This window comes from Neodiprion fabricii, chromosome 6 (genome assembly GCF_021155785.1).
Source record: "Neodiprion fabricii isolate iyNeoFabr1 chromosome 6, iyNeoFabr1.1, whole genome shotgun sequence".
NCBI lineage: Eukaryota > Metazoa > Arthropoda > Insecta > Hymenoptera > Diprionidae > Neodiprion > Neodiprion fabricii.
In genome coordinates this window covers 27,808,350-27,880,438 of record NC_060244.1, presented here as the reverse complement: position 1 = coordinate 27,880,438, position 72,089 = coordinate 27,808,350, and the positions used below count along the sequence as shown (strand labels likewise).

Genomic DNA, 72,089 nt, shown 5'->3' with positions numbered 1-72,089 from the left:
CGCACGGGGGTTGCGAGGAATCGAAAGAGCGAGGGAGAGAGAATCGGATAGACGCACGCCGGACTCCCAGCTGCAATTATTTGGGCCGGCGAGGGTGCAACGAAATGCAAACATCGCACCATTGCGTCGGAACCAAGCTCGCGTCGACGGCCCAACTCTTCCATTCTCGCGTCTCTTGGAAAATTCAAACCCTTGAAGACGACGTTCCGACGAGCAGTTTCAGACGGAAAATTCGCCAGCAAAAACCGCTCAACGATGCGCGCAAAGAGATGCGAAAAAGTCTTTTTTACCCCTCGAGTTGCGGGGCAACTCCGGGCCCCGGGGACCAGGAACGGTATTTAAATTGAGAATCGCTCCTCGCTGCAATTCACCCCTTGCTGTGCAACGGATAAACAAATTAAGTCGTAACACGAACTGCAGGGGAGGTCATCGAGCCGTCGTGCCGCGTTACAATTCCAGTTTTTTATCTAGCCTGCGTGTTGGATAATGCGTGATCCGCAGATTCTAGAAAGCGCAATATGTCCAGAATATCGATCGAGCAAGTTTGATCCAAGACCTTCGTAACAAGACGATCGAGTAAATGAAGCTTGGTCACACAAGCTATCCGAAAGCCGGAAATTGTGAACCTTAAGCTGCGTGTTCGACTGATTCCTATACAGAACTCATAATAAGCATTGAACTTGCGTTTTCGATCAAGCTTGATCGATCTGAATTTCAAACACACAGAGCAGACTAATCTGTGGAAGGAAAACATGTCGGGTACTGGACCAATTCAGCCTGCAGACTGAATTTGAATTCCGATCTTTTGGTCCGGCGATGAAATGTTTGCTGCCAAAAAAAGTATCTATAACCGAGCTATAAATCAGAGCGGTATAACAAATACTTGAGGGATTTGGACGCAGAGTTTGAACCATGTACGTTATTCCAACGGTCGCTCACGCGTGTATCGTTCTCCACTTTTCCCATTTACGAAACGTTGTTTTTTTCCCTCCATTTCTTCTTCCACCACGATACCAAGCAACGCATACATCCCGGTGAAGTTTTGGAACCGCTAAGCGATCCCGGGGAGCGAAACTGGAGACGCTTGGTGGAAAGTCGAATATGGGCAAGGAAAAGGTGGTAGGCGGTTTCGGAAGGCCATCCGAACACAGCGACAAAGAAGCCGCTTGGCACCGCGAGGGTCCCGTGAGATGCGAAGACGATTAATCAGCTGTTGGCGAGGCGGAGGAACCCGTCTCTGGGGATGAGGCGCACAATATTCGTCCTTCTTTCGTTCGTTCGCCTCGCACCCTGGCACCGGTCCCCGGTTTTCTTGGCAATACACGCGGGGCGAAGAGCGATGCGCGTGTGGCCGACGATGACTCGGCTATCTGTCCAAATATTTGAGTCCCTGTGACTCTTCCAGCTCCACGAATCTGTGTCCTTGTACCTCTGGGAGTTGCGGCCGCTGCAGCAGGTATCCTCGATGACGACGCCCTCATGCCTCGCTTTGAAGCCGCTCACCCATAAACGCCCGGAAGGTAGGCTCGGCCCTGTTTCGACCCTGTGTCAATCCGTTCAACTCTGCATTATTCAATGATTTTGATTCTGCCCTAAACCGCCGTCCCTTTACGCCTCCGAGTTACTCCGAGCCGCACTTACAGTACTAACTTCCGGTGCTCGGTAAGCAAACGTAATTTTTCCCTTGTTCATTTTTCTCGGTAAGAAATACGGTTCGCTAAAAGCACTGGTCTTCTGAATTATTTTCCATTTTCTTTACACTCCACATCGTTTAGAACAGGAGCATCATTAATTTCCGAATAATTGAGACCGCAGGTGTTTTCATCGCTGTTTTTGTCCTTGGTCTTTTCATCTTTCGTCCGCACGAGTTACACGGCAATCGTGCTTTTACTTAAATCGAAGAAAATAAAAGTGGGGTGACCGCGTACGTAAGCACAGGTGAAAAGTCGTGGAAACCGACTGCAAAGTTCGGGCGGTTCGGGTCCGCAAGGCTCGCGGGACATAAGGCGGAATTGCGAATATACAATTCAGAGAGAAAAATCGCGTTGTCTCCAACGCACTCGGGCATGTATGCGGAGACCGCAAGTGAGGCGAAATATAGAAAGAGAGAGAGAGAGAGAGAGCGAGTGGGGGGTGGTATTAATAATGCAGCCGCAATCTCATTCCATATGATAATCCGTGGCCAGACGAAATATTCATCACGTTCACCCGTGCAGTGTGCGTTTCTGTGTGGCTGTTTCTTCTTACAAATTCTTGCGGGTCCGCCAGCGGTGGCTGAAACGTATCCTGCAAAGCAGCGTGCCGGGTGATGCCTCGACGTTCGTCTCTCGAGAGTGAAACCAGGAAAAGAATCCCCAGCGACCGTCGGCTCGTGATAACGTGATGCATGCCGAAACATTCTCCCGGGTTTTGGATATCTCTAAAAAGTTGCGGCCGCTTCTTTTTCCACCTCTGCAGCACCTTCTTTCTTTCTTCCCATGTACCAAAGCAACACGCCTTCATGATCGCGAGAAAGAGAAATGAAACGGCCTCTGGCAGAAGTGATACCTGCTGCAAGTTGGACACGTCGAGTAAATGATGGATAGCGTTTTTTCAACAAAATACTGATGGAACACGAGAAGAAAAAGAGAAAAAAAATATATATCGCCGGTCTCGATATCGTACCTCTGTATTTTCACGCTCAAGATAATTTGCTCTCGGATCAGCTCGGTGAAAAGCTTACGTAATCTCGATGGTAAAAAAGCTCGAGATCGCGATCCTTCCGGAGAATTACAACCTTCCGCAACCGCATTATTGTACCGCATTGACTAAATGATTTAAAAATCTGTAGGAGCTTTTTTTTTTTGTTTTTTGCTACACCTAATTTTTTTCTCTTCAGCTTCTCCACTTCCATCGCAAGGACAATAGACACGTATTGAAAAGATCGTATGAATTCTAAATTAGCGTCGAGTCCCAGGCGTCGAGCATAATTTGAGTTAATTCTTGAGCCGGAGCCGGGGACAGGAGACTTGATTAAAAACCAGGGCTCATTGTCTCGCGGTATTTGCCCCCGGCACACGTCGAACCTCGGTACAATTTCAGCTCGCATAACACGTCTCGTTGAATAAATGACTAGCATAGCGGGACCACCGCGTCCTTCGAGATGGAAAGCTCGCCGTTTGCGGAGACGCCATTTTGGCACGCGAGAGAGTCGATCCCGGGAACGATTGGAAATTCTCTTTCTACCTTAAACCAGAAGGTGTCCCATCGGGGGTAACAGAGTCAATGAAAGATGTCCGGACTTGGCCCAAGTCAGCTCCGGGTAACGGCAAGTTCTGACCGGCCGGAAGGCCGCCTCGTCGTTTCCCGGAAGTCGCCGAGGAAGTCCGTCCCGATTGGCCGGCGCTCTCTAGGTTGGCGTGGTCCCGGGTGACGCGGATCCTCTTCTTCGAGCGGGTAACGACTCGCCGCGGAGGGGCGGAGGAAGACATTAGATTCGCCAGCTGGTAGGCAAATACGGTTAACACTGTTTGCTCCGAGTTGAATGGAGATCAAGTGTGTGCAATCCTTGGTCCCTTTCCCCTCTTTCTCTCAGCTCCTACCACCGAGTCGTGTGTACACATGTGTGCACCGCGAGACCGTCGCGAAGCGAACCGCGACAACCGAAGTTAAATAGTATAATGGCCAATTTAAAATGTCTTTGGGTAGGTATATCTTAGATCCTGTTTGCTCGCGAGCCGCCGACTCGTTTCAATTCCGTACCATGGCCGTCCTGCAGATGAGGAGGATTGTGCTCGCCCGTCCATATCGCGCCCCATCCCGTGGGTAGTTTCATCAGAGAGTGGCCTCCGGGACGTGTCCAGGAGCAAAGGCATAAAATATTCAGTTAGGTATGATCTACCGGAGGCTCACTGCCCCGAGCAGAGGAGCAAGATCCTGTAACTTATTCAAGCGAGCGACATCCCGCAGGTTCGCCGATCGAGAATTATCCGAGGTGTGCGAGAAACCGGAAAGGATACCGAGACGATTGTTCTACGTAGTACATCGCGATCCGACGGTCGGCTGATACTTCACGGGTATTCGTTCGCCGTATCCTCGCAGCCAGATGACGAGAGCCTCGAAGAATACGGCTACACGAGGCATCGGCGGCAGCAAGAAAGGATACATCCGGTAATCCGAGAGGATATCTCTCCGAGTAGCCTGCGAGCGAGGTGTGGAGGAGAATAAAACATCGCGTTTCGCCCCCCGCGAGACATCGGGGAATGATTTGTGAGTGGAAACAATAAACGGCCCCTGCAATATTCATCACTGGTTGAAGGGGGGCGAAGGTGTCCGGCTAAAAGTTTGATGGGTTGCTGCTGCTGCTGCTGCCTTCGTACTCGGGGGATCTTACTCGCGGAGAGCGGTCGCTGGGCGCATTGGTAGGCGACTCGCGCCTCTGCGGCCACCGCCTTCGACCTGAAGGATTTCAGGATTCTATCAAACTGGACAATGCAATAATGTGAGCGTGTTCGCGGAAGGGGGTGACGAATAGGAGCCGCCATCCAGTTCAGCTGGATCTCTCTCGCTCTCACTCACTCTCACTCTCTCCAGTTCTCCTCACTCTATCTATCTCTGGGGAAACGTCGCTCCTCTGTGTCCGCGGAGAACATATTTCATTCCGCAAGCCCGCATCACGAACGCCTCGACGACGATGGACAACTCTTAGTTATAGAAATTTTCACCAACTTTATACATTTCGAGACGCCAAGCCGCGGACGATGTGCCAATTTATGTCTTTACTGGACCGTTTGGTTCCTTTTGCAGTGCCAAAAATAAGCTGCTGTCACGTACGATATCGGATTCGTTCCAGTCAAATTAATTAATCGAGAATTTTTTGTTCACGTTCGTCTCATCGATTTTTTTTATTGTCAACCGAGTTTCCGTGGATATCACTTTTCGAAAATGACGGCATTTTTTTATCTTACTGTTAACAGAGAAAGTTGGTTACTTTATCGGTAAGCTTTTCGTACAAAAATTCTACACTTGGTTATGAAACACTCTTTCGAAGAATTTTATAGCTATTATTAAGTTCATAAATTGAGTAAAGGCTACTTTTGAAGATTTTTCCCTTCGCCTTCGTTTATGCGAGGTTTAATATAATTGGTTCACGCGATGACAGCGATTAGTATCAGAATCGAAGCGAATGTGTAAAATATAATATCGGCGAACATGTCATATTATCGAAGTATTTTTCAAAACCAGAAATAATCTTAACCTCAAAATTATGTTTTTCTCACAACTCTTATGGGAGGGGCTTAAAACTGCCCCCCCCCCCCCCCCCCGTCCTCCCCTTCCGCCAAAAGACTACGTGATTTACGGACAATCCCATAAATGAAAGTGAAGCGACCATTTGTAGGACATTTTCAATTTCGACAACACGATTGTATTTTGTAGCTGAGTTTCGATGAATATGCCGAAATTGGGAAATACGGTCTGATCAAAACGGGCGATAGCTATTTAAGTAATCGAAACTTGAGCGTTGATGATCGACCTGCCAACTCGACTCACATCGAATCGTTTTTATCAGCGCGATAGCCAGTCGGCTCGGCAGAGGTCAGAGGTCAGAGGTCGGATCGTGGCGAGGAATAGAATCTGGTATAAGCAACATATGTTCCCCTTACCGTAGGATCTTATATACCTCTGTAGGGCAACCCGACCTGAGTTTTTCGCGAACCGTACACAGTGAGCGGCTATATGTATCAGCGGGAGCGGCGGGCGACCCTAAATTGAATTTTTCCGGCGGCTCGGTGCTTCATTATTTAGCAGCGGCTTCTGTCTGTTATTTGCAAAATTATTGTTAGGGAATTGGGAAGCTTCTTGGGCGAGGGCGGGGGTGGAGGTGGAGGTGGAGGGCGCGTATATCGGGGCCGGGAGTAGATACAAATTTAGTTCTTTCCTGCGCTTGCAATTTGGACCGGCTCGTAAACTCGCGAAACTTATGCGAGGGGGCGGCGAGGCGCCCCGCTGCACGTCAGTAGTTCGACCGAGATCTTTCTCCCTCGCACCGCGAAACAAGGCGACGGGAATTCCACCCGTTCCGGAATCGAGTCCGCGAGGGGTCAGCGAGACGCAGGACACGAGAAGGACCCTTTTGCCCTTGGATCGTCGACGCCGGGCGGCCCCGAATTTCCTCGCTCCATCTCGAGGTCAAGCAAATAAAAATTCCCGTCTCTAAGAGAAGCGCCGCATTCCCCACCCCAAATTGGATATTCAAACGTAATATTCAAATCCGCTGGCCAGCGAACTAGAAATTTGATTTCTCTGGCACGAATCAGCGGGTGGATGTACGAGACGATTTTCCCCCTATTTTTCGCTTTCTATTTTTTCACGTTTTTATTTTTCATTTTCCCAGTCCTTTCCTCGGTGCGAAGAAAAACTTTCTAGCTTCTATTATCCTTTTTCAATCCCCCTCGAAATCTCGAATTGTCGGGATAAACAGACCGCGAGATTTTCGTGTGATATTATCCGAGGAACGTCTTTTTCCTTATTCTCTTTTATCTCGTTTTTGCCAACTGCAGGCGATAGTTAACGCTCTCCAACCGCACTCAAGATTAAATTGGTCGTACAGGATTTTATTAAATTTGTCGGCGCACGGTGCCCGGCTCGTTTGCATTCGTTGATGAGTTTTCGGTACGTCGAGTTAGGTTTTTACCCAAATTTGCATACTTTTCACGGACGAGCTGCGAGCGCGTTGACGCGAACATTTCGCCGATGTGTTAATTTTTTCGTTCCTAGTCCCATGGCCGTTTTACCGATTTCGTTACTTTTTTTTTTTGCATCGCGAGGCAAAACCGAAAACCCCGGTTGATACATCGAGGCAATAGGTATAAGCACCCTGCGGACGAGTCAGCGAAGCAGCGTTTATAGCTCGAGAGACGCTTGGTGCGCTTGGATACAATGTGGGATGGGATCGGAGTCGGCAGTAGATCACTTCTGCGGCTGGCTCAGCATCTCCGGGGTCACATTAGCCCACCCCCCCCCGCAAACAACCCTTTTTGTCAGTCCTTCTTCTACAAATTACCCGAGCGCTTGCCTCTCGCAAGAGTTTAATCGGCTTCCAGGAAACAAAAAAGACACGGGACCGAGTATATGGCCGATGGATGCGGGGCTGTCTGGGGGAATATGGGAAGCGAGTAGCTTCCGGAAGAAGAAGAGCAGCCATATCTCCGCCCTTCGACTTCATTCAAAACGTACGTCGCGGCTGTTTTTATTGCTGATGGCGATCAATTACGCGATTTATTTTCGTCCAGCTGAAGGAGAAAATGCTTTAATCCGCGTCACGTCGTGCGTTTCGGTGTCTGAGCGCGATAAGTATAAGGTAATACCTACATTTGACACAGTAGCTCACGCTCCGACTTGTGGTTCTCATTAAAGTCAGCGGTGCGTGATATCTACGGGTACCCATCAAGATGACCACGTCCCCGTGATATTGCGACGCCAACGGCTCTGCCTCTCTCGTGGCTGAAACGAATTCGAGCGCCGAGTTTGTCAAGCCCTCGAGCACTTTGACCAAACTCCGTGTGTGATCGGAAGATAGGCCTGGGGAACCAGCCCCCGTGCATATGGTTACAGCACCCACTCTTCCACCGAGACTTCGAACTAACTCGGTCGAAAAATTTGAATAATGTCTTTTATCGGCGATGCTTACGACCCCCGTTCCTGTTTTTATCGCGAAAATTTCTAACCGCTTTATCACCATGTACGGGAAAACGCTCTTCACGGCTTAGCCGTATAAAGCGAGGAAAAATTGTGTCCCATGGTTTTGTTGCGATGTGGCTTTTTTCTTTATAATCTCAGAGACTTTGTGCACAAATACTTTTTTTTTTTTGCTATCCTGAGCTTGGAACGATGATGAAAAAGAAAACTACTACCAATGTGGACATCCGGGATGAGGATGCCAGTGCAGGAGGTGGAAATTAAATTCCGGTCGACATTCTGTTGGACCTGCGGTGGTGGGAGCTCCCATTCTCTTGGTGGCTACGATGCCCGCGGCTCCCGCCGAGTCGTCGGACTGCGGAGAGCACAAAGCGGTCGGCCGGACTTAACGTGATTAGCAGAGATATTCGAGTAGCTTCCTATTATCCGCGGTCCAGACGCCACCGCACAACCAACCCTTCCACCCCCAAACTCTCGCCTAGTCAGCCCCCCTTCAACCGTCTGATCTCTCTCTCTCTCTCACTCTCTTGCCCTACGTTGCATCGGCGGGAGTCTAAATATCTGACCACTCCAAAACCCGACACCGACTATATCAATACTCGTTTCTCAAATCCTCCTTCACTCTCACATTTTGGAGATGCGTTGATTTCCTCCTCGGATTCAAAACTGTCGCTTCACGAGGCCATTTGTTTATATTCAAAGGTCAGATTTCCTCGTTAATTGTCACTTTAAAAGCGACGTCGCAATATTTGATTGTGAAAGTGTAAAATCTTAATGGAAGAAGCGGTAAATCGTAAAAATTGACTCCAGATGAGCATGGAAGGATCGATCCATTTTCCAAATCGGGTTATCGTGTAAACAGAGTGTGTAAGTTTTGGTAGATCCCGAATGGTCGAAACCTGCCTGCCCCCAATTTCTTGGTCCGACTGACTGACGAGGCTTGTATGGAAGATGGAGTTCGCAGAAACCCATCCAGCCAGTCGTTCAGTCAAAAGGGAGTTAGGATTAAATCCTTTGATCCCAAGTGACCTCCGTTAAGCGATTCGGGTTAAAATCCCGAACTATCGAAACTGACTTTGCGGGACTGTTGCTCACCGAGAAGGAGACACGGTATAGGTCAAAAGTTCGAAATATCGCGAGCGGGTAAAATCAACGGGCGCGTGTCGCGTAGGCTGTGCACATATGTGGGTGTTTCTGTGTACGAATGTGGCCAGTCGAACAGGCGAGAGACCCAGCGTGTGTATGAAACTCAATTTGATTCCTGCCTCTCCCTGGCTGACCCCTTACTTCAGCGTTTGAGGGAGATGGACGGAGAGAAAGAGAGAGCGAGAGAACCGCCACCGAGGAGGGGGTGGTCCCAGGGGCACGCGACTGACCCGACATCCAGCCACTCATATTGCCAATTACCAACTCCGAGCCCTCTCCCGGCTTCTTGCGGTCTGCAGCCACCGAGGAAGGACCTCGCTACTCCAGTTGCAAGGAATATTCCTTTCCGCTCTTTCACAGTCCATCATCGATTACAACGGCAAACCGAAGAACCATCGTCACGATGTCAGGCATTCCAAGCATTCCATGTAGCTCAATTATTTCACCTTTACACGACTGAATACTTCATCCATGTGCGATAGATAATAAAGTAGAATGGCTTTTCTGGAAACATCCGAAAATTAGCATTCAGTGAAGTCCCGATTTATATCCTCATGTACCATTCTTTTTAACATCTATAGATTGTCGAACGTCTCGGACTAATACGCACTAGAGTGTCTCTAGAAAACAGAGTCTGGACAATCGCCTCTATCTTGGCTGCCATTTTCTGACGAATCGAAATTGCGAGAAGCTGTAAACACATATAAGCAGGTAGAAACGTTGACGTTGTATGATAAGCATATTGCAATTTTAACTTGTAATATGTTTGTTTATTAACATTAACGCCTAAGGATTCGTCAGAAAATGGGGCCCAAGATCAAGGCGATTGGCTGAACTCTGTTTCGTAGGTACTCTAACGCGCACTTATTGGAGAGTCAAAGTCGAGGGGTATAGAAATCGCAATATATCGTGGAGTCGACCCGCAGTACCTGGGAAAAGTTGAGTTGCGTGCAACCACGCCCAGCAAGAGGTGAGCCCGCGACACGCGACATCATCCTACCAGCGAATACCTGTGATAGGCTCTACTCATTAACGAATTAATAAATGTTTAATCAGTGGCTTTCCGTGGCTGCGGTTGAGGTACAACTTGCAGTCAGTCTCCGGAGGGATGACGTCGTACCTCGAAGTTCCACCAGGGGGTGAAGATTGACCGAAGTATTTTGGGGGTTTTGTTCTGCTCGTAAATGATTGGAGGTTATAAAAAATTTAAGACATTGGTCCTCACCTGTTTTCGCGTGAGGTGGACGAGGTATCGACGGCTGCAGCCAAGGCATTTGGAATGCACCCTCATCGTCCGCTGTACAGCCAGGGAGATACGCCCAATGAGGTAGGCTCGTAAAGTGCGTGCAGCGGGTCCGAGGGGGTTGGAAAAGAACCGAGAGGGACGGAGAGAAAGAGGGGAGGTAAAGAGTGGAGGACCTGGTCGGAATCTTTCGTGGTAATACAATCGCAATGAAACGACAAAAATACGGTCGCAAAATCACTTATCTTTATTGGGAACACAGAGGTATACCTACTGCGTTTGGTAATCGTATAAAATCTATATGCCCACGTATAACATGGAGTTTATGCCTTATAAAGAGCTGGAGGGTTTCAGGCCAGGCTTGTGGATACGCGTGTTCACGTGTACTGGTGTATGTAAAAGTGAAGGAGTATTGGGCGAAGCCAGGGAGCGGGGTATCAGGAGAGAAATAAAGGGAGTTCAAGGGGAGAGGAAAAGTTTAACAAATATTGAAGTCTCGAGATGTCAGCTCTTTCTCCTCTTACCCTTACCGACATTTCTCACTCCCTTCCCTGCTCCTGCCTTCCTCGAAAGTTTCAACTTAAAACTTCTCTGTATGTATGTTTATACTTTTTCCTCGCAGTTTCTGTATTTCTTCACTTTTCTGACGTGAACGCGGACGTGCCACCGACCAGTAAAAGATACAAGTTAGGTACGCCTCTCAGACGTATCCACGCCGCTAAAACGTCCGCCGATATTTTCCAGAGCCTTGACACTGTCCGTCGATTTCTTATTCTCCATCCGGTCCCTACTTACCGAGATGAACAAAACGGACCAACATATCCTGCAGTATTCGCCCTCCCACACACGTGGTCTGATCGTTTGATGTGGTTCACCCCGAATTCCGATTTCATCTCACGAATGCCTGTACGGCTTGTGCACGTACGGCACTCGCGCGTCACGTGTGCGTCTTGCGTATCGAGTTGGAGCTGCTTCAACCTCTCACCAAAGGGTCTTGCTGGCTGCATTCTGAATTCAACAATCTACGCGGTGCACGTTTGGATGATCGACTAGAAACGCATTCGGCTTTGGTTGCGCCTTGTAACGAGGTACAACTTCCGTGCGAACTAAGTTCCAATACTCGTTCACTTTCGGATCACGACTTTATACCATTTCCGCGCTCATGTAACCACACACTCGTTGCATGACATGGGGTTGATTAGAACCACATCGAGTCGAGCGACGGCTAGCGGGTGGAAACGGTGGATGGCAGGGAGAGTAAGATGTAATTTTCAATACCCAGGAAGGTCCCGCGAGGCCGACGAGACCGAAGGGGTGTTAGCAGGGGGTGAGCCACAATTCTGGGAGTTTACCGTGCGCTGTCGACGTAAAGTCTCCTCAGTCGCACCCCAGTCGCACACTGTAGACCAGGGGGTAGCCAGGAGAACGAGAAACTGGAAGAGCAGGAAGTAGGAAGGGGGAAACCACCACTTATTCCACGACCCGCAGGCTCGGTGACTGTCCGCGAAACTGAGAAACTGTACAACTGCGATTTCGAAACACTGGGAATCATTCACTTCGAGAAGATGCATCTGGCCGAGTGGAAATGGTCGAGAATCGCGTGAAAATTATCCAGCAAGCATCGGGTCGAAAGAAATCGAGATATCGGGGGAAACACCTGATGTCCCTTCGTGCGTCGGGCCACTAATTTTTTCCCTCGTGCCTCCCTTTTTTCAAGTGCGAACGTCCGTTAGATGGGTCAGCTTAACTCTATCGCGATCATTAGTGTCTTGTTACCTGGCAGGCTGGAGCGGCTGGGCTTGGCGAGTGACAAAACATTCGCGTTTGTTTCACCGGTAATAAAAGGGTTAAGAGTTGGGAACGCGTAGGCAGGCCGGAGGGGAAAAAAAGAGGATGGAAGAAAGGGGGCGCGTAGATTCGTATCGTTTACGCCTCGTCAATTTCATTTACCAAAAAAATAAAAATACGCACATGCTGTGCGAGAGTGACCCCTTATCGCCTCTACGGTTCTTGTTTTTTTAACTCTACAGTATCATTTTTATAGTTTTTTAACTCTTTCTTTGTACACATCCTCGCCTATCGCCCCATCATCGGGGACGATGTACCACCGGCAATCAAGCTAATAGACTTTTATTCTGATTTTTAACACCTAACCGAAACCCTCAACCCTTTACTTAGTCGACCCCCTTGCGGTTATCTACGACTTGATTATCCGCTTCCTGGTCATTCTGTTTCGTTTGTTTCATTAATTTAAACAGGAGAACGCCCTTTCTTTGTTACCAAATCGTGCAAATTTATTACACTATAAACAACAATTCACACGCTACGTGCGGGCCTTTCAGTTTTTACTTTTTATTCTTACTCGTCGAAATGTGCGTACGAACATATAAGTTTAAAATACAGTCATATAATTTACGATCAAATTATTTAACTCATTTTCGGCATCAGCAATCATCTGTCTGCCGTTCTTATATCTTATTTTACGTGATCACATGCGATGATGCGTAAAATATTAAATATTACTATCTACGAAAGCTCAAATTTTCCGGAAATAAATTTGTCACTGATAATTTCATTTTTCATTTTTGTACTCCGTTGTTAATTTAGAACAACAAACTTTCCTTTTTGTTTTACAAAACTGCGTCCTTTTGAATGTAAAAGGCTACACATCTTCACAATATAACGTTATGCGATTCATAAAGATAATTTCTCTGGCTTTAACACTTGTTTGAATTTCACAATGTAAAAAATTATACGTGAGTTTTAGAATAAGTGATCTTGTATCGTCAAATAAACCGCTATTAGCACTGAGATTTGTGTTCAGCGTAATCACGGGATACAAACTTTTAATTGCAATTCGTGTGGTAGAATAATTTGCCTGATTTAAAACATTTTCAAATTATTTTCAATGTTTACTAGAGTAACATGATTAATATTTTCATTGCCACAAGATTCAATACTCTCTATACTCAAGTAAATTCATTCTGTCGAACTATCCAATGATTCGACAACTCTTTTATAAATTGCCATTACACCAAATATTCTTGCAAAAAGCAGTGAAAACTCCGTTAATTCTTTATATTGCTTCGCGTTCATGAAATTTTGCTACATATATTCTATAATACCTGAATCTATCGGTGGTAAAAGAAGTTCTGAAGTTTATACATTGTCAATGATAACATTCGAAATTCCACCGTCGACATTTTGGACAAATTTTGCAGATATTGTTTGACAAAATCCGAAAAATGACGTCACGGGTGTCGTTGGCTCTACAAGATGGCGGCGATTCCACAGTTTCAAATCGCGTGGCTGAATCACACACCAAGTTTTCGAATCAGTGCGGTAAAATTTGCACTCGGAAAAAGGTTTTTTTCTCACGGCAACACCTTTGACAGTTTATTTTCTGAACTCTCTTCGCAATCAGAATTCGTAACTGTGGTTACTAATAGTTGAAAGAACAGACTTTAGAGCCGTCAATTGACCAGCTTTTTCAGAAGGGGTAATTCGAGGCACTGATTATCGGCATCGTCAGTGGTGGTTAGCGGACTGGCAAGGGTGTGTGAAGCCTTGTTGGCGACCGGGTGGTCGAGCGGAATGACCGGGACGACGTACGAGGACGATAACTGTCAGTTTAGCAAGGGGATGATCACGCCATCAGTGATGGTCCGTCACGTAGGAAGTAAAATGAACCAGCTAGTCGGACAGGAGTAGGTATTCGGTACCCCGTTCTCGACCCTCCACTCAGACTTCTAGTACTTACAATTAGCTAATTAGTATCGATTGCGTAATTGGATTGACCCCGTTCACCGCTTACACCTCGGCGCGCTAATTCACCGGGTATTTATCATTCCGACGCCTGGTTAGTGGCGTCCTGCAGGCGTCCGGGTCTAATCTCGAGCCCATAAATATAAGATAACAATTTTTCATCCCTCGCCTTCTCCAGGATCAGCGTGACGCGGAGGGGCGCAAGGGGTGGGGACTGAAGCGAAAGCGGGAGGGGAGTTCGTGAACCCTCGTTATCGAGGATCGAATTGCAATTAGATGACGATCGCGTTTCTCCGGTAAAATAGGGAAGACGGGCTTTTTATGCATATAAAATACTAATTCCGTTATATCTCATTCGAATCACACAAAAGATACTCGGCCGGAATTACAAATTCAAACCGTCCACCTCAGACGGAGTTTATTCTCTTCTTTCCCAGCCACGAGCCTCGAATGAGAGACTGTCAATTAAAACACCATTATTATACAGTTTAAAAATAACTCTTGAATTCTAAAATTAAAAATTTACAACGCAACTGTTCACCCTCGCATGAATCGAGAGGTAGTCGAAGAAGGAAAACAGAATAAGCGCTCCGCTACACGTACGCAACATTTACGAACGTATTTCGTTGTAGCGTACAGCATTGAACGATGAGGAAAACGACGCGTGTATCTTCCCATATGAGTAAGGTGGAGCAAGAGGGTGAGGGTGAGGGTGAGGGGGTGGAACGTGCACTCGCTTAATTACAGTGGAAGCCTCGCGGGAGGAGGTTGTGCCAGCGAGGTTGAAGCAGCCTTACCCTCCAGCGGGAACCACGTGATGTCTGCAACCCTCTAGACGCATCACGTCTCTACGCTGAGATTTCCAAACCAGCATCGGCAAGCCCGACGGTTGTACCAATGCCGCCGCGAACCGTCTGGGGACACGGAGACGTTAAGGACGTAGCCGATTCCGCGCTGTACCAACGCTGCGGTAACTACTGAGTCGACTGCTGCACTTCTGTTTTCTGGAAATGCCAATAAACGCCTCGGTCACGGTACAATATAAACGAAAACAACCGTCCTCAGCGACATGCTTCAAAACTGACTCATCCAGTCCTCGACGGAGTCGCCCAGCTGTTGTCTTTTTCATCATTCAGGCATGCGGCTGCAGTGCCACTCTGTTGTTCCGTCGAGTTCATTCTTTGGAGACAGTGATAGTCTTCCGTTAATGGTTATCGAGAGTGGAAGGTAAGGAGGATTTGATCCGATCGCTTGCCATCATGGACGGTTATTATTTTTTTACTGTCACGCCTGACATCGGACGGTGATTCGGATCGTGGTTTTTGGAGCGCGACGACGTGATGGGTGGCATAGGCCGTTTCGCTCGCAACGTCGCGCCGTCGAGCTACGTGTTCCACTCAATCCTGTCCAGAGGGTTCAGCGTTCTACGCAGATAAGTGACACATTGACGGCAGCTGACCGCTACCTGCCAATTCTGACCGCCTCCCATGGGCAACTGGTTACCGCATGATTGGTCCTTCATTACCATACTCTCCCTCTGGCTTGACTTGGAGAGACCCGTGCAGCGGTGGCCTATGGCCCCGACACCCTGGCCTCCGAGACGTAGGCTCAGCTTCTCATGGGAGTGCGGGAGTTCACGTGGGTACCGAAATTCTCATCAAGCTACTGCAAAAACGAACAGTTTTTCATATCGTCGCGGTTTGACACGCCAATATCCGTTCCGTGATTTTACCTCACTGTGGGAATCGGGCGATTCACCCGAATCATCATGTGATCAAAAAAATGTTCAGTTCTTGGTTTTACTTTTGATCCATGCTGACGAATTGGCACGAAGTCCAAATTCACAGCTACGTAATCATTGCCAGGGTCAGATGTCTACTCGGTTTTTTACTATGTGACCTTCATGATCAACTTGGATTTGAATAAAGTAGAATGCTTTCGAGGTTATAGCCACTGGACTAGCCAGTATGATTTTAATTCTAGCCTTTGACGTCCTTCAGGACTGATTAATCGAGTCAATTATCAAATTAGCTATCTTTTAAATCAAAAATAAATATCCAGCAGCTTGTACTCTCATCTAACGGTTCAGCTTGAAGAAATATAGTTAATCGTATTGAATTGACGATCATATTCGTACTCCTATTACGTGTAAGACCTTGTTCGCGAAAGGAATTAAAATCCTCGTTCTCGTAAAGGACTCTCGAACCAGCGCTTGCAGGTCAACCGCACTTGGAGCGAGTGGTGTAGGAGGGGGAGTATGACGGGGGCGGGTTCGGATGAAAACAAAACAAGCGTTGGTGAGGGCGATTCTTGATTCGGGTCGGCCAAGTCTCTGGCCAACTTGACGGAGGTCCGAGCCTGTAAAAGTAGAGACACCACCACTACCACTACCACCACCACCACGACAAGGAGCATCACTAGGTTACACAATAGCGCACGCTGAAGAGGAACGGGAGCGAGCGGGCGGGCGGGCAGAGGGACGTACATCGGGAACCGAGTAGAAGCGAGTGCGGGAAACAAGGTGATAAATAACAACGGGATGAAAAAGGGGGTGCGGTGCCCCCCGGGGCCCCTAAACCTAGGCTCGCCACCGACGTACAACCGGAGCCTCCGCACGGCCCCGACAATTATACCGGCTCGCACGCGAAATGTTTTATTACCAGGGCTTACGGACGAGGAGGAGGGCCTGCAGGGCTCGCAGGGTGTTGGTGAGCACACAGGACGGTATCTAGGGGTATGCGATGCCCCCGTGGACATCGCGACTGAACGCACTCACCACTAACTGTACACCATAGAGTGTACCTACGTTCACGCGGCACACGGATAGCACAATAAGCTTTTCGCTCTGACAAGCGTAAGGTGCAGAAAAAGCCCCTCAGGTTTTGCCCTAGTTTCCTATTACACTTTGTAGCTGCACATACCTTTCGACCTATCTGCGTCCTACACCCAAGTGACTATTTCGAATTCAACCTCCGCGCTCTGGAAAGTGATTACCAGGTTTATACAGTTCTGGACTTTATAGTGGAACGGTTAGACAACTTGTGCCGATCATTTCGGCCTGCGACCTCAAAATACGATGGATGACGTTTACGTGAGTCGAACGATGCAGAATTCACAAGAATATGACAAAGCACCTTAAGATTTCCATCTTGTTCGCTTATACGAACAGATCTTGACTCCAAATTTCAAGTCGTCGCAGGGACCATCGTTTGATCGTTCTTTGGCGTCGTTGACGACACTTTCTAGGTTGATTATGTACGGGTATCGTTGTAAATCCCGAGGCTTTAATCTCGAGGTTAAAGACTCTCAGGCTAGCGATCTCGTGCCTGCACCTAAACGCCGTGACTGCCATAGTCGCGAAGGTTAGACGCTGCTTTATCGTTTAATTTTCAAATTCACCTCGTAGCCGAGGCACTGCAGCACACACCGCCCGACTAACTGCCCACTAAAGCAAGGATCTAATCTCGGGCTGATTAGCGATCGCGTCGTGCGTCTGACCGTCAGTCCTCGTCCTCTTCCTCGTTTGAACCTTATGCGAGGAAGTAGTAAGTGAGTGACTCAAACCGAGGGTAGTTGAAGCGAAATTGGAAAGTATCTCAGGGTCGCACAAAGCGTACGAGTTTTCGACCGTGATAATTATCGCTCGTTGGATGAAGAAGAGAGCTTAAAAAATAAGGGAGAAATAAAATCCAGCGCCCTCGAACCGCCGTTAAAATTCTGATAACGTGTTTTGCCTTCAAATTGATCGCTAATTAATTAAACATGAAGAGGCTGACAGCGTAGCTATTCACCCCACCGCAGTCAGTTACTACCCTCCTTCAGTCAAGTCAGCCCTTAGTCTTCAGTTAATCGGGTTAAGTTAACTCGGTTAGCCCGTGCCAAGTTTCCGTTCAACCCCCGTAGTTAGCGTCTTGTTAAACCATACAACTGCACGCACCTAGACATTCGCACGTGCGCACAGCGTATGCCATGTCAGGCCATACATGCATTTTTTCTGTCCAGTCTTTCAATGTTGTAAGAACCGCAGATGAACGCACATCGCGCGCCTTACTCAGGATCAAAATCAGACTTATTTCTTGCGTGTCGCGAGCGAATACCTGACGTGTTTTACTCGTCGTATTTACACTTTGTCGTTTCGTCGGAGAGATGAAAAATTATTTGCCGGAATCACGATCTCGTATCGCTGTTTATTCGTTTAGCGACACTCAAGATCCGAAGTCAAACTTGTGTTACGATCGCGAAACAGCGTTGAAAAATATGTACGGTCAACTAACAAACGACGAAAAAGGAGGGTAAAGAAAAAAAAAAAAAAAAATTGGCGGCGTCCAATCATGCCGTTAATCTGATGGATGTGCCGATAAAAAGTGAAAAGCACTCGAGAGGTGAGTCGGGGTGTGCCTTCGATGTGCTTTGGGGCTGGTTCAGCCTTGTTTTTGTGTTGTGAGCACTCACACAGGCTCGCAAACGCCTCGCACGCCGTTTTGAACGAATCGCTTCATTATTTCAGGAAAAATTACGACTGCAGCGCGTAATCGGTACGCTACATCACGCCGCTTGCAAACACGCGAAAAAATGTCACCCACCAGTTGGACTCGGCCCGAGCTGGACGCGTCGCGACGCGACGGTCGTTCCCGATTCATGCACTCTTTTACCCCGGGCTTCACATATCAACAACTCACACACATTAGCTCCACGAATTTACTCCGCGTGAATTTTCACACACGCTTTCTTTGCGAATTTTTATTGACATTCTAAACGAGGTTTGAATACCTTGATTTTCAAAGATTTTTGAGGCACGCTGCCGAAACGATCGATGTATGGATTCAGTAGTTTGGGAAATTCTCTGAAGCGTTGCGAAATGCAGAGTTGTGGCAGAAGTAGGAAGGTGTGGGAGGCGATTTGCACCGGGAGTCGGTTGATTAGTTACACGAGGGCGAGCGATCGACGGCCCTGTTCTGTCCACCGATTGTGGTCCTCGGCTGGCACGGAGGCTGAAGAACGAGGCTCGCGTCGCGTGGTAATCATGCGTGTGCTACGCGTACACGGCGCAATCATGTCCCATTATGCGTGACGCGTGTTCGTCTATCCAAACCCGAATCTCTTGCTTTCCGGAATTGCAAGTAGGCACGGAGTTCGCACAAAGAGAATTTGCCGGGGTGCCGAAAGGAGAGCAGGATTATTTTTTTAAGAATTTTATTGCGCCAGTTTTCATTCCCACCTACGTAATCCAAGATATTTCACTACTGTGTCAAAGTTAATTGAAAAATAAATGGATTATGAATATCGTGTATTCAATAAAAGTTATATTACCGAACCGATGATACTCGACAATGAACAGATTATAAAAATTCATGTCCATACACTGTTGTTTAGATTTTGACTTCGTTAACTAAAATCGCAATGTGATCGGTGTTACAGTGTTACGGGGTGATAAGGAAACCATGACGCAGTATAGACTAAACCTATGTAAAAGGTTTAAAATACTGCTGAACAAATTTTCAGCTAAGAATTGCAACCACGTGCATCGCACCTAAAGAACTTTAATGTTCAAGAATTTCCTGACACCGTCAACTTTGCTAGTTGAACGCAAGCCGTTATATTTATTCAGTTATTCAAATTCTCTACAGGCCGGTGTAAATTCTTCGTTTAACCCTCTACTCTGGATATAGCGGGAAAGATTTGCGACCTGCACGAAGCTTTTTAAAAAGCACGTTAATCTCACCTTACACTCGTTTCCAGTGGAAAAATCTGGCTGTTAGAATTACACGTGTAAAATGGAAAACGCTTAGTGTCTCGAAGATCTCTTCCTGTTTGTTTTTTTAATTTCTTATCTTCGTATAACCTTCGAAAATTGGTCATCCGAGTCGATCACGCACGATTGACGAGATTCTTTTTCGACAATAGAATCAAGGTTCCGGAAAATTTGCCAAAATTCTTCTTTTTTCATTCTTAACAGATTTCTTTCTCCCCGCGCACGTGGTGTAATGTGATTAGACGTTGGACACAGTACACCGCTCGTAAGCGCGTGCGAGAGACACAAGATCCGCTGAAAGTCGAGGGATCGATTTTTTTAAATTGCGTAATAAATAAAATTATGTCGGGGGTGACTCGGTAGGTCGCGAACCAGGCGAAGGCGGGGAAAAGGTTCGGCTGTAACTTAATCAGAGTAACTTCCCGTCCCTTGCCCACCAGACTTAATAAAGTTGCCTCAATTTTTCCCTCATTAGCGGTCGCGGTTGACGATTTTTCACTCGATTTCCACCCACCGAAACGCAAACCTGTTTACAGCGTTAATTATCAGCGGCGCAATAATTCCCGGGTGAACGTGTATTAAGATAAGAAAAATGAGTGAAGGGGATTCTAAGGAATTTCGGTCGTAAGAATAGCGAGCTACTAGCCGAGGAGTCAACCCCTTGCTTTTCGGTCCGAGTTTAAAAAGAGGAGGAGACTGAGAGGTGAATTGTACGAAGGGAATTGTGTCGAACAAAGTAATTATATGAACCGTTCGGAGCGCAAGGCGCGAGACGGGACTGCCGACTCGAACCCGTAGAGTTGATAAAGAAATAAAGAATTGTAGAAGTTGGCGTCGAACCCGCCAGTTTGCTCGGCGTCGTTCCCACGGGACCTTATGACTTAAAGTCGCCTTACTCCCTTAATTCCGAACATTAACAAAAGTCGCGGAAAAAACTCGACCAACTTTCCACCCCCACACCCCATGGGGAAAGGCGCGGAGAGACTGGCTAATAAAAAAATACATAAGAAGAAAGAAAGGCAGAGAGAAAAATGGAAAAAGCGAAGAAATGAAAGCGTAAGGATAAAAGAAAGGAGAAATCAAACCGTGGTACGCGTCGATCGCTTTAATATCCTCCAGGTCCGTTGATCACTCGGTTTTCGACTTGGGTATATTCTTTGAATTACTTCTGCGAAAAGGACCATCGGACTGCAGATATTTTCCTGCATCGTCCAAGTCTAACACTTTCGGCCGGTGTATAATATATTAATTCGAAAAGGGTTATGAATAGGAAAGTGACGTATCTCTTCGCCTGCCGCACATCTTGGGTGGAAGGATATCGCGTTCTTCTTGAAATGTTAATCTTTAGTTGCCACTAAGGACAGATTTCCTTCTCGCAATATTGTTTCGCTTCGTTTTGCGAGTCTCGCCCCGCTGCAGGAAGACCTGACTTCAACCCCGTATAAACTGCTTTATGTCTTCGCGTCGACGTCGGCTCCGACTCATTTATTCATTTATTCAAACAAGATCAACTTTACGGAGATTTTAATAATAGCGCACCGTCCGACTGTAAAGATGCATACGTGAAATATTATCTCTGTTACTACCAACCCTCCCCCTTTGCGCCGCGTTTTTCTCTTCAAAGCAATCTTGTAACAGGATATCTTGAAGTCTTCCTAGAGCTAGACCATCCTAGACTTCTCTCCGAAATCCATCGCGATTTTGACACGTAAGTTTATGACCAAGTGTTGAAAGGTAAGTGGATTTTTCAATTGAAAATGACAAAAAAGAGAGGAAGAATGACCAATCAATCCTGAAAACAATCGAACAAGAACTCACCCCGACGTTGTAGAAGCTTGAAGGTCTCAGGGATCAACAGCCTCGCACATCGTTGCACCTGAATCTTCGTTGGCACCATTCCCCACACTCACAGCACTCGATTTATTCACACGCGTGTTTCTACGGCATTGAAACTTCGATTCCCGATCTGACTTTGTCCGCGGCCGCGCAAGTACTGACAATATTGTTGATCGTTCGATCGAACTCAGGACGCGCCAACGTCGATCTGACCACAACAACAACGGAGCAGAGTCGCAACACGTAGGAACTTGAAGTCATGTAAACAGCTACGTAGAGACGAATCGCACTGTTGCGTCTAGGACTGAGATGCCAATTTATAATCTCGGGCGCTGGAAACACTTCTCCATTACCCATAAAGTGTCGTTTGAGACGCTGTACCTACATACTCACGTCGTTGGGGGTTAATTCGCTCCGCACGACCGAGGCGCGTACCTGAATGATAAATCAGAAGTTAATATAGCCGGCTCTATTAATCCGGCTCGAAGCAGCAGGGTGGCAGCTAATAATGAGATGTATATTTCAGCTCCCGCCCCCGGGTCTAACCCTATAATGTTCACCTGTGTGCTTTATAATTAACCCTATCTCTGTATGCTTTCAACTTGGGATATAATTAATTCTGTGTAACGTTAGTACCGAACAATTTCAATTTAATATAACTTATTATACCGATTAACGTTTAACCACCTGATTGACACCTCTTGAGTCCTTCGCACGATCGTTTTATTTCTTTGATTCTGCCCAATATTTTCTACAGGTTTTTGAACGACTCGAGATTTTGATTTGTAATTGTTGACTTATGAGAATTTCATTTCAGCTTAAATCACTTGTTTCAACATTGTTTTCTCCGAAATCATCTGTAACTTGCATTTTTTTTTTATTATTATTACATTCTCTGTGGGGAAACCGTAAAGGTATACATGTATGGGACATTCCACGCAAACTCGGTAAACGTTTGATCATGATATTTTTTAATTTCGCAGATTTTGCATATATTTTTCCCTGTGTATGTACGAATCTCGAGAATCGTGCAAAAAATTATTCGAATTATTCAATTACCTGCCTTTGAATTAAAAAGTAGAAAACAAGCGGAAAAACAGTTTTTTCGCCATACTGTTTCTCACCATGAAATGGGCAGAACCTGTCGGTCTGTCCCACAAAGTTCAACGATGATCTCAAAAAGGGTCAAAGGAAAAATCTCAAACTGACAGACCTTGGCCAAAAATGCGTAGGTATTCTCGCTTCAAAATTGAGAATTAATTCATTTCCGGTAGACCGGAAGATCATAAAAATTACTTCGGATGTTTTTGAGATGGGTTTAAAAATTCATAGTAAGGACGAGTGATGAAACAAATTTAAAATTTTTATTTATTTTTTTAAAGATTTTCACAGGCCGTACCAACACAGGAATATTCCCTAGCGAAATGAAAAAACGGTATGGTTAACCGTTTATCGAATTTACGCGGAATGCCCCATACGTATGTCGTTTAGGTGTCAAGTTTCTCGTCAAGTTAAATTTCGTTGACAAAATTAAAGGAAAGCTGGGGGATATTTTTTTCGTCCTTCCTGAAATTCTCGCTCCTCGACTGCACGGCCCTCGTGTCAAACGGGATTCGAGTTTCGGTTGGTCAACGTGGGCTGGGTGTGCGAAAACTTCCCAATATCAGTTACGGAAAACTTGTGTTTCAGTACATACGAACGAGACCGATATATCGGTCGAGCTTTGTGGTGGTAAAATAACGTTTGATCGGGCTGAAAATTAGAGAAGTGATCCGCTCGGTTCGAGCGGGTTCTTCCAACGCTTTCCGCACCCTGCCGCCGCGAGTTCCTCCATTCCATCCCCTAGCTTCCTGGTCCAGAGAAGAGCTGGCCTCGACTGCGATCCCGAGGGAGAGCAGACGGTTTTCCCTCTCTCATTCTCTCTCTCTCTCTCTCTGCCCGGAAAAATCATCTCACTGCCATTTCGAAGCTCATCGCGCTGTCAGGGGTGGTCACCGGCGTATTTTTATCATCCGCACCTTCTCCGTCGATCCTTCGCCCCAAAACGGGCCTCCGAGACCCGCTGAAGGCTGCTGAAGAAACGGAAGTCGCCGATGTCCCACTACTTTCAAAAAAAAAAAAAAGTCATCCGCGGCGAGTCTTCGCCCCTTTCTCTTCCCCGGAAACGGCGCGAAGAAGCCTGCGACGAAGTTGACGACCACTTCCGGTCGGCGATTCCCACTCCCCGAGGACTTGATATCGGAGCTACTGCCGCCAGCGACATGAGCACCGTTGTTGGAGTCGGTGGTACGCACTTCTCACTAAAATATTCGCCCGAGCTCGAGCGCTCGGATATGGATGTGAATAATGCACTTCGTGGCGTTATTTTAATATCGGATGGTCGGCTGGCTTCCCCCGGGCAGACCGAGCCGCCCTCCAGCCCCTCACCTCTTCCTTCCTTCCTTCCTTCCTTCCTGCCTTCTTTCGTTCGTTCGTTCGTTCGTTCTGCCGAGATCGGACGCGGAACATCACTATGACGTCATAGCCGCTGAATCTTGTTGCATTAAGAGACGTTCAATTTCACTCGTAAGGTGTGGAAATCGCTCCCGATACTGTGGCTGAAGTGTACGATACCTTGACATGGAATGGGGCTGAATTTATACCAGTGTGAAACGAAGCAAAAATCTTACTTCATCGCGTTATTATATAATTAGCAATCCCAGAAGAACTTTCGTCTGGTTAACCTCAGCCAGTATGTAAATTTTGAGAAAATCAACGAAGAGTAATTCATCAGCGTACATTATAGCGGATAATAACCTGACTGAATTTGGATTTCGGTCACAACTTTTCTCGATTTCTTCTTGTTTTATAGAATCTGCGTATTACAAGCACCGAAATATTCTGCAATTCCAGGAGCTGAAAGCAATTTATGCACACTATTGAATTTTTCACCCCGTTGACGAGTTGATGACCTTCGCTTTGTCCGCATCGTTAGCGCGTTGAACAGAGTAATAATTATTACCCTAATTAGGAATGAAATGCGTGTAGCCGCAGTGGTTTCCTGCACATATCGGGTTGTGATTGCTCTGGGCTCCAAAGAACGCGTGCCGAAAAACCGAGTACTCGTGTTTTGAAGAATATTCCCTAGTTTTCATTCTCGCGGTATGTCGGATGCGTAATTGTCGACTTGTCTGGAAATTTCACGGGATCTTTGGTACCTACCTGGACGCGAAGGGAGGCGGTTCCTCCTCCGCCTGGCTATCCAGGGATTACCTCTGCTTTGCGTCGGGAATGCGTAAGCAGTTCTGGTTCAGCCTCGGTTGTACGGAATATTGCAAGAGAATTGTCGCATCGCGGTTAATATCGAGTGATTAGATCGGCGAGCGGCAGCGGCAGCACTAAGACAATACCGGGTGGTGTAAAATGAGGTGTAAAAAAAAGAAGCGGAGGATTGATTAAATCGGCGTCAAGCCTTGCATCCGCGTTCTTCGGCAAAGTTTACACTCTCGCAATCACTGGCTGACAGCGGGTGACGGAGTTTTGCCACCCGGGAGTAAGGTAAATGTGACGTGATGCGAGTAACCGAGTGACTAATTGAATGAGCCGCATCCCAAGGGTGCCAATCTCTCGGTGTGACATACGTCAGAATTCGCCACCGCTACCGTTACTGACGTTGCTGTTCCATGCTTTGGATTACTGGCCGAAAAAACTTTCTTCGATTAACAAATGTACCCGTAAGTTTAGATCCGCTGTCTGTAGAAGCTATCGTACCGAACCGATCAAAACGCACTTGCGACTTGAAGAGTCTAACAGCCTTCGCCCCCGTCGACAAGCGCGTCATTAATAACGGATCGTCTGCAGATCCGTACCCACATAACGATCATTTGTCAAAGGGCCTTAGGTCTGACGATTGGTTCCTAAGCCCAGTCATATTTCCACACATCCGTTTGGCACACGTGGTGCACTGTCCGCAGAATTTTGCTTTGCAATGAAACTGCGTAGGTATTCGTAAACCTGTAACTTCGAAACCGAACTTTCTGTATTAATCCAGCGCTACACAAAACCTCTGAATTAGACGGTCAGAGGCGTGCGAACTAGCGAGTCTGCACTGGGAGCTGCTGCAGTAGCGAAACGGCACGGAGAAGGTAGAGGTTGGAGCCAGGAGCGTGGAACCTGGTACCGGGAAGCTGGAGCGCGGTGAGATTACTCGCCGTTCCTCCCGAGGGGCCGAACTTGTCCGCGACAATTTCAAACTTATTTTAACATTCATATAACCCCCGCGCTTCCGCCCTTCCCGCATCCTTTCCATACGCGGTCCACGCCGGCAGAGGAGGACGAGGGTGAACCCTGCCCGTTACACCGGTAAGGGTTGGGCGCATAAGGGTTGCAGATTTACATAAGATTATGGGTAAGCTTCGGGTACGCAACGACTTCCTCCCGCCCGTTAAGCACCGACACACACGCCTTGAACTCCACGCACGAACGCGTCTGACTTTCCGCGGACGCGTGTTTGTGAAGCTCCTCACCGTGGGCACGGCTTCTGCATCGAGTATGGAGACGTTCTCCCGAGATTGAGGAAGTGACGAGTTGAACAGGACTCACGGGGACACTCGTCTCCAGCTGATAATTAGAATAAGTGGGTTCAACCCCGAGATTGAGGGAGGTATATCTTACTGCGGATTATGTTTCGTCACCCTCGTATTACCCCAGTCATTGAGACGCGGGGTATCAGCCTCTATACGACAGCCGAGCTCCTCCACCTGCATTAATTATCTCTGAGCTATGTGGGTTCAGCAACTGACACAGTGCTGCCATGCTGCTTCTGGTTAGTCAGATTCAGTACTGGTTCTAGGCTTGGACTGTACCAGAGGATTTCGAATATATCTTTTGATACTGAAACAATTAGACAAGTGTGAGTCTCTGGTTTTTTATTTTTTTGCGAACGTTCGTACATGATGGATGAAATGGTTAATCAGACGCTTCACCGTCGGTCTCAACATTTTCGTTCTCATTTTTCAACGCTGAAGATCCTCCCGTGTGAAGTACATCTACGAAACGTGCTGCCTCAGTGGCGGGAAAGGCTTGAGATAAATATGGGCGTTCGACCAATTCCCACATAATCTTTATAAAGTATCGGATGCTCAAGGCGAGTGTTTCAATAATCTTGGAAATATATTCCAGGTGCAGGGTAAAAGCTACGGGGAGAACACGGTTTCGCCTTGCCAGCTCAACTGTTAAATCTTGGCCTCCATTATGTGTTTCGTATTCATAGTCTGGCAAAAATTGCTCCTAGAGCCTGTAAAGGTTATACGAGCCATAAAGTAAGCGCTTCTTGGGCTCGCTTCCTCGTCGATTTTTTATTAAGCACACGGATATCGCACACAAGGAGAGGAGTTCTGCCTCCTCAGTTCTTCGCTCCAGTTTTGCGCGCCTTTTCCCCTCTTCAATTTCATCCTCGTTCTTTAGCAATATACCCAAGGATCTAGCCCTCCTCTCTGACTTGCGTCTAGGTCCCAAAGCTTCTTGTTCAGCGGTACCTTTTATACCATTAGCTGCCCAACGCGCCCATCCACCATTTACCAGCCACAGTGAAAGGCGAACGGATCCTGTAGTATCCACGGTGAAACGAACGGCGAGATCAAAGTGACTGACGGGAAAGTCACGTGGTGAAAATCCGTTTTATCGACCGTAGGTAAGATTTTGCGGATACTTTTTTTCACCGCAGCTAGGCATTGCTTCGTTTTCTGAAATACTAACCGAGAGAGAAAAACAAATGGAAAATAAACTGTCAATGATGAATTTAAAGTGACGGAATCGTCTGAAATGCGCTAAAAACTTGTCAAATTACCAGTTTTAGGACTTTTCACCCAGATAAAATTTCGCTGGGTCTCCAGTAGCCTGCCTTGTTATTTTATTATGAAGATTCGATGAGAAACAATGTTTCGCTCTCGGTTGTCCAGCGTTTTACTATCAAATGTCCGTGCCAAACTGTCAAACGTTTCCAACCTCCACGTCAGTATATTTAAAAAATTCCGGGCCAAAGACTGCGAGCCTAAACCTGTCGCAGTGGTGAGTTGCGTCTTTCGTTACAACCTATTGTCCTTTTCACAGACCTGTGCATATTATTCAAAATTCAATGAATAATTGATGAGCGTCTGGTGTTACGGATCGAATTACAACTGGCTTATGAATTATTACCCACCGCTATAATACGAGTATATCTATTTTATTATACGTTTGCTAATGTGATAACCGAAATTTTTTGTCAGATTACGACGTCCGTTTCAGCAACCACATCGTCTCGTTACGGAATCAATAGTTTTTGAATCATGAATACCAATTAGGCATCTCTTAATGTGGTTTATTGTCCCGATTTCCACCCTCTCACGGTTGCAAAAATACACGTGCCGTACGTTGTTACAATATTTCGGTCGAAATGTGACAGGTATCGGGGCTTGTTTGGCCACCTTCACAACTGAGCACGCACGTTCTAGTTCGGCATTGTTACGGTATCACATACTGCTCGAAATCGATGCCCTGGAATAAGTTACATGCTTCACGCAGACACAAGCACGCATGCGAGCGCGAATACCTTGTCAATCAAGTGCGGAGTCTGTGAAATAACCACTAATTAAATCTCAGTCGAAAATCTGAGATCGGAACCAGCAGCTACGCAGCACTGAATGTACTTAATTAGCACGAGCGCAATTCGCCGCTGCACGCGTGAACATTCAGGTCGCAGAGATTGTCGCCTTGGTATCAGCATCCGGCTCTAATGAGATAAGCCCCAACGGTCGTGAACAATTAACGGCTGCGCCAACGATTGAGAAGGAATTGAAACACCCGAGTAATCGTCTTCTTCTGGCCCCGCAGGTTCTGTGCGGCTGTGGGTCTCTCGATGGATCAGAAGTAACAGAGGCGGTTTCCCTGGCCATAAATTTGAACCTCAACGGTTTCAAGCCGGAATTTTTCGCGCCCAATACGGAGATCTGCGGGGTGATGGACCACCTCTGCAAGCAGCCTGACAGTAGCGGCGTGGCTCGAAATGCGTTGGTCGAGGCTGCGAGGATCGCGAGGTCAGAGGTCCGTCCGCTCTGCGAGTGCGACTGCAATTCTGGAATCGCCTTAATCCTGCCTGGAGGTTTCGGCTGCGCCAAGACCCTGTGAGTGCCAAGTAAAGAGTGATCATGGAATAGGGAAAGGGACCGGTATTTGACCTCGGATTTACAGGAGTGACTTCGCCACGAAAGGAGCAGAGTGCACGGTTCTGCCAGACCTTGAAAGGGTCATCACAGAGTTCGCTCTCTCCAAGAAACCGATCGGAGCAATTTGCATCGCCCCAGTGCTCGTAGCGAAAGTACTTTGCGGAACGAAGATCACGCTCGGTAAAAGTAGTGAGTGTCTTTGCAATCCGGAGAGGCAGTCACCCTGTAAAGGAGAATAATTGTAGAACTAAACCAAGTAGTTTTACACCAGTTATTTTATACTAAAACTTCGGTACTTTCAGGCCCACCAGAGAAGTGGCCTCACTGTGCGGCGATCGCTGAAGTAAAGAAGATGGGCGCTAAGCATGAGGAACGGAGTGTCACTCAGGTGACTCACTGCAAACAGCACAACGTGTTCAGCACACCTGCCTGGATGTACAACGGGACCTTCGCCGAGGTACATGATGGGATTGGGCGGCTGGTAAAAGCTCTCAAAAAGAAGTTGAAGTAGAGCTGGATTGAGAATTCGTCAATTTTTGTCGTTCTCGTTAGTCCATCGAATGCCTCCATGGTGCCTGCTAAAAATTGTGCATGTCATGAATATATATTTGCTTTATTGTACAGTAATATTCATTAATGCTTTGGGCTTCCGGCTAACTTGTTTTCCGTACGAAATGAAACGCCAGCTCGAATTCTGTACGAATTATGTGACAATGACCGGCGATACAACCGACGTGAGTGATTCCGAGTCACTGTCACATAATTCGTATGGATTCGAACTCGCATTCTGTTTCGGACCGAAAACAAGTTAGCCGGAAGCCTAAAACATTCGTAAACATACGCTACTAGGAGAAGGAAGTAAGGGCTGATGTTGGGTTGGCTCGTCGATTTATAAAATATATAGATAAGAGTTTATTAGCTTATTCGTCCTTTTTTTTCTTCCACTTTTTTTTTCAGTTTTTCATTTTACACTTTTACATTACATCATGTAACACTAGTCACACTACAATAGTCAACAACAAATAATATAACAAATAGCCAACGTCTGCAGCGAAATTTTAGTGATAATACGAATTTACATTTACATGCAATTAGACGATTTTGATTTCGTTGCAGGCATCGACGTATGTATGTAATGGTGGTATAATGATCATTTCCTCACGACGGACTCCCGCGATTTTGTAGAGCGATCCATCCTGAAGAATCTTAATGTTTTGCGATGATATACATAAAATTATAAATGAGGCATCGAGTATGAAGAGTGTGCTTTACTCGACTGATCGTAATGCTTAAAATTTAACTGCGAGGTCAAGACATCAATGATGATTTTGTTACTCGCAAACAACGCGGCGCGAGTCAGTAATATTTGAAACAACCAGAACATTGGAGGGATCTGTATGATTTTTAAAGTCCTGACATTTCGTCGTTGCGTTTTGTTGCGAGCGAAGCTTGCGAGTGGTTCCCGATTCCTAATCCTCTGTACTCGCGTTTCATCTAAAAACGACGTTGCTCCTGACGGATGAAGAGGTCGAGGTCAAAGGGTCGAAGGGTCAGACTTTGGTTCCGATCAAGGCCAGTTTCCGTGGGATGCATCCCTCAGCAAGTCTCGTGTGTCCCGGAGTAGTTGGGACCGTCGCTTCGCTTTTCACGTTCAACTCAGTGCGAGAAGAGGTTCGACGGCCATGCGAGACTTCCTGGACTTGTCTTCTTGGTACTTTTTAAGCTTCAGCAGCTTCCGCTTGCCATTGCTGATTTTCTTCTGCGGAATCTCGGTGGTGGTAAGCTCGGACTCTTCCTCGAGCATCCTGAGGGTCTCGATGATGTTTCTGGGTTCAGCGACGCGGTCCGCAGTCCCATTCTTATTCGCATAGACAATGGACAAGTGAGAGAAGCTGGACTTGGGTGGCGCCGTGATGTCGGCGAAGTCCCGGAAGTTTGCGAAAAAGTCACCACCGCGAACCGGCTGCGGTTTCGGGTTCCTGTAGTAATTCGACTTCGCGCGGGGGTTCAGTCCGTGGAAATAAGGGTTGAAAAGGGTTTCCCCAACGGAGTACTCGTCCTTGTCCTTATCGTCACTGTAGTAGGTCCCTCCCCGAATGACGCCGAAGTTTCCGGAGCCGAGAAGAGGATGGGGCTGGTCCTCAGCGGGTGCATTGTAGGCATCGCGTTCTCTCTGGAAGTATCCCAGGAACCTGTTAGGCCTGTAGTGCTGCTGCTGCTGCTGTTCCTCGTAAGGGAGTCGATGGTTGGTGAAGAGCTGGGCGAAACTCGGGAAGAAGTTTTGACTCTCCGACTCTAGGCTCTTGTCCACGAACTCTCTGCGCAGCCCCGCGTTCTCCGACGATGGAAGGACCTCGGCCCGGTCCTCCAGCTTACCAAGGACCTCAGGCAGCGTCTCGTCCACGATGGCAATCGCCTCCTCGTTCACCGTGTGCTGTGCCGACGCAGACGTCTGGTCACCGGGACTCGATTCCGCCCCATCCGGTTCCATGTACATATCAGAATCGTCGTACTCGTCGCCTCCGGCCTCGGATGCGGCCGCTACGGAATCCTGAAAGTGAAACAGACGCCTTAGCCCCACACTGCAGGACTCTTTCCGAGAAATGGGATCAGTTCGAATGGCCTGCGGGGCCTTGCTGACCCGAAAGCCCCGGGGCCTTGACATTTAAACCATCTTCTCCCGTGCTCCGTACCGATTGGTCGGCGGAGCGTAATGGACGCGTGTATGTGGGCACGCGACTCGGCGTTACTAAATGCGCGGGTTCAAACAGCGATCGATTGCAACACGCGTCGGACACACCTAGCATTGTTACTGATATGTCAGCCACTGACATTGCGCACGAGCTCGTTCCACGGCTCGGTACGTACCGATAGTGCGTTGTAACTGTAACCGTGCGATTCTAGGGCGCACATATGTGCGAGGGATATACATACTGGTTGTGAAATGACTTAAAACTGGAGCAGAGTTGAACGGAATTTGGAACCGGCACCTGCAGCCACAACAAATAGGTAGATACCTATAACCGTTTCGTCAATGAGTTGACGGTCATTTTGGACAATCGGCAGTGGCTTCTTACAGATGCGTCTATTCATGTAATATAATGAAGGCGATGGTGACTGCACACATAAGCAGGTGTATGAGAAATCTCAACGAATGAGGACAGAAACAGAAACGTTCGTTTACCGGTTGACTTCATTCGTAATATACACCACCGATCGGCTTATTGCACGAAGGATTTCTCACGGACTCTAAAAAATGCCGAAATACCGAATAGATCAAAAGTTTGCTGGCCTCGGTCACGATATTCGAATGAAACTCTGCGCGAGCAAGATATTATTCCAGATAATAGTTAATTACGTGATATTGCAGAAATGATTCACCTTTTCTATGGATTACAAAATTTCTATCAAGTGTAAGATTATTATATTTATATACACTTTATATAAATTATTATTCATATTTTTACGCGGCTTCGTCGATGATGGAACAATTTCTACGCCTGTTTATAATGTCTTACAAGCTTTGCCTCAGCTTGGTGCTAATTGCACATAAATTAGACACGGGAATTAAGAGCTGGCGGCTCCGCTAGAGCGCGAGTCTCGAGGAGCGAGGGAAATCAATGTAGTTGTAGTACCTACATTATTTATAACACGAATATGCGGGTGGAGAAATCTGGTTTACGTTGTAAACTACACCGCTGTTGTGCGAAAATCGGCTGGCTCAAGCCGAGTGGTGCACGTCGATCGAAATACGTTTTCACAGGTCAATACGCGCGGTGAACTTGCTTCGCTGAACCGGTGGAGGCTTCAGCCTCTGCGAAATTTGTCAGATATCGATCGCAATTAGCGGAGGTGATTTATCAACGTTATCTCGTGACACAGGGGAACTATGGGTATTTACTTTATCCATTCGTTGACAGGTTAAATCGGTTCAAACATCTATCCTGACCTGGATACAAGTATGTATGTATTAAGTTTAATTGGATTATTGTTAGTTTTTCAATTCCAAAACTTTTTCGTCCAGGATGAGATCGTTCCATAATTATGTACTCCATAGCACTTAAGCGGAGAAGCTACCCTTATTACCTCATGGGCGCCAGCACCCTCAGGAACAGGTGCTCCATCTGAAACAAAGGGAAAGAACCATCAGATAATGAGAAAACATAATTCGATTGCTTTATTTCTAGGCCTAAAGTTCAGCATTCAAGGGAGCTCGATGTTTTCATTCTGGAATATCACGATCGCGTGACACAGGACTATTAAATTAAATCACGTGTACGTAAGAAAAAATAATCAGAAAAAGAAAAAAAAATACATGGTTCTCCCTCGAGGTCGACGAGATAAACTGAGGACGAAGAGTCTTTCCTTTGTCCATATGGATACAAAGATATGTCGAGAACAGAGGCCTGCACACTCGGAGGGTCAAGGATTTGAAGCGACGCATGTGCTAAATTTACATCGAACCCGACCGCAACGGGAGACTTCGGGACAAGAAATGTGAAAGAGAAAAAAAAAAGACGCTGGTGACATTAAAATCCGCGATGACCGTGAAGTGAATAAATTCTTCTCACTTTCTGATCAAGTCGAGTGAAACGGAGAGAACGGATGCGTCGAAAAACGTGGCTGCCCACGCGCATAGAAGCAGGTAAGGTATACCCGATTGAAGAACAATGGCTCTGACCTGATGGCAAGAATTCATTTTACTCTCGTAGAGAATTTCTAGATATATATTGTATATAATAGGCATGCGTGAACGTGGGCGTGACTGTTGTAATGAGTGGATTTAGCATACGAAGGAATGAATAAAAAATTTCAGACTCACTGATTAGTGTAATGCCTCGAGGATTTTTTCCCCCCTAATAATTTTTTATTCATGAATTCTAACGTGGGACGGAAGTGTGTAGAAGCAAATTAGAACTATTGGTTGTTGTTGTACCGAATAAGTGCCCGAGGCGGTGTTTGAGTGAATTATAGCACTTCGTCAATTAGCCATCCGTTCTTGTAGTACCCCGATGGAGGACACTGGGATTGTACAAATTTCTCAACAGTCATGCGTGAATTAATCATTCAAACGAGAAACAGCTGCCCACGTGTATCAATTATGTTATACTGCTGCAGGGATTCGGGAGTTGGGTTCACGTTTCTCGCCCTTCCGATGCGGCTGGTATTTCCGTTAAATAACGCCATTTTTAATAGGAAGGCGCGCGTTTTTAGTGTTTATAATGTCACGGATTACACGAGGCTAATTGTCAGCTTGTCACGCATGCATAAGAGACTCGCTGCAGAACCGAGAAGCGAGCTATCGCGATGTGATTAATTATTACACACTGAACTCGCAGGATGTTAATTGGCCATGGCGGGTCACTGGCCTGCAGAATTAATCATGGTGTGCGGCGGCTTTTTACCGTAAGAGAAAGTAAATCGCGTTCAGTCTACACTCGACAATTCAACAGGGTCCAAACGTCCCGGCGAAGAATCCTGCTCGCTTTAGGTATTATTATACGTCCCACAGATTTCACTGATTTCTCGGGCGCAGATCGCGAAAAATACTTCGCTCGGTGATGATTTCCCGTCATTGGTATTAACAAGTACCTTGGCAATTTTACGCCGTTTTTCGAAAAAGTAACGGTAGGATTTCGGATGATCGAATCCTTTCTGCTCTCCCGTAAAATCGCGTTTAGCAACGGGCCAAATCTGAGCCACAGATCGGTAACCGGCTTTGTAACGACCAGCCGCAGCACCGGCAGCGTTGAAGCCGAACAATCGACAGCCTTCACATTTTCAGATGAGAAAGTTAGTAGCATCGATATGTACTCTGCAGCCGGTGTTTGCGCTCGCCCGAGAGATTCAGCAGCCGGGGGCGAATTTGCTTGAATTTCGATCGTATCTGCGGATACGAATCCGCGACTCGAGTAGATGGGACCAACGATGAATGATCGACCGATCAATCGAAATCGACAGCACTTCAAACCGTTCGATTCGTTCTAACCTTGACACCGTAGATCTCGTTCTCACAGAACAATCCTGTCTTGCGGGTGCGTCAATTATAGTTTCCCTCCATTACGAGAAAACTGCCTCAGGTTAATCCTGGTCGCCGAGGGGCTTTATCTGGCTATTGATCCACGGGAATTAGAAATTTAAGGCCTAGCACCTTGGACAGAATGACTTGCTCTTGACAAACATGGAGTTTCTTCGACGTGGCAAGAGTCCAAAATTTCTACCACCGATTGGGAATTTGGGAACATGACTTGGGAACACGAAGACAATGTTACATTAGGATGATAGTTAGTTTGGTTGGCACAATTTTGATGGTGGCTTTTTTTTCTCTTAACATTCAGTCATCTTGCACTTTATTCGTGATAAGCTGATTATAAGCTGACAGCTGTGAAACCAGTCTTTGGGAAACTTGATGTGCTTCCTGCGATCGTAGTAAGACAGCATTTGAGAGTACCTAAGATTGACGATTCTAGTCGCAAGCGTGTCAACAGTTAGTCCATTTCCCATTCCATTCGTATTACGATCGCAACATCAAGATAAGTGAAGAAATCTCGAGGTTTTTTGACGCAGGGATGACACGAACGATAGTGTTTATGATAACCCGGGTAATTGCAACCAGGCGCCGAGTGTTCTGGATGGTAAAAACCGTCGAGTGATGCGTAATGGATGTCAGGGAGGAATGATGGATGTACGTGCAGAGTTGGCGGAGACGGCGATCGGCTATGAGAGCAAGTATTTCCACGTCTGGATCATGTTATACTCCGGATGACAAGGTGCGCGGTAATCACGTCACGACCATTCGAGTGATCATTGTACCTATAACGAAGCTTAAGCAGGTGCGCATTAAATTAATATTTGTAAACTCGTTAGCCGCGTTTACGTTGGCGTATAAAGCAATTAGCGAGGTTAAATGAGAATTCCTGCTCATTTCTGCAGAGCGAAGGACTGTTCGCCTCGCATTTCTCCGTTCCGAGAGAGCGAAAAATTCTTCTTAAATTTATAAATAATCAACGTTCCCGCAATCCCTGGATTCCCGTACGGGCCCCGTTTATACTGTACGGCGATTATGAATGCTGGTCTACACAATTGCAATGCGACAAATTGAATAAGTGGAAAAGTGAGTAAACACGTTAACGGTAGCTGCTAGGTACGTGAACATGATCGTAGAAATGATACGGCCAGAGTGATACACACGTAATAACATCGTCAACCATACTGACGTTATATTATACGCGATTTAAGTTCTTCAACGGTTATTATATACCAACTTTTCTACGATCGTATAACTCCGGTTATAACTGCCTTCGTAATTACCCCTTGTTTCGCAATTCTTAAAAGATGTCTTAAGATCCTATAAACGTCTAACGAGAATCTCGAATCCAGCTTCTTTGATTTACACACCAATCAAGCTCGTCTCTCAACCTAACCGCAGACAATGTCTAATGCAACTCTGACCCAGGTAAGCTATAATCTATTAATGAGTCAATAATCATGCAAATTGATGATCATTATAGTTCACGATCATTACGGCGACAAATTGACTCATCACTCATATCGTGTCATCCCCAAAGAGGGGAACTTTTATGAAGATTCATCATCCGTCGTATGCGCGAGACTCTTTATAAATACACATGTAATTATTTCAATAGGTACGCAATTATTGGGTTAAAACTAATGATTAACGTTGATCGATACATGACTTCATTAGGCTCGATACTTCTATACATCACGATCATTAATTAGCACGTTTCGCTCAGCCCCTTGATCCGCCGCGGGCAATGAGGTATACCTACTCACATTTAATCGAGGATCGTGAACCAAAAAATTGATACTACATGTACGGATGTAAATTGAAACGTGCAGCGAGATGTTCCCGAAGTAGTTGAACCAGTGAAAGCATTTCTCACTCCACAAAACGTAAGTATCGCAGTCGAACAATAATTGCGTTAAGGAATTACAAACTTTCGCAGGAGGCGCATGTCTGGTGGGAAAATGAGCGGTAACTACTTTTGAAGCCAAAAAGAAGATGTGGCTTAAATTGCATATCGTTCTTCCCCTCCATTTCTCCAAACTTGACGAGAGAGAGAGAGAGAGAGAGAGGGGCAGACAAAAAAAAATTCCAAAGCGAAAGAACTCCGGAATGTTATTATACCGGTACGCGCGAAAAGGAGTCCAATGAATCGAGAGGCTGGATCAACGTATAATTATAAACCAGGTGAAAGTGCCATCCAGCTGCGAGGACCCGGTGAGCGAGAGTCGAGATACCGTCTCTCGAGATCGGCGGGAACGGGCACCGGACACTGGGTTCTACATTGCCAAGGCCAATCAGGTACGCAGGTAGACGTACCTAAGACCGCACATTGCCGCCGGCTCGATCTTTCTCTGGTAAATACCGCTTCAACTGGGTCAGTGATGTCGATTATATCCGCCAAATCGGCATCGACGGGTATCCAGTCGATTTCAGGGTAGGATCACTGGACGTACTTGAAGACACGAGGAAGATCTCCCGGTCACCTTCAATCAATCGATCCTTTCGTGGTATCACACGATCCACGTGGATCTATCAAAATTTCGTAGGTACGGAGTAGTTCTTGCACCATACTGGATTTTCTGCAACGGTTTACGTTACGTCAATACAGAAGAGATTCTGGGCCGACGTAAGGCTGTCGTGTCTATTACGAATTACGATAGAAAGTCATTCAAGCATGATGCTGATACCCTATAAATTGCGCGATACGAAATCTGAGGAAATAAACTTCAGGTCTACGATTAGGGTAAATCTTGGAGCACCGTTAAGTGCTCAACGTGAGATCCGAGGATTCGGTAATTCTCTAAAAGTTGATGACGCTATTCATATTGGAAAAGACGTCAAGACTCCGTAAATTATTTCTGGGTATGAAAGGTTCTCGGTAAAAAGTCAGCGAATAATGTAGAATCAAGACAATTGTACAATTTAAAAACTATCCGACACTATCGGTTTGTTTCTTGATCATTCAAATCATGGATCTCTCGAGGCCTGTTCTAACGAACCAGCAAAGTGTTCTAACAATTCACACAATCAATACAAACGGTACCCGTTGATCGACGTTCGATTTCACGTTTGGGACGGTAACAGGTGAAATTGAATGAACGGCCAAGCTGCGTTTGGACGAATTTCTCGCGATTGCAGGACAATAACCGCTATTTAAATTGGGTCGAGATAGCTTGTGGCCGTTGAAGAACGTGACATTGTCTCGAAACACGTTACCGGTGTGGTTCTTACGCCACGACCCGAGATCGTTTACCAGCGGTCCGTGTAGACGAGAATTCTCTCGGCGCTGAAACTGTTGACGGGCAAAAAGGGGTCCTGACAACGGCACAACGTCCTTCGTCTTGACGAATTCTCTTTCGAGATTCTACAGAGTCCGTGAGAAGCACACGTATAACATTTTTTTCCCCATCCCCGATATGTAATGTATAATTCCCGAGTATAATGCGCGCAGCATTAAATCGACCGATTGAAAGGTTCCGGATACACGATCATTGCAGGCTCTGTGATGACTTTGAGTTATTACAAGGTCAGTGAATCTTTGAAAGACGGAAGTTTTGCCGATACTTCGAGCCGAAAATTGGATCAGCGACCGCGACCTTTGATCGGTATTATTAAGCGTCAACGATTATCGATTTCTGTACAAATTATAATATGCGGAATCGAACCAGCTGGAAATTCCGATACGAGTCAGATTATTTGCACGTTTCATTGCCGAGTCGTTTTCTTCTCCGGGTCTCGATGGGTCGATAAAATGATTTCACTGAACTTAGAACCCAAGACGCGGATGAGATCCCGTCGATTTATGGCGGCGCTCATGATTATCTGCACGTGCGATCTACCGTCCAATAAAGATCTATGATCTGCCGTGGTTTATTAACTTCGCTACCGTGGATCCGAGCGAACCACAGCGACTCTACGGATCGTGGAGAAAGGTTGCACCGTCAACTTCCGGGTGGTTCGATGCCGTCACGACTGTCCGACGAACCAGTCGGAGGATCAGATGAACACAAGGCACCGCCGTCGAGTCTTGAAGCTCGTGTCAAACCGCCCACCACTTTCTGCAGATCGGTTTTAATTTTTGTTTTGACAGAATTGACGTAGTCGAGAAACCGGCGAGTAACTCCGGGAGCGATCCAATTCCACCCACCACCGTCAAAACGGTAATCAATAGGTAACCGACCCACATTGTTGCACCGTCACAAGTTCTACACAACTTGCGTGAACGGTGCGCAACTTATCTACACGATCGGTGATTGAGACACTCGCGTAAGGCGCATACTACAAGTAGAGCGATCGACTAATGCGTTACGATAATGTGACGTATGACACGGGACACGGTGAACAATGATAGTCGGTTATCAACTATCAACAATAGTCGGAGGTCTGTCGTTCCGTATAATCGAGGCAAAAGTTCTACGTTGTCAAAAAAGAAAGTAGGAACGCAGCGATAAGTTTTTAGAGACTCACTTTTCCCGAACTTCTGGTCAGCCGGACACATTCCGAGCAAAACTGTTCCACGAATGCGTAAGTCAGGGTAATATCAGCCTGTCGACGTATTCTGGTTAGACCAGCTCGAGCCTCACGACTAGAATAGCAAATTGCTAAACGGTAGTGACATGACTTCGATAAATGTTCGTTGTCGGCGACTGGCCGCCGGGGTTTATTGCAGCAATTGCTTTATCGCGTGAAGAGCGCCGGTTTGTTGTACTTTGTTATGCGTGAATGTCATTGTTACACGGTCATAACAGCATGGATGAGTTACTCTTAGTACGTGTCATGCGGTACCATCGGTACATATACTTTCGTTCCAGGAGGAGCTTTTTTCTCAATTGTCGTTAATACGGGCAGAGAAATTGTGTGTCTCTGAACGGTGCACACGGTGCTTGATCAGGCAACCGTTTCCGCAACTCACGTTAGGTACGCCGACGGTTGACGACGCGGTCGTTCTTCTTTGCTGGTCACGCGACCTCGACGACAGGGACTCGTAATCCTTGGGCCCATCACGCTTCAGCGAGCTACCATCCGTTGATAAACTCACGGTGCCGGAGAATTGCGATAGACTTCTAAGTGGCTGTTGTGTATTTAGTAGAAAGACAGGAGAGCTTTCTTTTTCGTTTGGCATAATGGCGATTGACATCAAACCCGGTCGACTTGTCCGTAGTCGAACATGCGGTACAATATATTGATTGGATTTGATAACGAGAGAATGAACGCAACGTCTAGAATGGAAGTGACTTTCATCGGAAGTCGACAATCGTAGAATCATCATCATCATTATCATCATTGTGTAATCTACCAGCGAAGCTATGTAGCCGACTGTCCACGGTTGAAAGAGAGGCAAATAAAAAGAGGAAAAAGGACAGGGAGAGTTGAAAGGGAGGGACTTTCGTTTGTTGTAACCCGCCAGCAGCAGCTCACGGGGAAATTATTCACATCCACTACGAAGCGTTTGAAACTGATCACATATCAGCATCGTCGAAAATAAACACATTCGCATAATGCTACAAATGAGGGGCCACCATGATACTTATACGCATACTATATCGACATAATTGAGAGTCACACGTCACTTTCTACTTCGCGTTTTTACCAAACGATCCGCACTGTGCGGTGGCGTTTGTTCGCTTCCATCGTGCCATGCCTTGGTAAGGAAACCATCCGTGTTCCACCTCCTGGGACACCTTGAAGCGTGGGTGCGCGTATTTTCACTTCCGGTTATATACTAAGACAATCGTTAATGATTCTGAACGATGATGACGAAGGATTCGTGTCTTGTAAACGTGATTCTTTGGAACTGCTCACAGCTTTTTCATCTCTCATGCACTTTCCATAAAACCGGATTGATCGTAATTGCGATATCGTCAACTGTACGCACGCGATCGACCGAGAGACCTCGATATTTGCGGTTAATTTTCCGTACCTCCGCACTTCTTGGTTATATACAGAGAAAAATCACTTGGGGCGTCGCTAATTTCACCGCGCGGTAAAATACGGGCTGCTCTTGTCCTCGGAGAAAGTTAAGACCCTCGACCATCGAGATCTCTTTTCGCATCGAGAGATCGGTGGGATTGGTAATATTGTTATTGACGGTAAATTTATTTCTCTTCTTTCGCCTCTCTTGAATCAGATTCGCTCATCGTCAGTCCGGCACGATAAATTTTTGCATCGCTATATTATTATAATGCGCCACTTGACTAAAGAACGATCCTCCATCGGTCCAGCTCATTAGTATCAGTACTCAGACTGACTCCATTGACCTGTAATTCATAGAAAGTGATCGCATAATTGTTCCTTCAGTGGAAAGGATTATTCAATACGGAAGTAAAAAACTTCTGATCGTAAGACGTGCGGTTGCGTTTTTGCTCCTGTACTATACGGATAAGAAAAAAAAAAAAAAATGGAAACACGATGCATATCGATGTTTGTCCTACTGATCCCCATGAAAATCAGATTCAATCATATAGCAATGTTCATCATACAGAATTTGAATTGAAAGAAGGTGCAAATTCAAATGCGACGAGAATCGTGGTACAGTAACTGCAAAAATTGTTCTGCAAGTAGTTGCACTCTCTGGGTATGATTATTCCTCACAACTGGCCAAGTCTCTCAGGGAATTCGAGATCGCATGCAATGACAAGCTGCGTGGCGGAGAGAATTGATTATACCGTGATCCCATCGTTGGACTCTGCACGCGACGGAATCGCAATTCGACTCGGGATGAGACTGATTGTAATATTCCTGACGAGTCATGACGGTGCGTGTGCAGCGACGGTGGTCCGCACTTGAGTGAGAAAAGAAAAAAAAAAAAACAAATAAATAAAATAAAAATTCTGCAGGGATCAGGTTGATAATTGAACGAATCGCACGGACTTTTATAACAAGATTGCAGACGAAGAGAGAAACGGAGGTACAGCGAGAGAGCGGGATTTATTACACGCCTATCCGGCAGGCATGGCACCGTTGTCTGCAAGATGTCTCGTAATTTCGTGCAATAACCGCGGCGAGTCGGTCTCTTCGTAGATACGTCTAGCCGTAATAGATACCAAGAGCGTAATCGCGAGCCTCGCAAAATATGCGCGTCGTGACGCCGTACGTTCTGGTAAACATTTCCGGGTGCGCTCTCACGGGTCTTTCTACTCCCGTAGCCAGCCGCCTGCAGGACTGAAATACCGCAAAAAATGCAAGCACACACTTCTCGCAAGATCGGCGGAGCCAGCTATCCCCGCAGAAAACACGTCTTTGTTCGTCGCGGAAGCTGCTGGTTTCAGCTGATACGTCAGTTGAAATTGCGCGTTTGGAGGAGCAGTCGGTTTCTTTCTTTCCTCGAATTCCGAACAGAAAAAGGTGAATAAGAGCGGCGACGATCATTACAGCCACTTATTGAATCGATCTAGAATTTGCACCGCGGCACCTCGGATTCAGTTGAAACCTCGAGCAGTCGGAACACGAGTGAAATAATTAATGAACCTGCGATTGTTCGCATGCCTGGCCGAGTCGCGAGAGGTGAGATTGACGTGATTTGTGGGCCGGCAGGTATTCTCCTCACTTCAGGACCGATCTCTGGGTTGGCACTCGCACAGACAGAGCGGCAGCTCCGATCCGGTTATGAGCGATTACGTGCCGACGGAGATCCTGACGCACTCTTAAATGGTCAGAGCAATGAGGAACTCGTACGTTACACCGAGCAGATATGGAGTGACTAGCTCGCGGTGGAAAAGCTCTGTGAGAGAATCCGGACGGTCCAAACGTTTAGCCGTCGTCCTGCGAGCCGAAAGAATGCGGCTGCTCGACGTGTTTGTTCCGCGATTAGTTTGATGCTGGGTAAACTATTAGGTAATTAACCTGAACATTGCAGCGGTGGTAACCTGGGCGTGCGCTAATAGCAGCTCGTGGATAAGAACTTGACAAATTAGGCGGACGCGTCGCTATGAAACCAGAAACTAATCGGTAGGTAAAACTTCCTTACGTAACGAAGTGAAATTTTCAACAGCAACCGAGGATGCGATTTTTCGGTAAACACAAGCGTTGATCCTAATCCCCCTTTAATAATTCATCGAACAAGCGAAACACTTGGAATCCTTATCCCGCAGGCGAATATTTCTACGGAATAACTTGTTACAGATACAGCTCGCACGATCTTAATTCCGTGAAAAATCTCAAGGCACTCGCACAATCAATACACATGTTTCAGAGCAAGGACAAGCCTCGGTTCGTTACATCAAAATTACAACGCTCGAGTATTCTCCGCAATCGTCTCTCTCTTTCTCTGGGTATGCTTCAGCTGTTGCAAATTACATATCGCGAACGCAAATTAGCCGGCTACTGCACAGAAAGATTTATTTAAAATTTTTTACCGTATTCCATCTCCGGCTGTTTTTATTACGGAAATGAACAGCTCCCTGATTCTGCACACACATGTTCACGTTTTTTGTTGTTTCAGTTGTTGTTTTTTTCAACCTACTAACACATGCGCAGTTTATCGTTAGAACTAGCTATAGCTGGGCCTAAAATTATCGTCAGTGAGTGATTGGCGGAGTGGTGGAAGTTAAAAATTGCGTTTACGACTCCAGCGGAGTCTTTCGAGTCGGTCCAAGAGGTTCGCATAATAAATACGCATGCTGGATAGCTTGAATATAGATACCTATGGCAGAATGGTAGCAACTCCCGATTCAATTAGGACGCCGGTTGCAGCGGGCGAGTAAAACGATCGTTTCTGATTTACAACCGGCGTCGCATGTTCTCATATTATGCATGTTTATGCCCTGCCCTATACCGCTGGAAATTTCAATCTGTAAAATTATTTTTAAGTCGAACAGCGCGCAAAGTGGTGCCTGCGATAACTTCGATGCTAATAGGCTAGAATAACGACGGGCTAATGATCTCGGGCACCCGAGGCGGAGCTGGATTCTCGAAGTAAAAATCGTTTCACAAACGCACTGACACAATGGCTGCGCAAAAAGGTATCGACGCTTTGCTCGCGGAAGAGCTGACTGTGCTACGGTTGGGTATAAACTAAGAAAGTAAAACGTCGCGGTCGCAGGAAGGGACAGTTTTTGATACCGTAGAACCGAGGAGAGCATTACGTCACGGAATCTGCGGTGCAGGCACGTTTTTGCGATTTAACATAGTTTTCGGCGCGGCTCGGCAATTACACGCCCTGCATAATCGCCGGCCCAATGTACGTACCTACTTTCTCTGCGAATATAACCGAACGTGTAGCTTGCAGTGTGTCAAAATACGTGTGTGTTTGTGTGTGTGTATTATACTTTTCATTATACGATGCTGATTACCGTGGATATACAAGAACTATGGAGTAAATGAAACCTTGACTCGTTTACGTGCGTCTTTTTCCATCACGTACGCGACTGTGCAGCACCTGTCACGCGAATCGTCTCGAAATCCATAAAACCGGCTTACGTATATACGATATCAACGTAAGCTTGAATTCGTTTACCCGATGAAAGAAATTTCAAGAAAAATCCAATTGATACAGCGGCTGCTTGCTTCCTTCAAACCGTGAAAGCAAGCAGATCTTTTTGCCGATGCTTCGTTACAGGCTATCTGCTGTTACAGGTTACCCACTCCAAGATTCGGAGCGAACAAAAAATATTCAGTATGAATGATTTCCACCTTCGCTCTCGGAAACTCTGCGGTTTTCGATTGCGCAATAAATTTGCTGCGCGAAAAACGCGGTGTGGATTTAGAGAGACTTAAACGGTCGCTTGATCACGCGAAACCGGCGGATAGTACCGGGCTTAGATACGATACGAGGATCGCGTTTCTTCTTGTCGCAGGTTTTCATCGATTAGTGAAACGTAAGAAAGTGAATCAACATTCGTTTTCTACTATTAATACAATTTTTCACTCATTTGATCAGGTACAGACTTATCCCGCAGTTTTCACATGCACCGCATCGACGTTCGATCTTGCATCTTTACAAAAATATGGTGATATTTGTGCACAATGCTTCTTTATTTATCATCAATTGCTGACGGTCAATAAAATAATAAATATCTGTGCGTAGGTCTGAAATTAATTTCGTTCAAAGCACCGATCGTTGTGTTTCCTCAGTTTGAAGAAATGACGTTCGTGTATAAAAAACAATTTCGATTAATTTAGAGTCAACTGTCGATCTTCCCGTTCCAGCAATCAACTTCCCTGAAGTTATTTTCTTTGCGACAACTACGACTTGAGAAAAGTCGTCAATATTACGTAAAGTGGATAGCTTTTCCATGATCGGCGCTCAGGCTAGCCGCAACGATTCGACTGCAGTGTAAGACCGCAGCTTTTTTCGTGCGAGCTTTGCATCGCACAGCCCGATCCCGAGGGAGTCACGTCGCCGTCCGCGCAGACGGAGGTCCGTCTCTGCACGTGCTTGTAATTTAGCCGCAGCCACATCGCAGAATCGTGATTTACGCAGCGCGGAGTCAGCCGCAGTCATTCTAGCCGCGATGTAATAGCTTCCGCGTCTCACAATCGGCTCTGATCGCGGCTTTTCCGCACGTATGATGCCTGACTCATCGCGCAGCGATTTTCGCAACAGTCGGAAAATCGCTGCGTGCGGCTGCGATTTGCGCGCGAAAAATTTCGCAACTTAATTATACAAGATAGAGCCGCCGAAGGACTCGCGCGAGTCAATTTAATCCGAGCTAATAAATATCTGCCGGCGCGGCAAACGACTGCACAGTAAATCAGACAGCTTGCAAGCTAATTGCATCGCACGGTTCTGGATTTTGCACGGACTTCACACCGTCTTAATTGAAAAACCAACCTGCATTGCCGTCACCTTGGCTTCAGGTCTTCCGGTCGCGGCAACGGGGTGTCGACATAAACCCGAGATTAGAACGTTATCGCCTTTCGCATATGCCAATAAACTTTGCCCACGGATCCAGAGATCAGTCGCGGTCGTATAATCCTTGCGAATCGCTTCCGGCGGTGATATTAATGCGATACGATTATACGCATTTTACGTGTCATTTCGTTGCAACAGCATTTAATACAGTCTCGCTGATGATGATTATCATTTTGGGATACATATGTATGCCGCTAAATTTCTACAGTCGCAGATTTCACTGCATGGTTTTTAATTTAATTTCGACTGAAGGTGTTTTTTTTTTTTTTCTTTTACTTCATTTCTTCAGGTCACTGCACCAAATTTGATTTAGGATCGGAGAAAGCTGTCCGATTTGACTAAAAACCAGGATTCGAAGGTGTACAAGGATTTAACCAAGCTCGTTAATTTTTACGTATTACATTCACGACGTGACCAACTTTCCATCCTAAAATTTATCCAGCAGTGGTCGAACGGAGACGTGAAAAAAATAATTTTATTCAACGTCGAGAATCGAAGTGTGAGAATATCGGTGACGCGAATCAACTACAAAATATCGATAAATAGATTTCTTTCGACTAAGAGAAGTCCCTGTGCCGCTCTGAGTAGGTACCCAAATATCTAAATAACAAATTTTACGATTATAGGATAGGTAGTTTTGTCAGCGATAATTGACGCAGACGAGTGAAAAAGCGTTATAATATCGGATTCACGGACATCTGTGCGTATAATATCAGCCTCGGTCTAGCCGGAATGCATTAAAACCGAATCCAATTATCATATCAAGCATTTTCGATCCAGCCAAGATCGGTTCAGTGCAAAAATTGCATCGATCCAACCTCCAGTGATCGTATTTGAAAGAGTAATCATTCGGATCATCGCCGCTTGGTGCACCGTAAATTCTAATATGAAGCATCGATTAGGCGCGAGTAACGATAAATCGGAATGATCGACATTTCGAGTAACTCGTGTAATTTCGCCCAGAATCTCCGCAGCTGTTCAATCATACTCCGCAGACGGAGAACTTCCATTTGAATAATGAGCGGCTGATCGGATTAGCGCCGCTTGCAACGGGGTCGTTTCTGATTCTATTTACAATTAACTTTCACGTAGTTTTGCCGGATTGACGTTAACTCTCGTATATTATGTACACGAGGCGTGTACCGATGCAGTTCACTCGCAGCGGAAATGATCGACGCAGTCGTGTTGCAAACTGATATTATTATTTTACACTCGCGAAATACCGGGTCGATTAATTGGCCCAACGAATTGCGAAATTTACATGAGATTGAATATGAAATCTGCACTTGATTTGTACTTATCACGAAGTTGAAATTGAGATATCTCGACTCCTTAGTCGCATATTTTCCCCTAAACCACGCGGCTCTCGATATAATTACAACACGTTACATGCTATTTTATACTCTGCAAGTACCAGCAGCCGATGCACTTCCGTATTATTCTGTTATGCAGAAATGCGCCTATTATATTCATCAACCCGGCTCGTTCTCATTTGAATACTAATTAAAACGAGGCGTGCGCTGAGATTGCACTTTCTAACGATAAGGCGAGACTCCTCGACCTTTACGGATTTGTTGAACTCTGATTAACGCGTCGACCTCTCGACCTCTCGGCTCGATCGAAATGAAAACCCTCAGAATCATGAAGAGGTTGAAAAATATTTTCACGATGCCCAAAGAGAACCGTAATTGATGGGAAATTTTACTCTCCAAATTTAGCTCAGCAGCGTTTTGTCCAAAAAGTATTGTATCGCAAATGTGTTTGGCAAACGGATTAGAACGAATTCCTACGATCGATCGTTGAGATCAACGATCGAGTAAATGATCAAAGAGCGGCGAGTTTCTCGCGTAATAGTCTGCAAGAGGGTCGTTAATTCATGCACCACGCGTGATTAAATTGTATCAACATTACACAGATGCTCAACTAATGGGGGTAATAAGAGCCGGTCGGACATCTACGTGCAGCACGCATTTACGTCTGAATTAATTACATAGGCCTGATGTGTGGAGGGATTATATACATATACCTCTGTAACACAAGAGAGAACGTGAAGCGGATATACGGAGGCTGAATTAATAGCGGACCAAACTGCCTGGGAGACGACGTCGACAAGTTCGCCGATAAAAATTTCAGTCAACGTGTGTATTTCTTGTTTTTCGTCAAGTTTGATTAACGAAAAAAGAAAATCATCACTCGATTTTCGAACTCGCGTTGCGTCACTCCGTTAATAGCGAAACCGATGGTGAAAATATAATATACCGACTCACAAATGCACGTTGTTCCCGGGTCTTAAAAAATGCAGAATGAGAAGAACAAGAGAAAAAGAGAGTGAGACAGGGAGACAAGGATCAGAAGTCAGCGGTTAATGAGGAGCCTCCGACTCTGATACACGTTGAATGTAAATTTTACACTTTAGCTCTCAAGTGCCGAGACGAATAGCGATGTTTGTGTTCTGCGTGCTTTTATAATCTGCACAATACCGTGACCCTTGATTTGCATGATTATCACGCAGCCGTGCAACCGCGCATAAGGTGATTCAATGCATATTACGCTCTGCAATCTGCATATTCGATTCATCCGTCGATGATTCCCGAATCCAAATCTTACCTGTAACAGAAGAAACAAAAAAAAAAACTGTATAAAAAACCAATCGAAGTGGGTACATATTTGAGTAATCGGTAAATTTGAATTTTTACAAAAATATTAAAACACCCGTCATAGTTCAGTTTTTATTTCTCTGATAAATGGAACAGGTAAACCTGTCGCAAACACATGTTCATTGAATTTTTCTTTTTTTCTTCTTTAAAACAGTAGTAAACACATTCAGAGACCTTTCTCTTCTGAATTCACGGGTTTGAGGGACGCCATACGCGTCCAGTTTACAAAAGCAATTTCTGTCAGATTTATAGCGAGATTCAATCTTCGCCTTCGGGCTGTTGGCATAAGCAGCCGGCCTCCGGCAGCGTTTCATATTTTTCCCAATTCGTACTCCGCACGTATCCAGCCTGCGTACTGTTTGTCTGGAGATTTTAATGCGAGATAAGAACGCGCAGCTCGGTTCGAAACTCTCGGCAGGAATCGTGCGAATATGATTTAGGATAATTATTTCTGTTCTAGGATATCATCTGGCGACTGGCTGCACCGACAATCGCCATTCACGTCTCCGGTCGTTTGCGGGCATTCATTTCACGTTCATTCGTTCATTCATTCGAGCCTTCGCAACTTGTTGTCTTGCTTCGCAGGCGTCCAGCAACGGTCTACGAACAATGCGGAGTGGCGAGAATCGCGGCTCGACAATCGCGTCAGTTCATCTTCTTCTTGAAATTGCAACAGAAACGCGACAATTCACCGCTTTGCATATGCTGCACCCATCGGCTGTGCAGAAAGGCCTTTGCGCAATGGCGGAGGTATTTCAAAGGAGATGACGGAGACGAAGGAGAGCTGGAATGTTGGGAAATAGAATTAGAAATATCGACTGTGTCCAAGTCCCGAACAGTTTAGACGCTCGAAATTACATCGCTGTGAAATTCGCAGAGCGCAGACATACGCGCGGTATTCAATTGCAGGCCATTCCACAATACGTGGTTATTAGACACGCGCGAATGCGGGAATCAGCTACGGTCACACTAGTTGATGGGATTTGCTTAACGATCACGTACAATTGTATTGTAACGATTATACCTGTACTAGAAAGCAAGACGAACCAAATTGACGCTCGTTGTAATTAGGCGGATCGTACATTTTACAGCCTGCGTTACACTGCGATGTTATACTACAAAAGTGGCGCTAATTCGTCGTTTGAACGTAGAAATTATCACTCACCCGCGCAGATCTTAAGGGGGTAATCAATTTCAAATACCCAGGATATATCTCATGTTGTGAAAAGTATATGTAATCACTGCAAAAGTTACTAGGCGCAAAATCTAAAAAAGTCAGTATTGAGACATCGATGAATCTCTTCTTCGATTTCCAACACACGTAACCTACTATTGTTCGTTTCAAAATTACGAATAAAATCCGCACCATGAAATATGAATATGTATTTTCATCCTTGTTCTTACGAATAATCGTGTATTTCGAAACCGTTTACCAGGACCAAGGATTGTGCTAATGAACTCGGGCAAACGTGTTATGAACCCTGTAGACAGAATCTCTTCAACACGAACATGATCGTGCATTACAGGATATTGCAATGATGCAAATCATCGCCGACGGACCGATGTTTTTTTTTTTTTTACCAATACTGTTACATTAAAACTCAGACTCAATCTGTACCATCATGCTAAATTCGGAACGGTAAGACGAGGATATTATATTTATATGTAACGGAAGCTGTGTCTTATATTTTAACATGCACTAATCTTGGACGCATTTCTCAGAGACCATAAATTGATCAGATGCTTAAAAAAGGAAATAGAAATGAATAAATCAAGATCGAGGCCTTTGAACAGATGAGGTTCGATCTAGATCACCAGATTTTTTTTCGCTCATAGCTGTACTAATGAAAGGTTCAATTTTCGTAATGTAATAAAGAATATCAGTGACTCGAGGTTTGGTAAATTGGATTTTCTACTTTCCATAATTGCAATGCCACTGATTTTTTCCAACTTCGATCGGTCGGCACCTGAATGAAATGGATTTTCGATTTTTTTCGAATTATTTTCCAGTTTCCATAGATTTCCTGCGATGGTATTTCAAACATTTCTACAGACTTCCAACGTCGGTGTTGGCTTTGATCGGAATTTCTTTTTTGTCTGTGATTGCTGTTCGACTGGGTATTTAAAAAAATTACAATACGGATTGGTTTTTCCCTTAAACGGAGTGTAAGAGATGCTAATTTTGACACGCCTTGTACCGCTCGCACAATCTGCATTGATTTATGGTTAAGGAAGGTGAGACCTGTCGTCGTTCTCTCGACATTCAACAGCAACCTGCACGCATACCCAATCGGCGTACGATGCAGTGACTTCAAAAGTGGGTTTGAGGAAGTGCAGACATTACTTCAAAACTCCGACTGCAGTCTTTCCTCGATATGATTGATCCACGATGTCTAAGTTCAACCGTATAATAACATTGTCACGTATTCCGAATTTGAAAAGTTCCGATAGTACCAAATTCCGAATTTTTTGGTCGTGACTTACTTAACTAAACTTAAAGTAAAGAAATGAAACTTTTACGAAACGTCCGACAAGTCAAAGTTCCGAAAGTGCGAAAATGAGAAATTAATAAATCTGAATCATCGAAATTCCGAGTGATCGGCATATTTTATTCCATCAAAATTATTTTTCGGAATTTGCGCTTTTGGTACTTTTCTTTATCGTAACCTGAATTTTCGGAACTCTGAGCCGTCGGGCTTCCGACCATCCGAAACTTTGTTGCTTCGTAAAAGTTTGATTGCTTTACTCAAGCTTCGGTACCAAACGATTCGGAATTACGCGCTTTCGGAACTTTACGAATTCGGAACTGAAACTCCGTCGCACAAATTACTCTCTCATATATACAAAAAACACGCAAGCCCGTCTCGACTAATTATCCGTCCGACTTTGGAATGAAAAATATGTTGAGCCGGACAGTGTGCAGGCGAGGAGAGATGTATCATCGAGTTCAACGGAGTCATTCGAGCAGTTTTCTCGTGTCTAGAATGACGTGAAATATATCTCCAGCTATTTCGAATCAAAGTGAAACTCGGATTCTGCCAACATCATCGCTCAGCGCGCGGCGTGTAATTGAAGTAATTATTGTACATATATACACCTGCAGAATCATAGCCACGATCTGCCGGGTAAATAAACATGTGCGCGATGGATGAAACACTGGATGGATCAGAAGCTGGGAAAAAATCGCGAAGAGGATAGAAGACGCTTCTGCATTTCCACATTTTTACAGCCAATCATATTCTTCTCCGTAGAATTGCACACCTCGCGGCAAGTTGCGCGGATAATGCCGGCGTAATCCTTTGTGTACACCTTGTAACCGGAGAGTGCGATTTCCCAGAGCAGTGGATCTCACGCGATCCCTGCGATCGAGAAATCGTTTCGAGGAAAATTATCGGCCGATTCACAATACGAGGTGAAAGGAGAAGCGCCGATGCAGCGATCGCGTTGCAGAACCTTGTCGAAGCTGACCGATGAAAATAAGTTGCGATAATAAGTTCGATGATCGGTCGAACGGATGTTAATTTATGGAAAAAAGACGCGACATCGGATTATTAAGTACACCACGTTAGATGAGAGTCGTTGCGGAATTGAAATCGAACCACGCTTCGCGGTTTCAACCGCGCGGAGAAGCGATATTAAATGGAAAGCGCGACTCAGATCTTGCCCAACTCTTGCAGACGATTGAGGACTTCTAGTTGCTCGAAGGGCTGCTAATCGCTCTTATTCAACGGACCAGAAACCAGCGAGAAAACAGTTATCGAGGTATATAGGTAGGTAGAAGAGAGATTTCCATGAATTGACGTTTAAAAATTGACTTTATATAAATACTTTGGGTTGGAAGATTTTGAAATGGGTCAACGTGTAAGTTGTAAATACTTATATGGCCGCGGCGTCTGTCCCTTAAAAGCGACAGGATTAGAATTAACTATTCCTTGTAGAAGCTACGCCGCGCGGCCGAGTCATTATCCAACGTTGATTTCATAATAGGATAGAAAATTTTCACCGTTAATTTTATGCGAAAGTAATTATTCACGCGGAAGAAGATCGTATAAGACGAATGCGAAGAATAAAAAGAGGCGCCTCGACTTCTATCGGTTTTCTAAAGTTATTATAACACCAACCGACGTCAACGGAAGGAAGAATGTTCGCCGAAAGTTGCGAAAGAGCTTTATAATCGCCGCCTACTACGAAAAGCCGAGGAAGTGAGAAATATGTAACTGCAGAGAAAGTGGCCGACGATGAATGCAGAAGCCAAGTTCAAGCGTTATTATTGCGCAAGCCGATTGTATCAGCGCCAAAAATGTCTCCGTGTGACAAAATTTAATATCACTCTCCGTCATACCGCGCAAGCTTTCCATTCGTCACAAATCTCTCTCATTCTAATCCTGGGAAGCTTCGCTCACTCACGTTCGTGTTGTAAAGGTTCAGGAAACGTCAGCTTAAGATCGGCTAAAAACCTGATCGAATTCCGCAATTCAATCCATCAGCTGATCTGGCCGATCTGTCAGAGAGGAAGCATTGACGAAAAAAAGGTTCTCTACTGCCTCGCATCGAGTGAAGTGACCGACTCGAGTCTCCCGTAAAAGGATACCTGGATACCTGGAGTTCGGATCGGGGTACTTTTGAATAAAATTATAGACCTGCGATCGCGTAACCGTTCGAGACTCGGTTTGAATTTGGAAATTGCGGTGGTCAAGATGCGTAAGAAACGCGGAAATCGGAAAACTACCGAAGCAGCTGGACAGGTTCGCTGAGGAGAAGGTAATACCTTTACAGCCTCGTTTGTCCGTCTCACCTACGGAGGCAAAACCGAACCTTCCGTTATCGTAACGCCGGCTCGACGCCGCGTAACCTGCTCAGATCTTACGTCTGCATTATCTCGTACAAAACGCGGATGCAGGCGAGCCTTATCCGAGATCTGAGAGTCTAGCGTGCGAAGATCGGCCGCGAGATTCGACCGCTAAACAAGCCGGGATCGTCACCGTCGTTCGATAGGCATCGGCGAGAGAATCGCTGCTCGGAAACCGAAGCTGAAACTGAAACTGACGCGTATATTTCTGCAGAGTAAGTACGACATCATTACACGAGGTTACAAGATTCTCTGTGTAATCCGCGAGTCGATTATTGGCGGTGATTAGGACTCTTCTTATCAGCCAGCCGTCGCTTTTGTATCGCAGCTCAGTCAAGTTAACAGCATTACGTATGCTTTGAGATTTTCACAGTGGTTGATTTTTACTTGGTATATTTTATTCGTTCGTTGTACTCGAATTTTTCGTTGAAACGATGCGGTGAAAAGATACCGCAACCGAGATAATCGTTGAACAGTACGTGAAATTATGAGGAGTCGTTGTAGAATTGGATGAAAATTTGGAAGCGCACGACTTTCTACCCCGTAAAATCCTTCTATCCTGTCGAAATTCTACCGTAGGAAGAAAATTGGCCGCGTTTTATTTCAAGTGGAATGTTGTTGAAGCTGAGAGGCTGGACTTGAGGTGTCGGAATCTGTCACCGAGTCTGAACAGTAAGGCAAAGTTTCGATGAATCAGGAGTGTCGAAATTCGAAATCGGCACTCTATTTCGCTCGATTGATTCAATTAAATATCTTTCACAAGAAAACGTTTGAATTATAATCGCAACAGGTGGCAGCTGCAGGAGTTGTTAAATCAAGGCGCGTTACAGCGAAGCTATACATGTATAACCTTACATATGCGATATGTTTCGATTTGAGAAGTCGAGAATCCGACGACGAGGTGTTACGAAATCTTCCGCATCGGGTTATCGTCCTCTTTTGAATAATATAGAGGATTAGAACGCAACGCAGCGTGAATATCCGCATCGATGAATCCGCACCGGAAGCGGAAAGACTTTTTTTCTCTTCTCTTCTCCCCCTCTCTCTCTGTTTCTCTCGTTCTTTTCGAACCTCCGCGGATTAACTCTCGACTACGTAAATGTTCATGTATGTTATTTCAAGCGTCGGAGGACACGGACTGTGACTAGCGATGTCAGGGACAACCGTCGACGACGCCTTGACAACTTCGAGACGTCCGTTACACGGCAGTAGCAACAAATCAGCACGCGATAAAAGGCGCGGCTGCAATTTCCCGTCACGTGAGAAAACGCGCATTGTCTTACCACGCACGGAATAATTCTTCGCTTTTGCGGAAAAATAGAAGAATGAAAAAAAAGCATTTTTCCCGATTCATCGGGTATGAGTGATTATTTTTCAAACGCGATTTCAAAATCGATCGACTCGACTATTTTTCCTTACAATCATTTTTTGTTTTTTACTCTCACGAACGATACGATACAATATAAATTTATATGATCAAAGTATCAATTATTATCATCGTCTTACTGAGTATCCATTTGATACAACAAGTGAAAGATTAATGAATATTTTCACCTCGAATTGAAAAATATTTTTTATGAAACTACGAAGTATCAAAAAACTTTTCCACTATCAAGACTACGTACTGAAATTTATGAAATTTTGGTTTCATACGCACCGTTTCAAAAAAATACGAAACAATCGATCAATCGATTAATTTTTACCCGTTGCATCGAGTTGTGTTCGATTATTTGTTTCGACTCGATTAATCGATGCATCGAGTATTTCTAGCTCAGCGGCCATCGCAAGTACCCGCTAAAATTATTATCCTGCGATAGGATATATATTATAAATTAGTGGCCCGACGAAGAAGCGCTCTCTAATTACCTACCGTGAAAGTTTTGGCGAAGGAAAAAACGAATTGGATACATAATCGCGGCGTAGGCGCGGAACAGCCACTGTCTAACTACAGCCTAAACGCATGTTTCGCGGAAAGATTTCTTGACAAGATTAGCCGGCCGCGTACATTTCATACCGCAATGCCCCCGGTCACTTGGGAAATAGTTGCGAAATCGGACCTACGCGCTCGGTCTGAGCGCTGCACACGTGAGCCGCAACCTCATATAATCAGCTTGTGCAAATCGATATAATAATGCCTCAAATTGTTGAATTATGCGCGGTGTAATGGAATTAAATGAAAGTAACTGCGGTACAGAAATCTGTGTAATTCCTATCGACGGAAATTTGCCGGTATCAATGGTGAAAGAAATGCGTGGACCTCAAAAGATGCGCTGAGAAAATTTGCCATTTTTATTTATTCATTTTTTTTTTAAGGCGATTTATAGTCAATGGATCAGTGACTTCGTTTTTTTATCCCATCTATAATTGACGACAAATCGAAACACAGAGAACTCTCATTTCCAAGCGTCACGCTTATATCAACGTATAGTATATATATATGTATGTGTGTATAATACAACATTGCGCCACGTGAAAATGTCAACGTTTCACGAACCCGTTCGATTCGATCCAATTATTTGTCAAACTTCAAAGGTGTTCCGCAAGGTTTGAGCAACATCGATCTCGGCTTTCCGAACAGGTGTAATAAGTACTCTCATGACGAATAAAACCGCGGTTTCTCAGTATTCGAACTCCCTAATTTTATACCTCGTTTTCCTCAGATCCCTGCCTGATTTTTTCCTCCTTCTAACGAGTAAGCGAAAGTCTGTATAATCATTACCGTTTAAATAATTTTCATTCCATATTTGGTTTTCCACGTAAAGTAAGATGTTTGGAGCCAGTAAAAGCGGTTCCCATTTTTTTCGATATCTATCTTAGTTTTTTAAACCTGTATCATTTGCGCATGCTTGTAATATCGAATAAATATTTATTCGGGCCCTAATTATTACACTGCTCGATCCGGGAGGCGAAGAGCCGTATCGAAGTGTAATTTTAAACGGTTTTAATTCTCTGCCTAAAAATCATCGAGTTCGCTTTACAGTTTTTACATATTTTCCTCCATCATCGTGTTTTTTCGGCAGTACGAGCGCACGGAACCCGACGACATTTCACAAGGCGACGCGATCTAATGACTCGACAAAGAGAAAACCCGGCTATTGCGAATTGCACATCGAAGTTAAATCGCGTCGCCGATCTCCGCGATCGAGAAATCGATGTGAAATTTGACCAAAGTACGTTTGCAGGTTCGCCGCCGAACGCGGTCGATGTTATACTGTCTATAAATTTGTGAAACGTCAAATATCGCGTACAGTTTATACGCGGTTTTAATCGCACATGTATGTTACAGGCCGCGCATACATCGTAACGAATTCCAAAAACGTCGGCGTTTCATGAGGCGGAAAATAAGTGGCTGTCCAACGTTTCGCGTCGTTGTCATTATCTCGAAACGTTTCTTATTCTCTGCCTATGAACGCGGTGTTCAATACAATAAATCATACTTCTTATGCACCTGTACACGTCTAGAATTTACGTCAGGCCTGCAATCGCTCCAACTTTGGACAATTTAACGCGTTTACGTAGTCGGAGCAATCATCCTCTAAAATGTTTTTCAAGCGCAGCTATTATACCTGCGGCGAGGTGAAAAAATTTACGGTCAATAGGTATATAAAATATTTTACAGCCAATATTGCTACAATATATATACATACATATAGGGTTATAGTGAGATCGATTGTAACTTCGATTGTATTCATAACAAAAATTATCGTTATTGTACGTCTAACAATGAAATATTTGAGGTGGTTTTTTTTTTTTTTTTTCTTTTTTCCTCACAGTGCGCACGTTCACTTCAATCATTCCCTTGTTTATTTCTGCTTTTATCCTCCGTATAAATATGCGCACACTATTTAGTCGGCTATTCCTGGTGAATAATAATTAGGCGTAGCACAACCTCAGCCGGCGTTATAATATATACCTTAGTTTGGCAACGTCCAAGGTAATTCGATTACGTAGAAACGTACTGTATTACGTGTGGCAATGATTATACCCGTTATATTGCACTCCGCTTCTTAATTATTCCCACCTCTGGCGCAATTCCGTCCTCTTAATTACCTCGGTTTTTCAGCCGAACATAACAAAGCGCTTGAACGCGTTCATGCCTCGCTCATACAACAATATAACACAATGTAACAACCTCACGAATCGCCTGCTGGACGGGCGGATTCGAAATTCACGAATTTTTACAAGTCACGCCAATTTTCGAGGCCTACGTCGAACGCGTTAGTTTCCTCTTTGATTTGACCTCCTCGTTATCCTCACGTTTCCTCACGTTCGTTGCGAAAATTATCAACGTCTGACTTACTTTTACCGCCTTTCGTACAAAGCGAACCGCATTGGCTTATACACGTATCGTTGGCATCGTCGATGCCCGCGGGTTTAACGGAGAAACGTAAACCGCGCCCCTTAATGTGACCTGAAGTTATCCAGGTCGTCAAACTTGTCGAATAATTTCTTGCCTTTCGTTGGGGAAAATTTCACTGAAATTGAATCTTATGCAAGTGAAATAATTTATGGATTTATCGCATGTAACGGTAACTTGTTACAAATATTTTTGTAATCACGGCAATTCCGAGGATTCAGACTGACGGTTGTATTGCAGAATACGCAATGATTTTCTCGATCATTCAATCGAAGCAAATTATTGACCTATAGACTTAACGCATCATTGCCGATCTCCTTCTGCCAATGTTTCAGTATTACTCAACATCTCGGATCTGATATCGGCAATTGGATATTTAAACATTGCAGGTGAATTACCGGATTTTCTATTTTCTACTTTTAAAATCTATCATATCTATATTCGCGTTCATTTACCTTCTCTTATCAATGCAGGAGACACGCAGAGAGTGGTGCAGTACGCCGACGGATCCTTGAAGGATGGTGGTAGTCCTTGAGTCTACATAGAGTCAGAATAGGCCAGGTTCCCGTGACATTTATTACATTGTCTAGTCGCGCAAACGAAGATGCTTATTAAGAATTATCGCGACTCAGCCATCCGAGTAATTTCCACAACTTCGTTCGGCCTTGAGATTGCTTCAAAATTTATTGCCAATTGTTTAATGGTTACGTTCAAAGCCCGTAAAGTCCCTCAAAGTCGCTTTAAATCATTCGAAATTGAAGATGGCGAGTTTGCAGAACGATTGCGATACAATCCTGCGCCTTTTTGCGCTGATCAAATAATGCCAATCCGATTGTAGAACGTGTCATTGCAATTCAGTGAGAATCGAAGCCACATGACCTTTCTCTGCGTTAAGTGTCTTTCAAAGACGGATAGGATAGCCTATACTGCGAATTGGCACAAAGAATAATTAGTGATTTGCGTCTGCAGGCATGCGTGCCTCTTTACAGCGATCGTGCAACGGTATAATAACACTCGACGCTGCATCGATGCTGCCTGAGACGCGGAGTCTGCCGATTTAATTGATCAACGCGATTCTCGCGGAGAGATTTTGCTGTATAAGTATATATCGGATCCAATAATACCTGCAGCTTGTCCCACGAATCAAGTATCTCTGTCTCTCTCTCTCTCTCTCTCTCTCTCTCTCTTTATTCATTGTCAGATCAATCGCACCATTTGCAATATCGTCAAGGTGACTCGTTTATAAATTGAAGCATTATTTACCCACGTGACGCGAAATCGATGTCACCGTGAGAAAATCGCTGTACAGCTATAATCGATTCGATTGGCAAACCGGTAATTAATAACAAATACCTAGATAATTTAATTTTTCGCGCTCGAAATTTCACGAGGGATAATTTTGAGCAAAGCGTTTCAGGGTTTTTCCCGCAAATTTCTTGAACCACGTGACGGCCGCACGCGTGTCACGTGCGGCTCGAGAAAACCGGGTTCCCTTGATCTTGCACCGATCAGCCTGACTCCGCTGATATTTCCATGCAAATTGACTGACCGCACGTGTGTCTCGAGACGGGTGTAAGTGACCATTCCCCGGCGTTAACTTAGACGAAGGGAGGAGTTAACGTGTCGCGAGTCAACCTAGCGTGACGCTACGTAACTTAGCGCCTGTTACAAGCCTCGGAAAGTTGGCAGAATGGACGTGGGTGTCGATATACTCTGCATAATATTTCCATTCAGATCCAGGCACGCGTGACGCTGTAATATCCTGTGACACTTGCAGGATCAGGGAAGCCAGGGAAAATGTCCCAGGAAGAATTAACAACACATGAATGTAATTATACGAATAAAGTATCGACTAAAAATTGATTTTTTAGAAATTTAGAAATCAAAGAGCGGAATTCACTCAAAACCGCTGGAAAAGAGGGACAACTTTATTTTTTTTACTAAAAATTCAGCGGTTTCTTACTCCGCATACTGTTTTTATAGTAAACTCCGCATTTTACGGAGTACATTTACCAAAAAACCTGACGTGTCCCTCGTTTTCTACAGTATTCGGTAAAATCTGCTCTTTTATTATCTTCGTGCAGCTAAAAAAATCGTGACGAACGGTGAAAGATTTGAATCCTGAAAAAGTGTAACTCGAATACTGTAAAATTGTAAAAGTATGCTTATTAATAATCCAGAAGACGTATATTAGGTCGTCGAGCCTATTCACCTCGGCTGATCTCGACACGAGGCGCATTGACGTTGTAATACACTGCATGTATAGTTTGAAAACTAATGTACAAGAACGCCGCGGTGCCTTATGCTATTATGCAAAGTACTTGACGTTGTGTCGCGGTATGCTAATACGCGGGTAATTGACCATTTTGAAATATATACGCGTGTCATAGAGGTGTAATGTATAATATAACACGAGGTGTTCGGTTGCGGTTAGGGCTGAACAAGTGATTTCGAATACCTCCTGCACTTGATCCGGAATGTAGAATTTTTCGTTACAGTTTCGGAATGTTTCGTAAATCACAAGATAGAAATATAATGCACGGTATGAAAATGTGAAATATTTATTTATGCATGTAAACTGCTGGATCGGATCGATTTGTTTTGCGGGACAGGTTTTTTTTGTTGTCTGAAATTGAAAATTGCACACACCGCGGAACGATTACTTGGCAGAAGCAGGCGTTTACTTTCCCCGGCTCTGAGAACCAAGATTGAGAAAACGAAGAAGAGGCCTGAGCCCATTTTACAAAGGTGCAATATTTATCGTTCGGAAGCCTAGAATTATGGACGTGGAGGCTTGATATAAACGGGTAGATTCAAATTGCGGTTTGAGATGGGAATTTTTATTCATAACTTTTCTTGTCAGGGTCTCGATTACTGAAATCTCTGATAGCCGCGGTTCCCAGGTTGCCACGGGAATTTTTTGCAGCGTGAGTGGTTGTCGAATAATGAAAGTTTGAAATAATAGTTTCGTTGCAATTATCGACTTGACGTGTAACAAGTTAATCATTTACACTGTTTTTATTTTTCAATTCCAGGCGAGGAAAGGACCGGCCTTACATGTTACACCGTTTCGTACACGTCCTATGTTTGATCAAGAAACGATTGATAAAAAAATCGTTCACGGTTTTATGCACGAGTTAACAAAATAATTATCACTTTTTTTTTCCGATCGTTAGATTTTTTTATTTTTATTCATTTCTTTTTATTTTTTTTCTTCTTTTCTCTATCCCCTGATACCTTTTAAACCAACACTCGTGTCTCGAAATTATTTCGGTGAATATTAGGTGAAGGTTTTTCGTCTATAATTCAGCTTATATGCAGGTACCACGATACGTTACAAGAACGATATTTATATACCTACACACGGCAAAAGCGACTGGCCACTCATTAAAAACCGCGTATACAGCAATTATTTTTCGTTACACGTATCCGTGCCTATATGGCACGAAATATAGGCATACATACATACTCGCACTGTATTGTCTACCTTTGTCTATTATTTGATTGCGCAAATGCAGCAGCAGCAGCAGCAGCGGGGCGGTCGGCATATCGAGTTTCACTTGTAACGAATATCTCTCTGAAATAACGTGATCATGTCAAATGTATACACGTCAGGTTGGATATTCAATCAACAGGTGTTCCCAGCCGATATGTAACGTGGTTTTTAATCCACATCGCTATAACCCGTGTAATGAAACGTTAAATTCTTCATATAAATGAATATCGCAATTGCTCGGGACGCGGAAAAATCCTGGAGAAATTCTACAAATTTTAACAAACTAGTTGATGAAATTAGAGAGAAGAGAGAAAAAAGAATCAGTCCACAGCTCGCTTAAAATGTGTACACTTGATGTGGAATAAAACATGAGGTAAATATAATTCATGTCCCTACAGCCAAGATAACTGCATAAATAGAAAAAGCTGCTATCATTATTATCATTATATTGTTGCACAACGGTCAACGTGGTAATTAAAAAACATTAACGTTCTTTTGCACTTAAATTCGTTCTAACGACAAGCGTTAGTTAACACGTCGCTTTTATTACCGGAACGGAAATTCACACCAAGTATTCTCTCTGGTGCTGCTTTTTTCTTCTAGCAATCTCATCTCATTCGATACGACAGCTGTTTGTAATCGATCGCTACTTCAGGATTTACCAGCGTATCCTGCTGTTGTATATCATATTATACAGAAGCGGAACGCGATTAGCGCTTGCCCAACACGCGATGAAATTAATGGTCGAGACGAATCTCAGACCATACGAGTCTTTTTTCACATTGATGAATAAGTTTTATTTCATTCCGGAATGTATCAAAATGAGTTTCTAATCACGTGTTAATTTAAAATCGAAAAATTTCATGGAACGGAGGTTGAGAATCGGTTTAATCGGCCGTTGCAAGGTGAAATTCGCTGGTGGGGGTGAAAATATAAAAAGATCAAACCATTGAAGGGCCACGATACCGAATTTTTGAGCAAGCGAAAACTTGATGTATAGAATTCAAAAATGTTGAAAGTAGAAGTGTGGACTGGTAAAGGAATAGAAAGGTCAGAACGTAGAACGCCGAACTGTAGAATCGCCAGAATTCATGTCCATCATACAGAATCGTACACAGATTTAACCTTTCTAAATTTTCTCATTCGGTATTTCGACTTTCTATATTTACAATTTTCACTTCTTGGACCGTCCACATTTTTAAACTTTACGAACAAGATCTTTGCGTCTATACAAATTCGATATTCCGATCCTTCTAACGATCGACAATTCAAGTATTTTATCCCCACCAAAATTGGTGGCTGGTCTTAAGAATTCCGCGATGTTTGCGATGTTGCAATATTCTCGAGGGTAATTAAATCGCTGTACAATCAAATCTGAGGTTGAGAATGAATGAATAAAAATTCCATTAAACGACAGAAGTCCTTCGCACGATCGCGCTTAAGCTGCATCAGGGACGTGGACCGAAGTGTATTTCTGACGATAAATAGTCGGCTGCAAGCCGCCAAGCACGCGTTATATGGCCATTCGAATGGCACACATCTGCAAATGCGTGAGTCAGTTGATGCGGGGATATTTTCTAGGCATACCTTGTTTAACTTTAACTTTAACCCGTCGGCTTCTCGGCTAACCCGAGGCTCATTGTGTTTTATTCCTCTTATACGCCGTAATAATAATCTCATATATGGTGATAGCGCCGCGGCGGAATGCCGGCGAGCAGGATAATAAATTTTTGACTCCTTTCAGTCATCCAGGCTGTTGCGTTTCGCAATGGCTGCAATTATCACCACCTCGAACCCATTTAACGGCTCCTAAAACTCGACGCGCGAACGTAACGCGCCAGATTATAAAACCTAAGGCCGCAGGTACGTCGTTTCGAAAATATTTATTGTCCTCGGTCGTTTGAGTGGTGGAATTTACCTGTCGGTCTAACGTTTTATGCTCAAAGATTCAAAGCCTTTGTATTCTTCTACCTCCGTTGCATAGAATTTTTGCCTGAAAATAAACCCACGATTTTTGATAAAATATTGCGTCATAATCACAGACACCGCGGTTGGTTATGTTTCGGCATGTTTCTCGAGAATACTCGATGCGGTTTAATTTTCGTAAAGAATTATGACCCGTGTGACATTTTTACGATGCCATTCGAATAACGTTATAATCGAGGTGACTTTATGATTCTCCTTCACAGCACGGAGTAAAAATTCGTTCAATATTTAGGCAGGCACGGGTACGATTACAGTCAAACAAAACGTCATGCCAATTCTGTGACCGCATAAATTATAACAGCATAAAGCATATCGAAGAAGACTGAAAGTGCAGTATTTCGGAATAAATATTAACAGCTGTAAATAGGTAAAAATAACGACTCATTTGGCGTTTCGCAATTAACTATTGAACGTTTTTGTGCTCCAGTTGCGTAGACTGGTAGTTGGTTTAAACAACGACGCTCGAGGCGCTATGTAATAAACAGGCTATAACAAAGCGAGGAATTGCCCGGGATCGCCGATCCCTTGTGCGGAAGGTGCGCTAATTTGGCCACTGCACGCAAAGTGCTTGAAATTTTTGTAAATTTTCACCCCTAGTTTCGAAACCTCCGTGAAACACGAGCGAGATGTTCGCTAAAGTTACCGCGAGTGCAAATATCGCAACTCTTTGTCTCGATTAAACCGCACAGTTGAATATGGATACGTACGTGACTCGTCCAGATCCTTTCGTTCAAGGATGACTAGATCAACGGGGTCTCGGATAATGCGCAAAGCTCGGCTGGGGTGATTCATTTGCATTGGTGCAATCGGCTCTTTCTCTCGCACAATTGCACGGGCCCAACGTCTATCCGCAGGTGATATTACAAACTGCACCGCAGCTTCGGTCTTCCGTTGGTTGTTGCTATCGATCTCATTCGCCTCGCACGCGTTGGTTTTGTTACAGCGCAGGTAGCCAGGCGCCTATCGCGCATTATGTTTCACCTCAAGCGTCAATTAACAGCGTCCAAACCGGCGAACTGCTCGCCGACTACTTTCCCCGAGTCTAACGCGATCATTCGCAGCTATCCGGCTCCTCTGTCGATGTTTATGTTTGTTGAAATTCACCTTAAATCGTCGCACTCGCGGCGCGAGTTGTTAATCTTAAACGGCGTTGAGTCCAGAATGCTCAGCGAATTCCCCGCTCCTCGATCCTTGCAATTCGCAGCTCATGGGTTTTCCCGCAATTGCGAAATTCGCGTTTCACCCTCCGAGCCTCGATTATATCGAGTTTGCCGACTTCGATATTTCGTTGTGGATATCTCGAGAATGACCTTTTCGAAACCTCTTCTCTCGATTATTTCAATCATCGTTCCCACGCTAATTGTTTCTACAAATCGCCGGCTATTCACTCCGCAATTGCGCGTGCGATATTAATCCAAAAGTCAGGTGGAACATTCGTGCAAACGTTAAAAGATCACGATTCTTTACATCTCTAATGAGTTCTCGAATACTCAACGTCGCTAATTACGCTTACCTAATGCGCATCCAAGGTGCAATTAAGTTGTTACCCCGATACACCGGTTGCAACGGAATAACAATCGCATTAACGATCACCGCTGCACTTTTAAAACGCATAATCTCAGTCGGCCGATCGTCGTAGGTCGCATGCACCGCGTTCACGTGCAGCAGACGACGGTTGTTAAGGAGGGCATTCGATACTCTCGGAGTGGCGGTCAGGTCCAGGAACGCAGGCTGCTGGATTATAGCGTAAGATTTACAACTGCATCGGCTGCACGTGACGGCTTTCCGACGCGGGAGCGCCGTCACGTGTATCCGCAGGTCGCGTGTTTGCGGACGAGATCCTTTCTGCAAAAACCGATTACGGAATATTCGGCGTTACGTTCGAGTTACGCAAGTCTGGTTTCTTGCACTCGGGCATCGAGTGTAAAAGTTTTTGTCGAATCGTTGTCGGAATTTTATTTATGCACGGCGACAAGAAACTGACCCCTGAATCGATGGTTCCACTTTTTATCGATTCTCGTATTGAGAATTGAATTATTCAGATTCCTTTTTTCCATCAACGAGACGTCAAGAATTGTCACGGACGATAATGATCGACTATTATTATTCATTTTTACCGTTGATAGAAAATCAAATGGACAGAATTCGACATGCACGAATGACTGACTGTCAGTGTGCCGCAGGTAATCCTGAGCCACGCGTAAAAGGTATTCTAACATGGTATTGCTCTTTTTGGTTATTGACAGAATTCGTGGTTTAAATAAGAACCGATATGATTCCTTGGAAATCAAAAATTGCAGAGAGGATTTTTCAAATACAAATACATAAAAAGAAGCGTGCGATTTCTTCCGAAATTTCGTAACAAATCTAATAACTATCGCAGACGGTGATAAAATAATATCCTAATAGTATGAATTGAGCTTGATGAAATATGTAACGCATAAAAAATTGCGCAAGAAATGTAGGCCTTAACGAAGTTGAGGATTGATATTGAGGAAAGCCGGCATTCAATGCATCGCACGTGTGCGCATAGTTTGATTGCGGCACGATTCTAATGAGTAATTATTACGGATTGCCGTTGTGTGGCTATGTGCGCAGGAGTTCGAAGGTGCGGGTATAAAACGCGTAGCGTTCGGTGGTCACGGAATGCGGTTCTTATGGCAACGATCGAGGTTCGAGCGGTGTTAAACAACAATTGATTTATCTGCGACAGGTGACCGAGCCTTGCGCTTTAACCGTAGTTCTATAAAGATCGAGGTGCAGGTTTAATGTTCCTCCGATAGCTGAATAATTGCCTTTCCCATCTAAGGGCATTCGCTTTGGATATATTTGTCACTGCACCGTTAGATCGGGTTCAGAACCGAGATTAGATCCCGAGTATAAATCGCTGGCACTGTGCGTGAGCTGCAGGGCGGAGGAAATACCTATCAGGTTCGAAATTCATTGGGAATAATTTTTTATTCCTTGACGTACGGCGAATCGATCGATAGTTCGAGATCGGATCGATTGAGCAAACGAAAGTCATGCGTTGCATTTATGTTATACATAGGATGTATACGTATATCTGACGGTGGAAATAGCTGACAGGGAATTCAATCGCGTTACTATACGTATACGCATATACTATACCTACATATTTGAAAAGAGGGAGAGAAGAAAAAAAATTTACAACCTGAATGCGGACGCATGTGAGCGTGCAGGTAGTTACACGTAAACGGGTGTAAAAATGCATTCAGATGGAATTTATAACAGCGAGAAAAGGGCATTACAAAATAAGAGGTAAGAAGGAAAAAGAAAACGGTTAGTCAATTAACGACAGGCATGTTGAAGAAATTGTGGAGCCAGTTCGACTGCATCCCAGGAGACAATGAAACTTGTTTCACCCGGAGAGTTTATTACAACTGGGCGTGCGCGTTTCTAATGTCTAATTTAACATTCTTCGTATCGATTAGACCGCGGCTTATCGACCTACGTATGTGTATGCCTCTCGATACGCGGGGGCCAGCAATGAATAATTCCCCGTGACTCTTACCCTCGTTTAACGTATCCACCCGAGTACAGAACGTAACTCATATACCTACATTTTACTGCCGGTAAGAGTCGACGATATTTAACAGATTAAAGCACCTACGTCTAACGCACGCGTATGCTAGTTATTGATTTAAACGTCAACTTTCTATGCGGTTGCAGGAACTGCACGCGGGTAAAACACCTTAATTAATGTCAATCCGACCGCGGGTATCGATACAGAGTTTTCATTCACAGTCTGTACACGGAACGGCGCAATTCCCCATGGACCCCAACCACCGGCACTCAGGAAGTGCCCGAGGCCCCGATCACCAGGGACGAAAATCGCTCACAATAAGGCACCTTGTGTCAAAGGCCAAGCATCGCGCTCTGAGGACGATAGAATTTAATACCAGGTCCGGGACGGCGTTGATTTCAATTTGACAAGTGGTAACGCCGAGCGGTTCCGCGGTTTAAATATCTACTCGACGTTTTGCAGACGCGTTGCAAAGAGACACCGTTGGCAGCGAGGCCAACGCGAGAGGAACGAGCGTGCAAACACCTTCAAGTGCGACTTCGGAATTGGTTGATAGTCACCTCATCTTAATTTTTTTTTTTTTTTTGTTTTTTTTTCTTACTCTTTTCATCCCAATGTTTATATTACACTCTGGTAAATTTTTCTCGAGACCGACTCCCGACTCTTGACCTCGTTAGTATCATTGTCTTCGTTGACAGAAACATGATACTCGATTTTGGACTCACCGAACCACTGAATGTCACACAATTATCCACCCAGTCGCTACCACTCTGAACTAACGCGTCGAGTGTTGGTTATTTTTGTCACAAAAGATCCTGACTATGTGTACACGTACAACATTAAACCAACCGCCGAGATATTATACGGGCTTACCGATTTCTGACCGTGTCCCCATTTCGATCTAGACAACCGGAATATTTTGCATTTCAATGGACGTAGGTGGAGATAGCATTTTTACCGATCGGCGTTTCGAACAGTTCGCAAGTTTTCATTACTGATATATAAATGCGCGAATACTCAGGCAAGCAGGAGAAGCAGAAGAAACTGACCAATCGATCCGATCGAAACTCACTTCGGAGTACGAGAGAAAAAATTGTGTTCGATATTCACGATTTCAAATCGATCAAATTTGAATGGATTGCCGCAGCATATGGTTTTGGTAAAAAAGAAAAAGTTGATGCCAGCGGTGGAGAGGAACTTTGCAAATCGCAGCATCAATTTTGGACCGATTTGATCCAAGTGTAATATTTATGACATGAAAAACGCTGCAGAGTGGAACGCTGCACATGTTTTTGGAACAAGATGACACGAGAATCCGTGTCCGATGAGCATTATGAGGCACTGAAGAAACGCACGTGTGTTCTGCGGAGTGGCGCAGACTCGAGTTCCAAGTCTGCAGGATAGTCACGTGCAGAGGATGCAGTCACGTGTCGCACGTGACTTAACACGTTGCGGGCAATAGCATAACCCGTGTCTCTTTTGCGCGGTTGAACCGTGTTTAGCTGAACAGTGTGCTGCACCACTACACAAGAGAAACTTCAAGTCCAATAACTAGCACGCGTTGAGGTGATTAAAGCCGAGTCAAGGTTTCGGTGGATTTCGTAAATGCCTTTTAGTTTCCGCGGAATTTGACGGGATAAAAAAGTAATCGCGATTTCGCAATGCCGGCGATAGCGAGCGCTCGAATTCGCGAGACAAGCGCGTCGGTATAACGGCGATGAAAATCCTGCGATCAGCCGTTGAAGAGATTGCCGCGGAAAGTGGAGTTTTTCAACCGCCCTTTCGGGCGTTAACGTCTACTTTTGCAATCTATGAACACGGAAGTGCATTTTAATACTCTACGTTGCGAGACTCGGGGATGCGGGGCTATGTGAGTAACTGTTGGCAGGTAGAAAGAGCATGGCTGTTATTAAGTTACGGACAATTACAATAACAACAACCGCGGAAATACGTATAATCACGGCGCTGCGGGTTACGGACGTGAATCGACGCGAGCTACAACCTCGTGCATTTAAATCTCTTCACTTACATTCACCAGAGCTGCAGGAAGACGTAACAGGAAATAGACCGGCTTACAACAATAATCTGTTCAATTTACTGATTTGATTACATTTTAAGAGTTGTTCATTATTTTTAAGCTAGATTGGTTACGATTAAGGAGGTCGTCTAGTGTGAAAGCTGTTTTTTTAAAGGTTTTTAGGGTATTTCTCTGAGACAAGCCATTGAAATAAAATTTCTCATAATGTTCGCATTATATTTATTGACATTTAAACTAACTTTTTACACTTTATGGAGACAAAATGCTAAATAGAACCTAATATAGGTATGTTGCCCGATAGGAACGTATGTAAAAAAATGTGTAGACTTGATATCTCAAGAAGCACTTAACCTATTCTGCTCAAATTTTTACAGGATCATTATTATTACTAGGATAATCACGATTGCTTGGATGGTTTTTTTTTACGAAAAAAAATTTAAGCCCTCGCATTTTGTTCATTGGTATGGCTTGTAAAAAAAAAAAAACCACGAGAGTAATCATGATTATCCTGATTCACGCGATATATAAGTATAATAAAGATTATGTAAGCATTTGAGCAGGGTCGCTTTAGTGCTTTCTGAGTTATAATGTTTACACTTCTTTCACACACGTTCCTATCGGGCGGTATCATTAGGTTATACTCACTATTTCGTCTCCAAAAAATTGTCAAATTTAGTTTAAATGTCAATAAATATAGAGTGAATATTATCAGAAATTTAGACTTTAATTTAAATTTAATTATCAGAAGTAGGGCAAGTATTCGGCACTTTGATATGAAGAGATTGAATTCTTATTGAAACCCGTAAATTGGTCAAAACACATCGGGCTAGCACTGATATGCTTTTAGCCATGTCTTAGAAACTTCATAAAAAAAAAAAGTTTCACTAGCCAGAATAGTTTTCAAAAAAGACACCTCGTCAAACTATATGAAAGTAAATTTCACAGTTAAAAACATAAAAATCGACCTTGATTCCTCGATAAATTTTTGTAAACAACATATCTTCAAATGTCGGTGCACTTTTTTCTCTGCAGACGATGGGTAAATGGTTCGAATTATTTATGAGGTCAAAATTAGTAACGTTAACGTAGCGATGTATTTACAGGAAACACTTCTGTTTCGCAAAATTCGCATTATCCGAGTTCCAGTAAGCCGTATGAAAAGTAAAAACAAGCTGATCCATTGGCAAACTTAACTTCTCGGAAATAGGTCATTCTAAAATCGGAAAATAATAATTTTTGCATCAATTCTTTGCTACGTCAACGTCTCGACTTCAGTCTCTTCAAGTTTCGAGCCACCGTTGAAGCATTTCTGCCGATTAAAATTACCCAAAATACCCATACTGGGTTAATATTCTTACCACCTTACGCTGTGTTTAGTAAACAGATTCGCACGTACCTGGCATGAGTCGACCCTGCGGCGGATATCCGAGAACTTGGGTCGCCACGAGGAGTCCGGTAATGATCGCGAAGGCGGTCTTGGGTGTCATGGTCACGTGGGCAGGTGATGAACTCGTTATAACCGTGCGATATTTTCGCGGATACGAAATTAGGTTTCGGGCAAACTGCGGAGAGTGACAAAACTCAAGACTACTGGCCCGCCTGTGAATCTGATTCTAAAAGTCGACAGAGTTCCTACCGCTGTCAGGCTATACGGGAGTCTGGAGGGCCGCCGGCCGCTTTCACCGGCTTTATAGCGACGCTCGGAATCAGGAAAGCTCCTCTTCTCGCTAAGAGGGAAGGGGGCGTCCCTCCCTCGCTCGCTCACTCATTCGCCGTAGAAGCGCTCTCGACTCTGCGCAATTCCCTCACTTGATACTCGATACAGCGAGCGGCGCACTTCTAGCCGGACGCGTGGAACTGGTTTAATTTTGGCGCCACGGCGATAAGGATACCTTGTCAAAAATGGCAGGCGGATACATTTTTTTTCCGGCTTCCGAGCTTTTTTTATTGTTGCAATTTCTGAGCTAGCAACGACGAATGATTGGAAGACGTCGATTCTTTTGCGACTAGCGACTCACTATACGAATGTTACCAGAGTCAAAGTTGTTCAAATGTGGTTTTTTTTCGCAACATCTATGACACACGCCATCGACGTTTCGAAAGAATTTCGCTGTTTCAGTAGCACGCGGTGAAAAGCGATTCGCACGGGTGACTTTTATCGCAACACTTTGCACGCTGCTCGAGCGTCCATTGACCGGTCACGTATTTGTTTCAGCTAACAAGGCTTGGCTCAGTTTTTCAAAATCCCTGATGACGCTGAACAGGAAGACGAGGCTTTTCGTTTACCAGTATTAATCTCAGTTCGATATTGTAGTACGAAAAATTGATGTACGCTACTAACTCAATAAAATACAATTTTCACAATGTTCCTTCAACTTCAAACGAATACCTGCCAAATTTGAAATATCTCGTAAGGGTTGGCGTTGCACAATTACCAGAATAGTGAACAGCATTTGCGACATCGAATATCCTTGCATCCTGTGAACAGATAAGGAAATGCGGTATAGCAATTACTGGCAGGAAGTGTTGAAAGAAGAAAAATTTTTGTGTTCAAAATACGAGGATTATCTACTCCGAATCTACATTGAAACATGTGGGATCCCCGGAGTATTTCACACGGTGTTAAATGTCACCGTGAGTTTTTGGCACAAGCCACATCTCCCCAGCCTCGGCTGATCATCATCACGAAATTTCTTTGTCAAGCGGCAGGTACAACGGAGTCTAGAATTATATGTTTGACAGGCAACTGTACAAGCCGGAGCGATGTCGACGTAGGATCGGGTTATTGTACGTGTAATTTGGTTGTTGCGATCTATGAACCAGATGAGAAAGTGCACCAGAGTATAAGCTGCGATCTGGAGCAATAATATTGCGCGTCTAGCGAACAATAACGTAATCTTCGCATTAGTATGTCACTAAGACAGCCCAACGAACTGAGATCTAAATCCATGAATGAGACCGCCTCTTTGTCCGCGACTTGTAATCCCTGAAAATATTAAGCAATTGCTTGTTCGACACGAGATGAGATTCCATTAACTGTTTGGTACTGCGGAGAAAATCCGACGATAAAAAATTTTTCACTTTCTTAATTCTCAATAGCGGTTCACCGAAATTGCAAGTTGCAAATTTGGAATGCAATTGACGATTTCCCCTCGAAATTAAAGACGCGAATTTACACGCCGTGCTAATGAAAAGACACGAGGGTAAAATTGAGAATTTTCGACATTGATTTTTACACGACGAAAAATAAGCTCGGATTATTTTGTACCCAATTTCAACAAGGATACGTGTATTCAAGGGTTAAAACGATACGTGCATGAGTCACATGTACAAGTGAGGCGAAGCTGTGAGAAGATATTTACATAAGAGATTAACTCAGATTCAATCACCCGCTGCGATAAATCCCAGGGATCTCAGCGGGTGGTGACCAGGTTCGAAGTGGCTATCAGATATCCTTGCCTGGTAAGCGTAAAGAAGTAAAGTACCCACTATAAACGATCGCGGTCTGCAGGAATTTGTCTGAGAATCGTTTGAGCCGTTCCATCCATCGCAGACGGTTGCTGACTTGAATCGATGATGAATTTATCGATATCCGCTGGAAGCCCGTCAGCGGTTCCCGACGATCAGCGAATGCACTCGATGCGGTAGCAGCATGGACGTCCCAGAGTTAATTCTTGCG

The 72,089-nt window shown here is 44.8% G+C and overlaps 2 protein-coding genes across 3 annotated transcripts; one reads left to right on the top strand and one right to left on the bottom strand.

Moving 5' to 3' along the window:
- Positions 1 to 27,335: 27,335 nt before the first annotated feature.
- LOC124185581 (putative glutamine amidotransferase-like class 1 domain-containing protein 3B, mitochondrial) lies at positions 27,336 to 29,194 on the top strand. The gene is made up of 4 exons (XM_046576456.1): positions 27,336 to 27,467; positions 28,134 to 28,561; positions 28,629 to 28,792; positions 28,906 to 29,194. The coding sequence occupies exons 1-4, from the start codon at positions 27,336 to 27,338 to the stop codon at positions 29,112 to 29,114; spliced, it is 933 nt and encodes a 310-aa protein (XP_046432412.1). The 3' UTR covers positions 29,115 to 29,194.
- Positions 29,195 to 29,943: 749 nt separating this feature from the next.
- On the bottom strand, positions 29,944 to 70,087 carry LOC124184654. 2 transcript variants are annotated; one of them, XM_046574606.1, is made up of 4 exons: positions 63,536 to 63,633; positions 48,034 to 48,090; positions 32,690 to 32,727; positions 29,944 to 31,154 (listed from the first exon to the last, which is right to left on the bottom strand). In XM_046574606.1, the coding sequence occupies exons 1-4, from the start codon at positions 63,624 to 63,626 to the stop codon at positions 30,255 to 30,257; spliced, it is 1,086 nt and encodes a 361-aa protein (XP_046430562.1). In that variant the 5' UTR covers positions 63,627 to 63,633; the 3' UTR covers positions 29,944 to 30,254. The 2 variants fall into 2 exon arrangements, with proteins under 2 accessions (XP_046430562.1, XP_046430563.1); XM_046574607.1 differs by lacking the exons at positions 48,034 to 48,090; positions 63,536 to 63,633 and adding an exon at positions 69,807 to 70,087.
- Positions 70,088 to 72,089: the final 2,002 nt, after the last annotated feature.

What these genes read in the sequence shown, in the direction of transcription:
- LOC124185581 (XM_046576456.1), top strand. Translation starts at nt 27,336, where the DNA reads ATGTTTCGCTCTCGGTTGTCCAGCGTTTTACTATCAAATGTCCGTGCC. An exon ending in TTCGGCTGCGCCAAGACCCT is followed by an intron (nt 28,562 to 28,628) that starts GTGAGTGCCAAG and finishes TCGGATTTACAG; the next exon opens with GAGTGACTTCGCCACGAAAG. An exon ending in GATCACGCTCGGTAAAAGTA is followed by an intron (nt 28,793 to 28,905) that starts GTGAGTGTCTTT and finishes CGGTACTTTCAG; the next exon opens with GCCCACCAGAGAAGTGGCCT.
- LOC124184654 (XM_046574606.1), bottom strand. Translation starts at nt 63,626, where the DNA reads ATGCAAATGAATCACCCCAGCCGAGCTTTGCGCATTATCCGAGACCCC. An exon ending in GAATATGCAGATTGCAGAGC is followed by an intron (nt 32,728 to 48,033) that starts GTAATATGCATT and finishes CCTTTGTTTCAG; the next exon opens with ATGGAGCACCTGTTCCTGAG. An exon ending in AGGGTGCTGGCGCCCATGAG is followed by an intron (nt 31,155 to 32,689) that starts GTAATAAGGGTA and finishes TTTCACTTTCAG; the next exon opens with GATTCCGTAGCGGCCGCATC.